The 63,222-nt window shown below is 32.1% G+C and overlaps 2 protein-coding genes and 1 long non-coding RNA gene across 3 annotated transcripts; 1 reads left to right on the top strand and 2 right to left on the bottom strand.

Moving 5' to 3' along the window:
- Window positions 1–3,202: 3,202 nt before the first annotated feature.
- On the bottom strand, window positions 3,203–11,373 carry LOC143075006 (epidermal differentiation-specific protein-like). Its single transcript, XM_076250232.1, has 9 exons — window positions 11,276–11,373; window positions 11,107–11,158; window positions 9,826–9,947; window positions 9,354–9,507; window positions 8,865–9,004; window positions 8,203–8,332; window positions 6,343–6,544; window positions 5,010–5,169; window positions 3,203–3,860 (listed from the first exon to the last, which is right to left on the bottom strand). Exons 2-9 carry the CDS (start codon window positions 11,134–11,136, stop codon window positions 3,713–3,715), a joined length of 1,086 nt encoding a protein of 361 aa, XP_076106347.1. The 5' UTR covers window positions 11,137–11,158; window positions 11,276–11,373; the 3' UTR covers window positions 3,203–3,712.
- Window positions 11,374–17,962: 6,589 nt separating this feature from the next.
- LOC143075009 (trypsin delta-like) lies at window positions 17,963–28,356 on the bottom strand. Its single transcript, XM_076250234.1, has 6 exons — window positions 28,260–28,356; window positions 26,620–26,678; window positions 25,938–26,092; window positions 19,838–19,919; window positions 19,040–19,205; window positions 17,963–18,113 (listed from the first exon to the last, which is right to left on the bottom strand). Exons 1-6 carry the CDS (start codon window positions 28,288–28,290, stop codon window positions 17,977–17,979), a joined length of 630 nt encoding a protein of 209 aa, XP_076106349.1. The 5' UTR covers window positions 28,291–28,356; the 3' UTR covers window positions 17,963–17,976.
- Window positions 28,357–41,652: 13,296 nt separating this feature from the next.
- LOC143074268 (uncharacterized) lies at window positions 41,653–43,553 on the top strand. Its single transcript, XR_012977766.1, has 2 exons — window positions 41,653–41,804; window positions 43,189–43,553. It is a non-coding gene; the product is annotated as an uncharacterized LOC143074268 (long non-coding RNA).
- Window positions 43,554–63,222: the final 19,669 nt, after the last annotated feature.

Raw genomic sequence — 63,222 nt, 5'->3', positions numbered from 1 at the left:
TGAATCTTCCGCCTTTGCTTTTTTTCAGATAAATAATGCCTCAATTTGAATAATTCATTGAAGATCTAGATTTACAGTTTTTAGCTTTTTTTATTATTTAGGATGCTGAATGACAACATGTACTGGAATTTTACTGATATGTTGCCTGTACATGTTTTCCTTGATTGTGAATTCAGCCTATCCAACCATTTGTTCTTTTTTCTATACATTTTCCCAACAACTCTTTCGTCTTATTATCCTCGAATATGGTATACCCGAATGAGGATTATCATTAACTAAGTAAAGCAAATAAAGGCAACAGTAGTATGTTTACCGCTGTTTGAAATTCATAAATCGATCGAGAAAAAAACAAATCCGGGTTACAAACTAAAACTGAGGGAAATGCATCAAATATAAGAGGAGAACTACGACACAACAGAAACACAATATTAAAATGTAGCACACACAGAAACGAACTATAATATAACAATGGCCATTTTCCTGACTTGGTACAGTATTGTTTACCATTTGTCAGAATGGCTACTTTTTCTTTGAAAGAGGTACTTGCAGCTTTAGCTTTATTCGACTGACGTTTATAGTTTAACCTTTCTTTCTAAAACGTCCGTATTATGTTATGAATTGCGATTTGAAAATCAATATATAAGAAATGTATTCCTTCTCTTCCTCTGACTCGTAGTTAACTTGCTGATGTGGGGTGTTCGTGGCCATGACAAAAGTTGTGTCCCTGTTCCAGACCGTATGAGTATTTGGACCGTACGCGTACGGTCTGGACCGTATGCGTACTTTTTCAAAATACGCATACGGTCGGACCGTACACGTACGGTCCAACTAATAATAAGAAGATGGTCAAGTTTATCAGATACAAATGTAAATAACAGATAAAAAAATCTTATATCTCAAATTAATATAAAAAGTTCAATTGATATTGAAATGAAAACTTAATATTCTAACTTTTTAAAAAGGTCACGCTAGTTTAATCTGTTAATCTCCTGTAATTAGCATGTCAGTAATTAATTAAAGGCCAGTATGCTCATTGAAATTGAGGTTAACGGATGTAAACAAAACGTACAAGGACAATTGTTTTATAATATTTGTGAACTTTAAAAAAAAAAGCATATGCAAAGGAACATGAATGGACCGCAAACATGTAAATGTAAATTAATAAAAAACGTAACATTCCTTGTGGTATTTAGTGTCAACTGGAGCGAGAGTACAAAAATGGGATTCAGATATAGAATTAAACAAACATTTAATTTCAATTGTACGCTTATTTACTTACCCATCTGATGTAAAAATAGCATCTTGGAGAACTAAAGCTACTAATTTTTGGTTATTGTTTATTTTTTTTAATTTAACCCATATGATACCAAAACATGTATGGTCAGCTGGACCGTACGAGTATTGTTTTTGAGATACGGAGGGACATGTGAAACCCCCTCTTTTTTTTTTACAAAAAACTCAATAACTCAAAAATAAAATTTTGAATCATCACCAAAAAGTATAGAGATCTTTAGATTAATATAACAAAGAAGTGTGTAAAGTTTTAAGCAATAATCATAAATTGTTTTTGAGATACGGCGCGAAATGTAACAAAAACTCCCCCTTTTTACAAAATATTCAATAACTCAAAAATAAAATTTTGAATCATCAGTAAAAAGTATACAGATCTTTAGATTAATATAACAAAGAGGTGTAAAAAGTTTTAAGCAATAATCATTAATCGTTTTTGAGATACGGCGCGACATGTAAAAAACCCTCCCCCTTTTATACTATAAAGGCAACGGTAGTATACCGCTGTTCAAAACTCATAAATCCATGGACAAAAATCAAAATCGGGGTAACAAACTAAAACTGAGGGAAACGCATTTATTGTAAGAGGAGAAGAACGACACAACATTAATATGAAACACACACACACAGAAACGGACTAAGCATTAGACAAAATCATATGAGAATAACAAATATAACATCAAAACCAAATACATGAATTTGGGATAGATAAGTACCGTGACACGTCTTATAGTAATGTGAATTCACACTCAAAAATAAGAGAAAACAAACGACACAACGGAAACACAACGTTAAAATGTAACACACAAAGAAACGAATTATAATATAACAATGGCCATATTCCTGACTTGGTGCAGGACATTTTTAAAGGAAAAATGGTGGGTTGAACCTGGTGTTGTGGCATGCCAAACCTCCCTCTATTATGGCCATGTGAAATATAACATTAAAATGACAACACAACATTACAGGACTACAATATAAATAAATAGGAGAACACAATTGACAAAAAAACACACGAATAATAGCTAACAAAAGGCAACAAGTTTAAAATTTAAATACGCCAGAAGTGCATATTGTCAACACAAGACTTACTAGTGACGCCCAGATACAAAAGTTTGAAAGCCGAAACAAGAACAAAGTTGAACAGCATCGAGGATCAAAAGTTCAAAAAAGTTGTGTCAAAAAACGGCCAGGGTTTTCTGTTAGGTACCAGAACATCCCTATCATTTAGAATAATTAATACTTTTGCAAACAGTAAATTTTATAAAATGACTATACAAAAGATGTACATGATAAAACTGAAGTATTAACTAATTACAGGAAACAATCGAAATACATTACATAACCCGACAAAACGCAACACATCCGAATAAGTTAAAACCTCAACGCCAATGGACGTCATATTAGAAATTGTAAAAAATGAACAAATACTAAATAACTCAAAAATGAAATTTTGAATCATCACCAAAAAATATACAGATCTTAAGATTAATATAACTAAGAAGTGTGTAAAATTTTAAGCAATAACCAAAAATTGTTTTTGAGATACGGTGCGAAATGTGAAAAAAAACCACACCCTGTTTTAGTTTCAAAGTGCCGTAACTCAAAAAGTTTTAATCTTATTTTCACCAAAAAGTATACAGATCATTTGACCATCATAAAAAACAACTATATTAAGTTTCATGAACTTTGGATAACTCGTTCTCAAGTTACGGTGCGACATGTTTACGCCGGACAGACAGACGGACAGACACCGGACATTTGTATACCATAATACGTCCCCTCAAAATTTTGACGGGCGTTTAAAAAAAAAAAACAATATCAGACAGTTACCACTGACACCTACTGAACAATAGGCGCCAGACTAGCATTAGATATTTACTAAATGGGGCAACTTTAATTCAGAAATAGTTTCAATCTAATTTTATTGTAAAAAGCGTTACAAACATATATTTTTATATATCTATTTAAGCGGTTAATCCTTCTTTCAACATGTTTAAAATATACATTAATAACAGATTCTCTGAAAACGTGCCAACTGAAACCGATTTGAAATAAGTTTATATCGTTTATAGATCTCCAATATTCAGATATTTGTTTTCAGTATTCTAACAGAGAAATTCGTTTAATCAAAGTCTTTCAATGTAAGTTTCGTACAACCAAAAGACGAATGTCAGTTATGAATTCTAACCTTCAAAAAGAATAGATTTGAAGCACGCGGGAACATTTCTTACGCATACATGTATTTGAAATTACACAAACTTATGAATCAGAATGATAATTAATACGTTGCATGGAATTGAACAAAAAAATATGATTTTAAGCTACGCAAAGTTCTAACCAGTGTTAATTATAAAATTTACTAAGAAGTGTAAATATATATAGTAATGTTATATAATTCATGTTGTAATTGGTGCCATATTCATTTTTGCTTGAATTCTGTAACAAAGCCATAGTATTGCACTCCGTGGAAGGTGCCTTTCTCTGACCATTTTTTCTCTCCTTGGTGAAAACGACAGGTAAATGGAACATCTATCTTTCCTTTAGAAATGGTTGATTCCAAAGTTATCCTGGGAAAACAACAAACAAAAAAGGAAATAGTTAGATGCAGCTATTAAAAGTGAAAAATAATACATAACCATTATGATACTTTTCTGAATTTAATTTATTCGAAGAAAATCAATTAAAAAGTCAAACTAGGATTGATGAAAATTTATTTTCAAATATTCAGATTATGGGTTATAGTGTTAAACAATATTTTTGCATTTTAAGGATTTTAAGTAAATATCCTACTCCTAGTGTAGACATGATATTACAAGTTAAGTTATTTTCCAAGGGAATAACTCCTTGTTTGGATACTTGTTCATATAAATGTCTTGAAAATCAAACAAGAAAGGTAGATTGGAAATTTCTTATAATGCAATGTTCAATTTAGATTACATTTCGAAGGGATATAACTTCAGTAAAAACATCTGAATATAAAGCTGGCATACAAATATCACTACAGTTCTTCCAGCAAAGAAGCATGAGAGCCATTGCATTACAGGTTTGTGCATTATGTATTTTTCCAACTAACATTATTCCTTGAAAAATATTTGTCACTGATTTTCATATTAAACAGAAACCTTGCTAATTTAAAACTATGATTCAAATTTCACAAGAATCTGGTAGAAATGTATAAGTGAGAGTGCTCACAAGACCGAATGGATGGACAGACAGATGTCCGGTTTTTATATGTTGCCTGCAACGCGTTTGACGGGAGCCAATATTAAGATAAAAAAAATTAGATCTGATTGAACACATGTAATTTTAGAATGGTAACAGCTAAGGCCATATACTACTGATAGGAAACAGTTTATGTTTATCATATTTGAACATTTAATTTTATCACTTGTAGCAGGCTATTTCAAACTATCTTTTTTGCTGCTTGATATTCTAAGCCAATATCTCTGCGAATGGAATGTTATCATGATATTGTGTTAATTGTTTTCCTGATTTGGAGTATGCTTTGTTTCGTGTTTGAGTTGAATTTTATTATTGTTAAATCAGTTTGCAATATAACTATGTCAGTTGTGCTTTCGGTTTAATGAATTTTAGGACGACTTCAAATGCACATACACGTTTTATGGAAGATGTGAAATGTTTTTATAGAATACAATTTGTTGATAAGAAATGAAAACTTCAGGGATGGATAAATAAATTGTATAGTGATTACTTACTCGGATTCAGGTGGTATTTCTGATGGGTAATGAACAGACCATTTTTCAGCTTTTTCAGTTTTCTTTCCTTTTGTTGTTCCAATGTTCAAATGTTTTTCGATCCCTAACTTAACAGATGAAGTGAATATCCCAGGAATTGAAGCTTCATAAAAATACTCGGCTGCAAACGACAATTGAACATGAACCAAAAAGATAATTCAAAATAACAGGTCAATAGTATAAAGAATTTCATATAAGAAAAATAAATATTCAATAGTGATCAGATATTTTGTCTGCATTTGATCACGATTATGTTTGATTAATTGCAAACAAAATATCAGTGGTATTGATCAAATGTAAATTGAAAGTTGATGAGATGATGTTATTTGACCGCAAATGAAATCTTGATTATAACTATCTGGATATTGACTGAGAATAGAACATGCTAAACACATCTATTCGTGAATGTTTTAGAGGTAATTGGGTCCTCATTGTGTTTCAACTACGCACTTCATCTGGCCTTTTTTACTTTTCTGATTAAAGCTTGAAATATGCATCTTTAGAAGACTACACGTGCGTCTGATGTCCAACATTGAAAACTTGGTATCTATGATAAATAGATAGACATCAGAACTCAACGCAGAGGACACTAAGTAATCAAGGACAATCCAAAGGATGGAGACATGACTGACAATCACATATATCCAAATAGATATCTGCAGTTTCAACCAATATTGGTGTCAGGTGTCGAGGATGTTTACACACAAACATTAATAAGTTACATTGGTTACGTAAAGCCTATATATATATATATATATATAAAGCACCAAACAGAAAATCTAATTTGTACCTGATCGTCTAAAATAAATGATACTGTGCAATCAAAGAAAAAATATATACTAGTCTAAAAATTTACGCAACGGTACTTATATATATTATATATGTTTCCAGTCTCCCAACATACCTTACAGTACGTTTCCTAGTACCCTTAAAATTATACATCTAAAGCTAGTAAGACAAGTTTTTGTTGTGTGTACCAAGTCAGGAAATTGACAGTTGTTTACTTGTCATTACGGTGGTTGAAATAGTTTGGCGTTTGGATTGCCAGATCTTATCAACTTCACACTTTTTTAATTCACCTTACAGTTTTGTTTCTTTTGTTAAATAAGTCCCGACATTCTTGTGTAATAACTTTTTTAATAATCAAACCTGATTGCTGTTGCCTCAATAAGTATTCCAAAAAAATTGATGACCAAGACATTATTTGAAAACCCAAAACAAAAACATTTAGTTATATCAACAGTGTGTATGTAACCTAAACACATTTCATTTATCTTATTTGGCAATATCTCACATGTCATTTTAGTTCCTTCATCCCAAGTAAACTCGTATGAGTCTTCAGTAGTAACAGTCTTTTCTTTAGTGACAGATAAATTTTGTGTGATTTTCGAGTTGTTCTTCTGTGTCCATGAAAATACTGTAATCGGGGTTTTGTCCTTACTTACTCTGTCAAGATGAAAGTCCATGCCATCCACGATTAATGGATAGGATGGCTTCTACAAATGTATAATGATACATATATTCATTACATTACCCTAATGTCTAACAATACACACATTCAATATATTGATATATGACGATAAATGAAGGCAACAATAGGATATACTGCTGTTCAAAAGTCATATATCGATTTTCTGTGGGAAAAAACGGAACAACAGAAACACTGAAATGAAACAAAATCAAACGCCAACATACATATAAATGAACTATTTATTAAAAACTGTCATATTTCTGACTTGGTACGGAGCATTGTAAGAAGAAATGGTGGGTTTAATTTGGTGTGATGGCTAGCGAAATCTACTGATTATATGGTAATGTTAAAAACATTTACAAAAAATCATCGCGAAAGAAGCAGAATTCTACATTTTAAAATTATTTTCTTTTGAATAAGGAAAGATATTGAAACTTCAAAATCCAACATACATCTGAACATCAACATAATATATAAAAAAAGTGGATATTTTTGTATTTTACATGAGATTGATTGTTACATTTTAAAAATACAACAGAACAGTCTTAAAAGATCTGCTATAAACATCAATTCCTTCGGCTCGGTGATGTTTCATTCAAAAGAAAAAGGACGGGATTGTGGCTTCGAAATTATAAAAAAAGAGGCGAAAGTTATCAACGTTATGAAGCATATCCGTCGTCATTTATGCAAAAGATATTCCATAACGGTAACCCATATCGTGGGATGAAGTCTGGAAAATTTCCGGTGGGTTGATCTGAAATTTGTATGATGTAGAATTGAAGCTGATATATTCACTAGATAAGACATATTCAATTAGAATATTTGGTAAAAAAAAGATAACATATAATCATTTATGCAAGTTGATCAAAATACTTAGACGGATGTGTTAGATCTTCAAAGAACACATATCAGTTGTAATTTATGAAACGGATATTGCAATACAGTAAAAAAATCTCGATGGTGTCCGTAAATTTTCGAAGAAATACTTTTAACTTCACTACTTGGATATTTTGGTTTTATAGCTTACTTATAAGCAATAATACTCTATCAAGAAAATCATGATAGGAAATACAATCTCTGAAATAACGTTTTCACAAGGAGATATGAAATGTTGTTACGTAAAAATTCATAGTGCACAATTGGAAAGCTGAAATCATCTGTTTTGAAAAAAAAAATAGATACAGTATAAATGAATATTGTTTTTTTATTTAAGGAATGACTGTAATATTTTTTCTGTCTATGAAGAAATAACATAAAAAATGTGGTGAATACTGAATAGCGCGCGTAGCGTGTTATTTTTTATATCATTTCGAAAAGACTGACAAAATATTACAGTTATTTCTTATAATTTAATTCTAAATTCCATTTTAAACCGGCGTAAATCATGAAAAAACGTTGATGGCGCCATGGTCACATGACAAAGTTTTGTCTATGATATGATAAACAATACGACATCATGAAGGTCGTGCATTAACCTATAATGGTTTGCTTTTATAAATTGTTAGAGTTGTCTCATTGGCACTCAAAATCACATCTTCCTATATCTTAAAACGACGTCAACCAATCAGAAGACGCGTTTCATACAAAATTAAATTATATTAGAATGAATACAAATTGGTTTATTACTATCAAAACTTATTCATTTATTCTTATGGGTATAGTTATTGGTTACTGGATACTTACAATTTGTAGAGCTCTAAGAGAAGACGTTGTATCATTTCTAAATGCTCCATCTGATGCTTTCATTAAGTGGTCTCCGGGTAGAAAAAGTGACTGCTGTCCCATGAAATTGACGGCCTCAAATACAACCCACCTATTCAATGAGACTATAACTTTTATATTTATGAGGGTAAACGTTTCTTAGAGACAAGATCCACGCTATCGTAAACACTTTAAACAAAGTCTTTTTAATACCTTAACTGGAGTTTAAAAATCTCATCTGGATCTATTAAGATTTCAAACTTTCATTCCCTTAGCTCATTAGTGTATACTTTTGTTTTGTGATACTTGGCACACATAGAGAGTTGTCTAAATAAAGTGTATTGAAGTTTGAAAACTTTAATATGTGACCATTTGTTTTGAGTTTTACGGATTTGGTTTGCAAACTGTAGGAGTTAGTCGAATGGGTTCCCATTTTTCTAGGAATAACCGTCAACCAGCCCTACCTGATACAGTTACAATGTTGACGGAACTATTTATATGTATGACACGTGCATTGATATATTTGTAGATAAGTTTTATCCCCAAATGTGATAACTATTGTTATAAACGTTTAGATAAACATGCTGTGTAATGTGAATAAGCGCTTTTAAAAATTAAGAAATAAATACAAGTAGACAACTTACGCCCCACTGTGTACCCTGATGTATGATATTTGGTCGTTCATTTTATACCATCTCAAGTCTTTAATGTCTTCCGTGAAAGTTAATGAACGGCTTCTAAAATCGCCAGCGTAAACAGTTATCTTTGGTTCTTGGGTACAATCCTGAAACGAAACATAACATTTTGATATTATTGCCATCTAAGTTATATGGTTGTATATTCCAATACACTACGTCCAAATGTATTCAGAATAATATGTATCTCTGAATTATAGCTAGAGCGCTAAGATTTAGTTGACATGGAAGTGAAGGTATGCATATTTTCTAAAGAAAAGGTAAGTTGACAGGTAGGAATAGTTTGAGGGTCTTAGAGTTAACTACATGTTGCTGAAAGTAAAGTACATTAGCTTCCGGTTCAGAAATATTGCTGCCGCTCTTGTATAAAAATATTGTATTTTCAGGCAAACTTTCATTTTATCATTTATAGAATATTTGTAGGAAGAATATACGTACGAAATCCAACGGTTTTAGAGATGACAGCGAATCGTTAAATTCATGAACCTTGGTATCTTTATCTGTTGGAGTACCTCTCACAAGATTAGTTCTGTCTCCTTCCATTACTACACAAATGTTTCCTTTATAATTATGGTGTTGGTATAATACCCATCTAAAATTCATAATAGTCAAAATACACATTACAATAATTATTTGATATCAAAATTTAATACCACAGAAAGTAAGTTTGGTGTGAAATATAAACAATTATAGTAAACCCCGATATAGATGTCGATATTATCTTTGGCATTGCTTTATATCATATAATTTTAAAACAGTTGAAGTTCTCGTTCGACTAACATTTTATAGAGTATCATAATGTTACTTGGAATATTTGTGTTGAGCATACTAAGTTTTAAAGATTTAACTAATGGACATTCACTAGTATAGCTTATGTACACATCTATATTAAACAATGAATGAAACTTACACGCCACCTTCTACTATGACACTTGACGCGCAGTCAAAGAATCCAGCATTTACCATATTTGGATGAGCCTGTGTGAATGTTTTGGATCTCCCCTTGAAATTAACTCCTTCGTACAAAATTATCTGAAACAGAAAAACAATATTACTGTTTATTTCCTTTTATTTCATTTTCAAAAATTATTTCAGAAATTTTCATACAAATAATGAATCTGAAATTAAAAATCAAAATATGGTCTCGTCCAGACTAATTTAACATTTAACAGAGCAACACGACGGGTGCCACATGTGGAGCAGGATCTGATTGCCCTTCAGGAGCACCTGAGATAACCGCCAGTTTCTGGTGGAGTTCGTGTTGCTCAGTCTTTAGTTTTCTATGTTGTTTCTTGTGTACACTTATTTGTCTGTTTGTCTTTTTCATTTTTGGCCATGGCGTTGTCAGTTTATTTTCGAGTTATGAGTTTGACTGTTCCTCTGGTATCTTCCAACCTCTTTTAAACAGAAAACTGTAAATTGTAGATGGTAAAGTATACACGAAGCTGAACTGAACACTCTAATATGAATTTGACTCGCGCTCTAGCAGGAGTAAGATAATAATGGGAGTGCAGTCGGCATAAACAAAAGGCTGTTCAAAGGTTTGAAACTTTTATAGAATTTAGAATGAACATTCTTTGCTTGATTTACTTAGAAATCTATCACGTAGTGGTAATTGAAAATTACTACAGCAATAACCATATCCTATTGTGGCTGGTTAACACAATTTCGTGTATTAGCCCTTCATATTTAATGGGGGGAAAACACGAGGTCGAAAACGCGGAATCGGCAAGAAAAAATATTTTGCGTTTTTGCGTTTTCGACTTCGCGACATCGCGTTTTTCCTTTGAAAACGTGAAATAGTCTTAACCGGCCATCATAATATCCAGTTCCTAAACCGAGTTATAGTACAACTAATGAACACACATTTAAGATGAATGCGCATAAACAATTGACTTGAAAATATTTAGAAAGTGCCAATACACAAAGCTGATTTGTCAGACGAGAACGCAGATTAACGTTTGCGTGTTCGTGGTCTTAATTTGGTATATATATAGGGTACAATTTGTATAAGTAAAAAATATATAAAATATCATCAATATAAGAATATGAAAAGAAAAAAGAAAAAAGAAAGAAAAAAAGAAAAGAAAAAAGCTAGAGAGAAAAAAAGAATAATTATAATTCTGATGATAATGACTATAATGTTTTATTATGTTTTAGGTTTCAATTAAAGAGTAAAGGTGCGACTTACTTTTGGTTCCTTTTTCGTTTCATCCCCCATGTTTTGTTTATTTTTTTAATTTCTGAAAGAGAGATATATTGAATGTATAAAAACGTGAAATTTATATAATTATTGATATAAACAAATTAAGGCTGAAATGCAAATTTTACAATTAAAATAGTGTACTGCATGTCTTTACCTTGAAAACTGCCAATACAGTCTCTATTACAATGCTGAATGATCTGTTATATTTCACTTCTTGGACCTTTAAATATACTGCAGTAGAGAAACTGAGATAAACCCAGAATACTTCCCTGTATCTGATAATCTGTAAATCATCAATTGAAATAGAGTCAAAATATGTGTTCCTGTCTTTATAATAATACAACTTAAGAAATACAATACAATGGTTATGATATCTTGCACGAGGATTTTCAAGAAATAGCACAATGCAGATATGTCAGATTTCAAACCCAAAAAGTAGTTTTGTCTCTTGTTTCAAAACTGAAAATTACGATCAACTTACATTTATGTCAAATTTCTCGAACAGTTTTGCCCGAAAATAAAAATCTATAAACACAGTAAGCAACGTACTTAAGATGCAGAGTTGGTTAAAACCACAAGAAATGTTTATTTCATATTTTAGAATAGATGATACCTTATGCATTGACTGCATGATATTGGTCATAGAGTTCAATTTTTAAACGACTGCTAATTAACACGGCCACATAAACCGTATAAGTAACACATATGCATTTCTGTTTTAATAGTCTCTTGTTAAGGAGATGATTTAACCAATCGCATTCTAGCATCTTGTTTTGAGAACCAGTACTTTGGTAATGAAATGGAAAAAAACATATTGTTTAATAAAACTTTACTTTATTGAGACTTTGGACATTATTTTAGATTAAGAAATGTACCTCTGTCATGTATCATGTGCATAGTCCAGGGGCAGTTTATCGAAACTGTCCTAAGATCGGTCCTAAGAATTTCTTAGGACAGAAGTTAGGATAAAGTTAGGACCGACTTACGACACGTCTCAGCATACACATCGAAGCTATCTTAGGATTATCTTAGCTGGGATATCCTAACCGCTGTCCTAAGTATTGGTGTAAAAGAAAATAGCAAATTAAAAATTGAAGAAAAAAAAATATTGTATTAAATTTAACCAATTTCTATAATTTAAAAAAACAACTTAATGATTATAAAATAATTATTAGTTTAAAATTAAAGGTAATAGATAGTTTTTATATTATAATTGTACATTTTAACTTTATGAAACCAAACGTATGCAAAAAAATATAATTACGTTTTTTATAACAATTGAACAAACTAATTGTAAATAGTTAAAAGTAAATATGTAATCGGTAAAATCCCTATATATACATTGAGTGCGCTGAATTCGAAGTGTCACGGTTGCATGCTTAAAAGTTCGAAACCAAATATCGTGCATTTTTCATATAAATACTGAGTTATTCATATACAATATAAGGTCAATGAAAGAAAAATATAAACTTTTTTGTATGAGGCTGAGAAACTGGGGAAGAGCGAGGATCTACCGAGCCCTTTCCAAGTTTTGCGCCGAGTACAAAAAAAAGTTTATATTTTTATGACATTGACCTAATATTGTTTTTATATTGCAACATAAACTAATACATTGGTAGCTTTTTAAATCGTAACACAAATGTTAAACTTATTTTTATCCCTTAATGAACCTCTGATTGTTTAGAAAGTGTTCCATGATGAAATTGACATTATGCAAAATAAAGCTATGTTACTATATTTAGGAAATAATTACATTAGATGTATGTTTCATTATAAAACGTTATTCTGATTGGCTAACTGCACATCACATGCTATTCCTGAAACAATTGCATTAGACAATAAAATTTATCATTCATGATGACACGAGGTCCCACAATAAAGTGCACAGGTGAATTAAATGAAAACTTGATAAAAATCGTGTTTCATGATTCTAGCTAAAAAAATGTAATTATAAGTATTGAATGCTTCTTTATATAATTTTATAGGGTTGTAAAAGCGTTGACCGTGCGCACATTTTTAGTATGAAGCGCTTCCGCGCTTCATACAAAATGTACTTCGGTCAACGCTTTTACACCCCAATAAATTTACAAAAAGCAGCATTCAATTCTTAAAAAAAACAACTAGTTGCAGTATAAAACTACTTTATTACGTATGTATATGAGCAAGAAACGAAACTCGAATGTTAACGATGCAAAACTACAGACTCTCCTGGACGACGTGGAAAAAGTGTAAAACTTTGCTTTTTTGATAAATTGTCAAATGTTGCATCCAATTTTGTTGAAAAATGGGATTGGAATCTAATTTGCATCATTTTAAGAACTACCATTTGATTTTTTAATGTTTTTTTTCACTGATCTTTATCACCTTTTTATCAAAATCTAAGGAAGGCCAAATGAAAAAAAAAACAAACCCGCTAGATACAAGGGAATTTACCGGTTGCAATGATTTAAAGCATGTACATTTCTTATGTTCACAGTGATAAAGTACGCACGTAAAATACTCTACAATGCATGGATAATACATTTGTTTTAACGATTATGACATGGTCATCACAGGAACACAAACAAATACAGATGATAAAAGTGATTCGTTTTCCACATGTTCCAGATTTACCAGTTTACCCTGAAGTACCATGCATAATTGTAGTGATAGGCGCTTCATCAAATTATATTCAAATACAAAAATATAAACTTTCTTTAATTAAAAAAAAAGATGAAAAGTTTAACAATTAACAATAGCAGTGAGAATAGTCAAAACTAACCAAACCAAACAAGGGAACTACGTTTCTGTGGACGAGTGAACCGTTCTAGCTCGACAGGAAAAATCGGTGTTCTTCTAAGACATAAATAGTCCGGAAAGTTTAATGAAGTCGGAAACTTTTTTATAAAAAGAAACAAAGACTGTGTGATTGATGAACTCCCAGTTTTTGAGTTCAATTGATTTCTACAACTTGTCAATATTTCAATTATCTATAGAATATTTGTATAAATGACACTGTATCGTAGGGTATTCATATTTCAGATGGTTGATATGGCTCCCGGAAAGTTAAAGTTCCTGTTATTCTTTATGTAGTAAATCGAGTAAGGAAGAAGAAAATGTTCTTAGTTTAACTTTCTGATATGTATGTCAGTGATTTAAACGTACCGATTACGTGCGACTGAACATAGATATAGGAAGATGTGGTGTGAGTGCCAATGAGACAACTCTCCATACAAATAACAATTTAAAAAGTAAACCATTATAGGTTAAAGTACGGCCTTCAACACGGAGCCTTAGCTCACACCGAACAACAAGCTATAAAGGGCCCCAAAATTACTAGTGTAAAATCATTCAAACGGGAAAACCAACGGTCTAATCTATATAAACAAAACGAGAAACGAGAAACACGTATATATTACATAAACAAACGACAACTACTGTACATGAACGCATGTCTTCCAGTTCATATTCTGTTTGAGTACTTTAAGGGTTTAGAAATAAATTATTTAAATTCCGTTTTGAATAAGATCGTTTTATCTATCCATCGTGTGGAAAGAGAATGGTCTTTGCTCATTTTTGAAGGCCGTACGGTGACCTGTAGTTGTTAATGTCTGTGTCATTTGGTCTCTTGTAGACAGTTGTCTCATTGGCAATCATACCACATCTTCTTTGTTATATCTTATAAAATATTGCAGTACTTAAAAGGCAAATGGAATTAAAGAAGTGGTCAAATGAGTCTAATAATAAGCATTAACTACATTTGTATCTATACAACATGTCAAACTCTGTAAAATCATTTTAACGTGCCATTTTCTTGATAAAACATTCAAACATGTGAATGATTGTAGCAGACATGTATTTGTTCATATATGTACATATGAAAAGAGTTCTTGTCAAAACTTTTGAAAAATTTGTCAAAATTATAAATTACAGAAAAATATACTATAGAAAAAGCTGCAGGGGAGTTAAAACTAATGCAAATTGGGAAAGAATCAATTATTTAAGGGAAATCATATCGGTTCCATAAAAAAAATTCATTTAATGAACTTATATCTCTATAAGTACACATAGAAAAAGGAGATGCGGTATTAATTCCAATCAAACAAACAACTATCCACAAGAATTCTAAATGAACTTGAATTAAGCACCATATATCAAATTCAATACAAGACAAAATTACATAAGGAATATATCACTAGATTTTTATAGAAACTTTTCTGTAATTGTTGCCTGATACAAAAAAAGGAATGCACCGACATGAAGAGGAGCACATCCAGTTCCCATTGTCTACTGAAGAGTTTGTCAAACAAATACAATAGTTATATTCCCTTACCACTTAATTATAAACATCTCAATGATTTCAATTCTAGCAAAATGACCATCAACACATCTCACAAGGTCGTGTTCCTCTCTCACTGTTAATGACGTCTTTACTATACTTAGTCCATTGGATATTGGATGTGTGCTGGATGATATTTTGGTGTTAGATACATGATTGTTGTATCAGTTATTGGCTGTCAGTAACTGTGAGTACTCCTAATATATGTGCATTGTGTCTGTTTTATTGTGAGAGTAAATGTCCTGCCACTTCCGATCTGGGTTTTTTGTTAGCTGTATGCTTGCTTTGTATCCATCTGATGAGTTGATATAAAAGATAAGATGTGGTATGATTGTCAACTTTTTCAACTGATTGTTATTGCAGTATTCTTATGTTGTACTGTTACAGGTAAGGAGGAGAGTTTGACCCCAGGAAATGTATTTGACCCCTACACAATCTGTTTATATCTGACCCAAGGCAGGAGCCTGTAATTAAGTGCTTGTCGTTTTTCTGCTGTATATCATACTTGGGTTCTTTTCTATTAATTAATTTATAGATATAGGAAGATGTGGTGTGAGTGCCACTGAGACAACTCTCTATCCAAATAACAATTTATAAAAGTAAACCATTACAAGTCAATGTACGGCCTTCAACACGGAGCCTTGGCTCACACCGAACAACAAGCTATAAAGGGCCCCAAAATTACTTATACATAAATCAGGCCTTTAGTTTTCCTCATTTCAATTGTTTTAACATTATTTTTTTTATATTTCATATCGGTTCAGAATTTGCTTCTCTTATTGGATAACAAGGGGCCACATGACATTCTTTATTCTCCAGTAATAATTTCTATCGGTCATTAACAGAAAAATACGGACCAGAAAACAAGTCGTTAACGGACGATTACATGTTAATGACCGGTCGGGGGTGGTTTATCTGTTAGGAGAGCTGTCCCTATAATAAAACAGGTTCCTGTTTTCAATTTCATATTGCAGTTGTTGAATTGTTTACCATGTTTTCGTTAATAATTAAATCATAGAAAACTTTATTTTGTATTTATATACTGAAAAAATGCACTCAAATGAATGGCAGTGACTTATAGTTATCACTACGACTGGTCGTCACTCTTTCCTATGTAACTCGTACAATAACTCAAGTTTGCTTTGAACAATTTTATTTTTTTAAAACATGGTCTCTCAATGAAATAAATATCATAGTTATTGAAGAACTGGTAATTATCGTAATACATGCATGGACTGCCAGTAGTATTGACTGCACAGCGGAAATAACCTCCAATTATCGGTCTCTATTTTATCGCCTTCGGCTCAGTTATTTGCGCTATCTTAGGCAAAACCACTGTCCTAGGACATTTAGTCTTTGTTGGATAGCTGTCTAATAGGGCAATCATATCACACACATCTTTGTTATTTTTCATATGCACACAAGCTATGAAGAAAGCGTTATCACACCTACTGCACGGCAGCTAAAGAGAGATAATCCAAACTTAAATCAAGATTAGAAATGCTCATTTAAAAATTAGATTTTTGAAGGTAGATATTTTATAAATGAATCAGTTATACCACTATTTAACAAAAATCGGAAAAAATATTTAAAATATGAAACCAATTTCAATTGTATTACTAGTAATTAGTTTTCGTGTTTTCTATAGTTATTTGGAAAACATGCATAAGATAAACAGATCTTAAATATCTACAAAATTACTTTTTTAAAGGGTAGATTTTTAGAAAGAGTTCAGACTGCTTTTGAATTACAAATTCCATTAGCATAGATTTCATTAAAACTATACACTTAATTGTTTCCTCTGATAAGAGGTCACTGAGTATAAAATAAAGTAATGATGATGTGTATTTCTGTATATTTCTTTACAAGAAATAGACCGACTAAAGCACTATAGTTATCATTTTTTTCCGCAGTAAATGAAGGGTAAACCTATACACTAAACACTTTTCTAGTCTTAAAATCAGGAATAATTTAAAGTTTAACATATTCTATCGACGCTTGGTAATCTGTAAAGTATTGTGGTTTGTCGAATTGTGTCGTTCGGTTTCTCTTCTACTCATACCCGATTGTTTGTCATGTTGTATACAAGGAACGTTTTGAGCGATTATTTTAGATACGACAAGAAAAGTTTGGTATAAAGTTTGTAATATTTGGTTGAAGCAAACTAAAGTAAGAGAACGCAAACCAATTTTGGGGGGCGTACAGGACAGACGTATAAGAGATGTACGGGAAGGACAAACACGGGTAACACTTAATGCCCCCTCCACTACGGCCGGGGGGGGGGGGGGGTATAAACCAGTGCAAATCATAGCTGTTGACTATGAAGTTAACATAGATAATCTGCTTCGAACAAACTGCCTAAAATAACGAATCACCTTTCAGTTCAGTTCAGTGACTCTCATTTGTTCATGTCCGTCAAATTTGTTTTTTGTAAATTTAGTTATGTTGATAATTACTTTTCTAATAACATCTAAAAGAGATATTCAATAAATACACCAAATCATCAACAATAACGAACATATACAAAGCAGGCAGATCTACCATCTGATATTAGTGTCACTTCCTATACATATATGACCATCGTTTATGGAACCAGTCCAGATGTTTGAGCAATCGGAATTAGACAAAACAGTCATGCTAACGTCTTGGAGAGTTTCTGGTATACTCCCGCTTCCTATAACGGAAACATGTTTACATTTTCAATATTTAAAAAAAAACAAAAAAATCTGCTAAACTTTACTGACTTTACTACTGATTCCCATTGTACTTTGCCCGTGACGAGTGCTTCCACAGCAGTTTATGTTAAACTTTCGAACTAGTAGATTTATGAAGTAACAGTTGTTCTAGTGTTACAAAATTTGCAGAAGACTGTACTACGATAAGCTGCCTTCCTTTATACATTCAGTTATTCTAAGCAGACATAGTCAACCTTGACTGCTTCGTCTTTTGGAATAAGTAAGACAGATAAGAGTTTATCTTTAAAAATAATCCTGTCTTTTTATAGGTCTAGGATACAATAACTAATTCAAGTGGTGGATACTCCCTTCAATATATTTTTTTGCAATTCAAGATATATTTGTTGAACTCGATTGGTTGATTCTATAATTGTGCATCTAACCTATCCGACTTATTGCACTCATGTTACAACGAAAAATCATGTGGAAAAATGCTTAATTTTATTAGTGACTACCTTCTTTAATTGTGTTTTAACAACCCATTGTTCACATGTGACCTTAAAATGTAGTATAAATCAGGAATTCTTCAGATCTTCTTCATATGTCGATTTTAAGAAATTAACGAACGTTTGACAAATTGACAAAGTTGAAACCAGAGCTTTTATTCTCATTTCGACGACTATTGAAGGTATCTTGGGTCTATATTCTTATGTCAGTTACTGTTTTTATATAATAAGTATTATGATAACATAATATATGATTTCACAAGTTTCTGTGGTATTTATTTTGGACTGGTTGGTCATTAAAATTTATAAAAGCCATCGGCCAGTTGATCCGTTTGCTTGATAAACAATTCAATTTCCATCTTTAAAACATGGACTAAATAAATGTATGTTTGTGGCGTTAGAGAGAAAGAGAGACGCACCTGTTTGTCCCCATCCAGATATAACGCATTCCACACCCGCAAAATCACCCTCTTCGTCCGCCATGTCAACCTTTTCGACATTTTCATTGAATTCTAATGGTGATTCTAGCTCCATTACAGCAATATCATTTGGATAACCACTTGCTGAGCCATCATAATCAGGATGCTAATATAAAATGTCATGTTGATATTTAAAAAAGAGAATACAAATTTAATGTTCCATACACACGATTTTTAAAGGAAAACCTGTTTTTCAAATCGCAATGTAAAGGCAGCCAATCGAGTTTTTTTTTTCACTAGCAGTTACTACATGTGATCTATTTGAACATTTGAATTATTTTTTTAATAAACTTACACCTCCGTGAGATTGTAATTAACGACAATCAACACGTGTTTATCAATTCTTTCTAGTTTGCGATGAGCAATGCGATATTTGTTTAATAGATTTATCAAAAGATCTCCATATGTATGCCTCTTATAGACAGAATAAGTATAGACACAAATGAAAGGGATATGTGATTTGTCCACATATTGTTGCATTTCGATCAGTTACTGTAGTGTGAAATTGAAGCGTGAAGTAAAGCAATACAAGTGATGTTTGTGTATTTTTGTATACGTTCTTTGTTTGTTTTTTTTATCCCTATTGTATTGCAAGTTGCATTTTAGTATACCACTTATTTTATCAAAAATCTCCAACTTTATATTTTAATAAGGACCTTGCAACATTTATTTTAGCTACTAGGTTATCAGATCTAGTCATTTGAAATAAGACATTTTATAAGACGATATCTTAGTTACCATGGTGAAATCTTTCAAAGGTCTTGTTTGAACATCTTCACTCCATATTGTTGAGCCAGCAGCTATTCGCAATGAGCTAACCCTGAAAGTAAAAAGCTCAATCTCTATATGGAACACATTGCAAGAATACAGTACACAAAAACATTGGAATATTAAACACTTTCCGGAAATATTTTTCATTTTGCTTATTAAAAAACTATAATGAATCTGAAGTCTTAAGTCACATACTTTGTCAATGATGTAAGTCATTGCAGTCAGTCTTTAAAACAATAAGGCACTAATTATAAATATTAACCAGCTCCAGATTCATAATGATAACGGTCACAACGTCTCGCATGTAAACTAGTTGCATACATATTTAAAGCCAACGAGTTATGTGTTGCTACTACTTCTTTTTAGAGTCAAGATTTGAGATAAAAGTCTATTTGCATATTAAAGCCATATATACCAAAATTATATTTTATTAAAGTATGCGTTTTATGACTGTGATGGAGATCCGCCAATGAACCTTGAATTAACACAATTAGAGCACCAAATCAGTTACAAAAAAGGAAAAGCAGTGAAACCTTCGAATAAAACAAAAATATGTGCCACTGGAAAATAAGCTCGTTTATTAGGACGTTACGCACGTTATTGCGTCAATACCGTGTAATCATCCAGTCCACACTAATAAACAGCTTTTCTATAAAATCATAACAGTTTAGTTATATAAAACTTATATCCATAGACTAGAAAGGTAAATACTATTCCGAAAAAAAAGTACAAATTGTTTAATCATATTTTACTTTAGTCTAAAATAAGGACAACATATTGACAAAACGTCAAAAATATGCGTGTCAGACGTAACAGACTATACGCATAATCACTTTAGCAGGGGTGTTTGTGTTCTTCAAAATAGTGTTATATCCACGAAAATTCGAATGAATGATATGCTTTATATATGAAGTATAACAATATTACTGGATATGTGTTTCTGATTCGACCAACGCTATTTTTTGGCAAAAACAAATAGTGTTCTTATTGGTCAAATTTAGGAAGATGTTAAGTTATCAAAATTTATAGGTTTTAAAATATAAGTTTATATGATATTTCGTTTGTGTAAATTCGGCTCACATAAGTACATACATAGACCATATCAAAATCGAATTTTTGCATCACTCACACTACATATAAAAATGCAACGGCTACAGGCAAATGTCTTGCAAGATGTCCGATGTCGGATTTCGCCGTTTTTTACAAATAAATTGTCATTTGCGGCGTTATTTATTGAAAATTTAGATTAGTTGCATGCTAAATAGTGCTTTTCCGTAATTGTGCTTTAACTTTACAAAACAGCTACATACTTTTTGATAACTTGCGTAGTCAAAACGACTTCGTTTTCAATGAAATGAAATGTCTTGCAAGTTTGTCCACTGGACGATTTTCGTACGTTTTCAACGTTGTCGATTCGGGGTACGCTATTTATGGTAGATCATCTGTATATAGTTCCTCAGATAGAATTTTCTTGAAAGTCATATATACTATCAACAAGACCACAAAGTATTTTTTATTTCTCTGCAATAAGATTCATGTGTATAGAATTAAAAGTGAAAATAAAATTGGGCCTAATGCGTGGCTATATACCTTTCCACATCATACAAAGCTTGTAAACATATGAGATGAATTATAATTAACTTTTTTTTCTGAAAATCGTTTCATTTCATAATTTAATTGTACCGCTATTAAAGAAAGTATAGTGAATTTTATAAGCAATACCCGTTTAACTTGTAATTCCCGACAAACTTTTTATATTAAAGCAAAATATATATCCTCCTCCTTTTCGGATCTAAATGGGAAAACATTGCACTTTATTACGTTTTATGTCAATTGATCTCTGGTAGAGAGTTGTCTCATTGGCACTCATCATACCGTATATATCGTCTCATTTCATATAGCTTATGCATTACCCAAATACGATATATTTTGTTGTTTGTTGCTTACCTTAATTTCATTGGGAAATATACCATGCATATTCAGTACAACAAAATATTATAAGAAGTATCCATATTGATGTGCAAAACAAAAATTGCAAGCGAAATACAAAACTTTTCCCAATTAATCGGTAATCGCCGTAAAACGTAAAAATTTGACGTTACCATTTGAGATGCAATGTCGTGCTTAACGTCTAGGTGAAGAATTTGCTTAGCAGTATTCTTTATACAAACACATGTACAAAAAATGTAGATATCACGTGTTCGCACCGCAGCCAAGTTTGTTACGATTCCGTTACATTGTATAATGGATGAAAATAATTTCACCTTTAAAAATTTCGAACAAACCCATTTCAGTTCGTTTTTTTTTCAACAGCACAAGCTGTATACTTTTTTTTATTTCTTGTGTATTCTTTCACGAAAGACCAACATAAATAAGTTGATATCTTAAAAATCAACATGGTTGAGTAATTGCATCTAGGACATCTACGGTCCCATCTAAGAAAACATGTTGTAGCAAGTGATATCGATGAACAGAAAGCGTTTCATTCACTATCCCTACAAAACGCATCCACTTGAATTTTTATTTTTTTGCTAATGCGTATAAATATTCATCTCCAAATAGTTAAAAATTAAATTTACTTGTAGATTGAAGTTTCCAAGAATAATCCACAGGCATTTGTCTCAGAAAACAAAATCCTATATACCTTAATATAACATTATATATATATAAGTGTTATATCAAAGTATCTAGTGGTCAAAGCAAAAAAAAAACAAGTGTCTTTCCAACTCCTGGAAAGTTCTTATTTTTAGCCAAACATTATTGACAAAATATTTTTTTTTTTTAACATTAAACATATTTTATTAACAATCAACTGTTACAACAACCCTCAGTTGCACAGGGAAGCAACTATGGGGGCCCCAATTTTTACAGTCTCATTTGTCGGGGGGAAAAGCAAATAAGAAAAAAAAACTCCCACTATAAATTATTAACATCAACCTTTATAAATATTATCTATTCTTGTACAAATGACATTACACATGTACATGTACCTGCAATCATTATCGATCTATATATCTATACCTCTCACCATATATGATTATTTGAATAACGTATGTTTTTTTATCTTTATTTCTTTCTCACAAAGGCTACCTATATTTTTTAAGCAGTTTCAATTTTATCGTACATCAAGTCTTTTGTTATGTTAATTTCAATGACAAAATATCTTATGCAAAGTAAAAGAAGGGTCTACAGGACCTTAAAAAAAATTAAAGTTAATGCTCGAATAAACCAAACAACGGAACGAATGGAAAAAAGTGTCGTATTCCTGACTTGGTACAGGCATCTCTGAATAAAATGTAGGGTTAGCCTGGTTTTATAGCTATCATAATTCCCCGCATGTTGAACAGTTTATTTATACATTGTAGTTAATTCATATTTACATTCAAACGCATGTTTGGGAAATACCCAAATAGAAATACTTAGTGAACGTGATAAGACTTGCACATTGAATTGTCGCCTCTTTACCGGTTAACATTTCAACTAAATATAATAACTCAACTGTGAAAAATCCGTCATTGCAAGTTAAATACTATAGACACTGAGCTTTTGATTTTTGATTTTTTTTGTCTTTAAAATATATTTTATCTAAATGTAAGTCAAGATACATATTGTAGCAAAACAAATGAGTGAAGAGTATTTGTATTGTATGAGAGAAAGTCAGAGAGCGAGAGAATATTACCTAATAAAACTTATATGTAACCTTAAAATATTATAATTGTAAAAATCAAGTTGTCAGTGATCAAATTGTATACTGAATTATTTTCTATAATATGTAACCCCTTGATACCATTGTCAGGTGGTAGTGTAGGGGTACATGTATGTTAAGACCTGACTTTTGAGAAACAAATAAAAGATAAAAAAAAGTTTGATACTACTTCATGCATTAAATATAACATAAAGTATGATACTCAAGTAAAGAAAAACTTTAATACCTTATCGGAACGCCTTTCATTATAATATTTGGCATTTAGTTTGTTTTGTTGATTTCATAAATAAATATCAGAATAAAGGATGGATTGCTGGAATGTTGTCTTGATAAACGTACAGTGGCAAATACTGTATGCATACATTCAACATAGGCATCACAAGAAATTTGCTAACTTATTTTTTATTTTTGCCAATTTAAGACATTAACGTCAGTTGTCAAAGTAATAATTAATCAGTTTTTAAAATGAAGTTACGTTGAATGCCATTTTCAGTGTCCATTTAAAAAAAGAGGAGAGACAGAAGTAATCAAAGAGACAAAAGCAAATTCACCAGTCGAAAAAAAATAGACAGTTTAACTAACTAAAAAGAAAAAAAAGACAACGATTTGATACATTGTACTCATTAAAACATATAAAGTAATTGTTGTTTTGGAGCTACAGACTCAAAGGTGTTTACTATTTAAATTACAAATACATTGTAGTACGGATGCAGCTTTTTTAAAACGAGTACCTCAACTTAGGAAAAAAGGGGTTCCCATCACTTGTCCCCATTCATATGCACAGATCGTTAAAAAAAAGGTGTTTCTATCACTGGATACCCCCACCATCCTGAATCCGCCACTAGAAACTCTAGGAACAGTTATGGTCTTTTGAATAAAGTTTATATGATATAAACTTTCAAATATTATGGTATTCCCCGATTATAAACATGAAAGTCAAAGACACATACATAGATAAGACATGAAATAATTCAGTTCAAACCAAATTTAAGATTATAAATCACTTGAAATACTATTTGGTATTATGTCAATATCAGCTGTGTAGATTTGAAAAGAGGATCACTACTGTCGCCTGAAAGTATCAACAAATTCACAGAACAATTATTAATTATACACTTTTAACTTTTTTTATTTATAGCTATAAGAAAATGTGGTATGAGTCCTAATGCTAAAACTCTCCATCAAAGTCACAATTTGTAAAAGTAAACCATTATAGGCCAAACTACGACTCTTAACACGGAGTCTTGGCTCACATCAAACAGCGCAGCAAGCTATAAGAATATTTCTAGAGAGAAAAAAGGAAAATAATTATGTTTTGCTAAAAAAAGACAAATAAGATAACTTGATTACCAGAGCCTTTAAACGAAACAACACTTGTAAGAAAAAGATAGCATACTGAAACAGAAACTAAACATTGTACATTACAGACAAACTCTGGAGCATACTCATATTCCTTTATCCGTCGTTTTATGTGTTCTCACGACAATGTAATGATTGTGTTTGTCTCTGTACAATATTCTTATTTTTACTATAAAGAACCGTAGGTAAAATATATTTTCTAGGCTGAAACCCGTGATCAAAGAAAATAGTTATCAAAGGTACCAGGATTATAATTTAGTACGCCAGACGCGCGGTCTGTATTTGACAAACTTTCAGGAATTTTGGTCCTTAATTCTCTACAACTTCGTACTTTATTTGGCCTTTTTAACTTTTTGGTGGATTTGAGCGTCACTGATAAGTCTTTTGTAGACGAAACGCGCGTCTGGCGTATATACATAAACTCATCAGTGACGCTCAAATCAAAATATTTATAAAGCCAAACAAGTACAAAGTTGAAGAGCATTGATGATTCAAAATTCCAAAAAGTTTGGCCAAATACGGCTAAGGTAATATATGCCTGGGATAAGAAAATCCTTAGTTTTTCGAAAAATTTTAAGTTTTGTAAACAGGAAATTTATAAAAATGACCACATTATTGATATTCATGTCAACACCGAAATGTTGACTACTGGGCTGGTGATACCCTCGGGAACGAAACGTTCACCAGCAGTGGCATCGACCCAGTGGTGTAAATAGTTATCAAAGGTACCAGGATTATAATTTAGTACGCCAGACGCGCGTTCGAAACAAGCTCTGGAGTACCGATGCAACTTACAAATACAAATGTAAGTAGTGCAGGTATTGCTGAAATGTTTCTCTACTAATCTAGATTCACAATGGCAAAATTTAAGTCATCTTATTTGTAATGAAGTTATTATAACCTTCACATCGTATCCTGCTGTCAAGTACATCTAATATTGTAACTATCTTAAAATCAATATCTAGCAATTTATAAAGTTTGACCTTTTATGTAATTACTTACGAACTTCCTTCAACACAATGTGCGGCAGTTACAACCCATTTTTCATCAATGATAGATCCTCCACAACTATGACTCCATGAACTTCCGGTTCCTCTCTGAAGAGATATCTGCCAAGGGTGTTTTCCAATAGTTGTATCACTGCCACCAACAATCCTCTATACGTTACAATAAAGATGGAACAATCCATAAAAAAATGTGTTTTGTTGTAAATACAATGTATCTTTTAATAAATTGATAAGATGCATGTATGTACAAAATCTCAAATGAGGAAGTAATGGTTGATGCTGGCTACAAACTAATACCACCAGACAGATTATCAAGACATATGAATACTCACTCTTTCCAAATACCGTCATGCAAGACCAGTACCAGGAAAGGGTCCTTCTATCCACGTACAATAAGAGATAAGAACACCTAACCTGCCTCTGTGACCGCTGCAGAAAGTCTTGACTCGTTCAAGAGCATACTGCATGGACATTAAATTTTCAAGTCCCATGTTTTTATTTGCACCATGTATAAATGTTATGTACAGCACAAAATTTTCATTTTTGTTTTAACTATTTTTTGGACTTGTTAAGTTTGCAAGCGCACACCAAACAGTGACAGGATAGCCAACCTAATGACGGTGGTCACTTAGTGGTAGAAGTAGAAGTAGAAGTAGAAGTAGAAGTGTTTCATTCACCTTGGCTTTATTTGACAGCTCTTCCTCTTCTGGAATCACGACTCCTCCAAATGTAGTAACTATAATTGAAAGAATTATCATATTTATTTTCAAATATCTTTTTACGTGTGAAGCCTATATCAAAACATGCATAGTGTATATTTCAATGGTGATGATGAAATTAAGAAGGTATGGTATGATTGCCAATGTGTCAATATGACAAAATAGCATAAATGTTAGCAACTATAGATCACCATATGACCTTCAACATTGAGCAGTATTTTCAGTTACCAGGGACCATCTAAAGTATCAATTGTAAGGTTATTATTTCAGATAGCATTTCTGTGATTGGTACAATCTTGTTGTGATATGTACTAGTTTGCAATCAAAACACTGGAAGACAAATTCTTCTAGAACGATATAAAAATCATTATGCAGCTTTCGAAGATGCTCTATTGATTAAGAATAATTCGTTTTTTTCAAATATTAGAAATTTGTTAGATGATGTCTTGGAAAGTATCATAGCGTATACTTCGATGGGTAACCACCAAGTTTTTACAAAAGAAATCTACGAATCATTTAATAAAAGATAAACACACCAACGACACCAAACAACACCGAGTGATTTCATCTTCACATGAATGATAATCAAGGAAATAAAACTAGAGAAAATAACTTCAATTAGGCAGAACATAACTATTTGATATGCAGGCTCTGTTTGAACATTGGTATACATGTATCTCTTTTGTAACGTTTACCATGATGATTTTTTTTCTTCGTGTGTAAATATTAACTTCCGGTTATACTGGAACAAGGTTTTTGCTGGTATTACATTTTGGCATACATAAAGGCTCCTGGGGGTTCCTAGAGTTATTTTCGTAGTTAAAAGGGAGAGTTTGGGATAATCCCGTTTGGATAATACAACAAAACTAGAATGTTTTTGTAGTAATTATTGGCTTATATAAATTATAGAAAAAAATGTAGTTGTTCTGGGAAAACATAGAAAAGGTGGTACAGTACCATGCATTCAACGATGTTTCAGATAATGTATACTAATATTGAGAACTTTAATTAACGTATATATATATAATTCTTTATTCAAGCTACTAATGCTGAGAGATGGCAAACACCAGAATTTACAGTCGTAGTTATTTATCTTATTTAAATGCAAGGTTTATAAGTTTTCTTCGTATTTATTTGCTTTTGGACTAGACAAGACTTAACAATACGCAGATCTCATTATACATGTATAGGTTTATGCTCTTCAACTTCATACTTTATTTGGCCTTTTTAAAATTTGTGATTCGAGCGTCACTAACGAGTCTTTTGTAAACAAAACACGCGTTTAGCGCAAATACAAAATTTAAATCCTGGTATCTATGATGAGTTTAATTATGGTATGAATTAATTGACCCATAACCCTCCGAAACCAAGCGTATAGCGGTTCTAAAAGACAAACTACTTTAAACTAGTCAGCAACAAACCTCAAGACATTACCTTTCCTAAGCTTTTTACAAGAACTAGGCTATTATTGTTAACTGAGGGTAGAAAAATGGTTTAGAAATAAGTTTATATGAAAACCAACCCAAATTAAAGTAAAAAAAGTATAGACAAAACGCCAAAATAATCAATTAAACGGAGAAATGCAAATTTATACTCACCAACAACACAAAGGAATATTATGAATTTCATTTTTGATATTCCTAATCCAGGGTCAGTGTATTATTTAGCCTATGATAAGATTTTATTATGTTTGGTCTTATATTGAGACAAAAAATAACATCTGCTGGTTCCCATATTTGCCATTAAGAAATTATAGTAAGAAATTTACAAGACCTTTTAGATTAAAAATACCAACTATATTATTTTGTACATACTTTGAAATTTCCAGTTCTTACAATGGTCTGTTCAAACATATAATTGGTCTATTAAAGCGCAAAGGCAAATCAAGTGTAACTTTAAACTCTCTCTATTTTCAAGTAAGGATCTCTGCTACATATGCTCCTGCTTTTATTGAACATTTCTGTTCTGATATATATATACTATTATATGTATATAGACAATAATAGTGCATTGACTTGACATATCGTTGATATGTCAAGTCAATGCACTATTATTGTCTTTATACTGCAATCTAAAAACAAACATTTTCAATTGTTGTTTGATGCGTTACAAGGTTATTTATTTGATTTAAATATTTGGGGAAATCCCCTTTAAAAAGGCCTCATATCATGCTCACGGAGAAATTTTCAACACAATGAAATGTACATTTACCTGTTGAAACCCACACTCGATGATGAACGAAATCATTTGAGTATGGACTAAAATATCAACCATAAGCATAACAAATTAATGATTTATAGGTTGCAAACAAAAATATTAATAAATGAAATATGTTTTTCCAATAATTGCAAAAGAAACAAGGTTGAGTCGTTCCACGCATCGTTGTATGCATTGGAAACAAGAACAGGTTGAAGAGGTCGTATGAATAATTAAATGTTATTTCGGCAACTTCTATTTAAATATTCATGAGGAAAAGTGATATCGGGTCAGTGACTGTATATGACATAGAAATATACAGTCAACGCATTTTGACTGCTCAGATAGAACGAGTGCAGTATAAATTGATTTATTTTTCAAATCGGTGTTACAGATGGTAGCACAATAAGATATGCATAATATATACTATCAATTTGACAGTCCTGCCTCAATATCGAAGTGCATGGAAAATTCCCTGATTCAATTTAGAAGTTCATCATATCCCTCAATATTACATATGATTCCTTTCACTTATACTAATATTAATATTTATCTTTTTTTTTACCTATTAATTTTTAAGTGATTGGTTTTCACGATATGATATAAATGAAAGATAAAGCATTACTTAGACCATATTATATTTAGGAAGTAGATGTAATGTTGAGTCTTATTCTTAGTCTACTTATAATTCACATTTGTGTCGGCGTATGTTTCTCCCCCTAGTGAACACAAGGCTTGAATCCTTACTGTTTCATATGAATGTTGATGGATTGGTTTTCACATAAATGAATATTTGTTTAGAAAAAAAAAAAAACATTTAAAGAATATTTGGTTGTTTATATTATATATTGACAACAGATGGATCTTGACTGGATTTAACAAGGTATAACCTTCCGAAATTCAACAAAAACCCTGATTCAACAAAAGGCCAGTCTATCAAATACGAGATCTTCACTTTAAAAAAAATTGTAGGGTGGTGCATTCAATGGGATTGAGAAATCTTAACCGCAGACATGAGCAAACGGACCCATACAGAATCTTCGCAATTCTAAGAAAAACATTAGTAATGGAGGGGGGTTAATAAATTTAAATTCCGACATCCCGAAATTCGAAAAAAGAATTCCCGGATCCCGAAAGGGTCAATCCCGATATCCCGATCTTAAAAACACCCGATCCCGGAGTCCGGATAAAGGAGTCCCCCCTATTGCACAACCCAAAACAATTACTAGTACATTTTTTTATATCAAAACCTAATCGCAAAAGACATAGGCTTTATCAAAGGTTTTCGTGACGAGCTAAAAATGTTGCAAATGATCTCATCATAGAAGTCAGGTTAAATATGTTGTACTCTAAATTCGCGCTCCACCTACACAGAAAGTCATCAAAAGTAAAAAAAAAAAAAAAAAAAAAAAAAAAAAAAAAGACAGAAGAGAGTCATGAAAGTACTGCCTTTGAAGAATTGAAGATCCTTGAAAATCCTAGATTCCGATAGGTTTGGCAAAATACAGCTAGAGATATATAATCCTATGGTAGAAAATGCTAACTATGGTATTTGATGTCCACTAACAAATGTGAAAAACTAGTATTAAAACATGATTTACTTGAAAAATAAAAATAAAAATGCTTACTATTCTGTAAATTCAATAATTTGAAAACAGAGCGTAAGCCAAATGAGATTTAGGTGTTGTAGGGCATTTACTGGATTGAGATAGAAAACGTTATTTAAGAAGCATATACAAAAATGAACTTTCTGATGTCAATTCAGGAACAGCTTTCAAAAAATAAAAACGACACGTTTAAAAATTAAAGCATTCGAAGCACTTTTCTGTATTTATAATAAGTTCGACAAGTATGCTCAAAGCCGAAAATTTGAAAGCCAATAATTTATAATAACCTTAACAATTTAAGAGTTGAATGACCAAAAAGGACCTGATACAATTGAAATTAATCAAACTTAAGGTCAATTTTGCCCGAGAAAGTTTAAACGTAAGTTTCATTTCATTTGAAAATTTATTAACGAACAATTTAAGAAAGGTCCAAAGTACTGACAATTAAACTGATGATACCCTCGGGAACTGACAATCACACCAGCAGTGATATCAACCCGATGCTGTACAAAAATGCTGTCGTTCTTAAAGAAGTTTATTAAATTGTTCGTTTCTTTGCATGTTGCATTTGCCTTTGTTTGTGTTGCACTTCAGTGTTTATGATTTTCAAAGTTGTACAAAGCCGAAAATTAGAAAGCCAATATTTTATAATAACCTTAACATTTTAAGAGTTATATGACCAAAAAGGACCTGAAACAATTGAAATTAATCTAAGGTTATTATCAATGGTCTATAATTATGGCCACTTAAGGTGGTACCCAACACCTTAACTAAAATTAATTTGGCTCGTTTAATTTTCATAAAATTTTGATAAAGTATTTACTTTGTCCCTTTGACAAAAATATAAAAATTTAAAAAAAATCTAACCAACCGTTTTATCAGAAAAATTACACTGGTTATATAGCAATTTGAGAAACACTTATTTTGATCATCGAGAAGCTTAATATTCCCTAAACAACACAACGTAATTAAAACGTTTAGCTGATTTTAGAGAGTTATCTCCCTGTCATGTTAGGTACCACGTTAATTGGTTCAATATATATATTGTATTGTATTCTATCAAACCATACATTATTAAAACCTCTATCGCTCTCTCCTCTTTCTCGTCACCATATGTTATAGAGAACGCACAACTTACATGGCTGTATCTAAACTTAACGCTAAAATCATATGCATGGAACCTGAAATTTCTTATTAGTATTGGACAGCTCCATATCTAACGCAAAACGTAATATATTGTAAACAAATATATAACTTGTGGTACGTATATCTATCAAGCAATTCAGTAACAGACCCTCCCCCCACCATTTATTCTATATCATTACAAGGAAGAAGGAAAATTACTACAAATAATTAAGTATGAAGTCACGTCTGTAAATTAGGTTAAGTGTATGACATAAGTACCTCCACTTAGTCTCTTTTTTCAACTTCGTCAATTTGAAAAGAAGAAAAATATATCACTGCTTTAACTCTATATTGTACATGTTTCAGAAGAGGTTTATTAATAATTTACGTTTTTTGATTTGTCATCGTTTAAACATAAGTCGAGAAATATTTTGTTTAAATATCTTAAAATTTTGTTCGAATATCTTAATTGGTTATCAAAAGTACCAGGATTATAATTTAGTACACCAGACGCGCGTTTCGTCTACATAACACTCATCAGTGACGCTCATATCAAAATAGTTATGAAGTCAAACAAGTACAAAGTTGAAGAGCATTGAGGATCCAAAATTCCAAAAAGTAGTGCCAAATACGGCTAAGGTAATACATTTTTGTAAAATATCATAGCTCAAAATCTATCTAACGTTTGTTCGACTAGCTTAACAATTTGAAACCTTGTTATCTGTAATTTGTGTTTTGTCAAAATGACTTCAGTCGAATGTTATGAGTTAATATTCCTGAATGGCTGACGACTTTATCAAAACAAACTCGGAGTCCGTGGTTGCTGTAGGATGAAAACAAATGTATAATTATTATGGAACAAAAAGCAACAACTTCCAATGAGATGTAAATCACGATATAATTTTGTAAATAAAGCGGCGGCGCTGGATGTTCAAATTGTAAAAAAGCCTAACCAGTTCTGACGGCAAAACGGCTAGATAAACCACATTGTATATACAAATAGCTTATGGTCAGACATGTTACTTCTTTCATATGTAAATTTTGCACTTCCTTGAACTCGTTTAAAGTTAGTAATAACTACTAGTACTTAAAGGTATTTTTTTTATCAAGCATAGGCAAGTTCATCAAATTGTATGTGTATAAATTTATAAAACTCTATAGATCAATGTTATGTGGAATTTGTCCACTATATTTTGTGTGTAGATTTGTTCCGTTGCTCTTATTGAGGAAAATTGTTGTCTAATTAAGGTTATGCTGGCATGACATTTTCTTTTTTCCGCATTGTTTTGTGACCAAAGTTATAGTAGTCACATGACCTTGGCCACCTTTAAATGGTCCAGTTTGAAAATTAAAGTTTCCTTCGTAAGTCAGTTTTCAGATATGTGGTATATATTTCTGTAAGCAATATCAGACTCCTACAGTTGTTTTCCGTTCGTTTGATGTGTTTGAGATTTTGATTTTGTCATGTGTTAACGACCTTTCCGTTTTGAATTTACTTGAAGTTCGGTATTTATTTCCATCTTACTTTTTACAAACTTAAAAATTCGTAAATTTAAACATGTAAAAGTTCCTAACTTTTTTTTTTTTAAATTAGCTTTGATGATGCCAGAACTAACGTTTAATGTGGGAAATTTTGAAAAATTTACTTTGAGACATAACTAAAGATGATACAACGTGCAATAAAATGTGAATGAAAATATTTCCTAATTGTAAATATGATTTTTAATTAACGTGTAATATTTTTGTGAAGAATTACTTTTTTTTTAGCTTTTGACAGTTCAATTTAATAAATTTCAAATCTAAGTTACAACTTCATTATAGACACAGTCAATTTTATTTTTATTAGTTCTTTACATCAAATACTAGTTCTATTTGAATATTCAATGTTAGCTTTTTTAACGATTTCTAAAGTTGATTGTTTTCCTGTTTAAATTTTATTTGGTATACAAAATATTACTAATCTTACTAACTCCAGATAGTGTATTTAGAGATGTTGTAAGTGTTTTTATTAAAGATTTAGGGTTTTCCCCTCTTTTTTTTGCATTGCTTTGATATTTCTTATTTTTTGTAACTTTAATGCTTTAAATAGTAACATAATATCATATGCATTCAGTAAAAAAGATTCACGGAAGTGAGTGATAATTGTGATGTAATTTCCACTTGACTATATCGTGATCTTAAGAGGAAAGCGTAGATCCGATTTTCTGCAACATTTTTACTTGTGTAAAATATATTTCTTTACATTATAGGATCATATTATCATCATTCAGCTTCTTATGTGCAACATTTAACTTGCAAAGAAAAAAATATCTCGTTAATGTGAATTTTAGAATACAGATTTAAAAGTTTGATTTGATGAAAAAGAAATGCAGTTGGTTCTTGTAATATTTTTTGTGTCGTGCTACTGCACCAAATACGTGTCTGGTGTTACAACTCAAAGTTCGGAGAATGTTGCGGTTAAGGAGAAAGACACCGTAGAGGAATTTAACGTGATGAAAAACAATTACCATGAACTACTTAAAAGAGTTATAAATAACGAAAATGAAATTTCAGAACAAAAAAGACAAGAACAATATCTGAAAAATGAACTTGAAAACATAAAGAGATATATGAAATGCCAAATGGAAGACATAAAAGATTTCACTGAAGAGAAATATGACAACTTGAATGAGACAAAAGCTGCGTTGATGAAAACTATGATTTCATTAAGTCAGTCTTTGACTTTGTTAAATGAAACAATACAAGAACGGAGTCATGGTCTAGAGATACCGGAAAAGCTAAAATGTGTGGAAAATTCTACAGATATTAGTTTTAAATCGGGTGTGTATATTTAGCGTGATGTATGCATGTTTAAACCGTAAGATATCTTTTCAAGGCATGTTAATCTGATTATTAAATCATGCATAATTAAAAAGTAAAATAAATAACTCCAGTAAATTCAAATTGTAAAGCGGAAAATTGAAATGGCATATCAAAAGCTCAAAACACATCAAACTAATGGATCACAACAGTCATATTGCTTAAGATTTATGTAGAAAATGATAAATGAATAATAAGTTTTTCAAACAAGCTCATTGTTAAAGCCAGCGCTGCAGCCAGTCTTATATCAAGTTCTTATATCAAGAAATCGACCTACTTCTGTCATGTCTTTGTGGTTCAGCTCAATATTTGCAGATAATACACTATAATCCAAATATTATCTTCTTTCGCCAACTGTACTTTTAACTCTGTTCTTTGTGCATGTCAACCAAATGGATGCATACATGTAGTAGGTCGGATTTTCACAAATAATATTTTGAAATTACTAACTTTATTTGCTCTACTTTTTAGAGTAAGGTAACATGGTGGCTAGCCCTAAAAACTATAAAATATTCTTTTATATTTTGGATTCTAAACCTATCAAAGTGACTGATTACCACGTGCATATATGTCTTATATACTTGGCATACATATGATAGCTTTCACATATGTGTAATAAGCAGAAGTAAACTAGCAATAAATTTCATAAACAGGCTGATAACCGATAGCCTGGGCCCCATATGCAAATAACACATTATTGTGTATCTCGCACAAATTACTGCCGGTATATCTGTTCTCGTTTTTCTTTACAAATGTTTAGCTGAAACACAAAGACGAAATAGAAGGTGGTCGATTTATTGATATTACAACTGTACCATGTAATTATTGCATCGACCGTATTAACACATGACAAATACATTTAATGATCGTATCTCGCCTTGTTTTTGACGTGGAAAATACGTTTTATTTATGACTTCAGAATACAGTTTCCCAATTACAGAATATAAAAAAAATAACCCTACATCATATCCAAATATAAATTGTATTTGAACTCGGCTAAAAAAAGATTTAAAAATGTTAATAGCCTATTATAGAATAATTTGTCGGTAGTATATGATAACAATATTAATACACTTTATTTCCATATTGGACCGGTATATATCAATCGTGGACGTTATGGACAAGGCAATGCATTGATTTGCCATTTATGCACATAGTAATACATGTGTAAAGTAGACTAACGTTTTCTTGTCTTCACATTCTTGAACTTGTACTATCTGCAATAGAAAAACGTTTCAAATGTTATTGGATTGTTGTCTTTGCTGTGTTGGGTGAAGTAATCGTAGTCATTTCCTGTGAAAATTGGACTTTAAATTCGATGTCATGGGTAGGATCAGTATCATATTCTCTGCAGTCTTAGAACTAAACATTGTAACAGCAACTTTGTGACTGGTACAAGGAAGGTCGTTATGAATTTTCCTACCGCAGTCCAGGGAGACTTGCTTTACAAAACCTGCCTTTTATATTTTTTGTTAATTTGTTCTTGCATTGATTACTCGCCTACCGATACATATCAATCAACTATCCATCAGTTATTCTTATCCAAATTCAGGTTTTGAAAGTGCAAAACTGTTCTACGTATGAAACAGAAGGCACATACAATTTTTTTTTAACACATTCTAACGTTTTATTCGGAAATATTTCCTTTATACAAATACCTTATTCGTCCGGGTAAGGGCCCTGTTAACAAAAGCAACCATCTATCCAGGGACAATAGAAGGCTAAAAAATTAGTCCACTTGATACACTGGATTTAAAATTAGTTACAAGAATAAATCCACTTAATGTTAAAAGCATCTAACAGTTCTATACCTTAATTTCAACATAGTAAACAATTTATACGATACCCACTCAAAAGATGTGTATTTACTAAAATACACATTATAGACTATAACATTTGTTTATATCATTTTTGTATGTATGTATATATTGATAAAATATAAAATAGTTATTCTTAAACAATAAACCACAAAAAATGACTTTGTCTCCCGTTAATACTATAGTTATTGTTTAAATTGTCATAATCACCGACTTCAATTTAGTTCCATCGATGACGTCAATGCCTTTCAATTGAAGCACAAATTTTCGATTATTTTTCAAGATATATTTCGAGATATTATAAATTTCATGAGTTGCTTTTGGCGTTTTGTTATATTTTTTTGAATTCCTAATTTTCCATAGAGTCCATTTAGAATTTATGATAATTGTGTTTAGAGAATTTTCATATTTGAGAAGTCCTGTGTAATTTCCTAACAGTATGTCCTTTTCAAGAATAGAATTATTTATTCCTATTTTTGATTTATTAAGTATTTCTTGCAGCTTGTTTAATATTAACTGTGATGTACTACAACTGAAATATAAGTGTTTCAGGGTTTCTATGTCGTTATCATTTTGACAAATGTGTCATTTTCCTTTTCGTCGCTGGGCTTCTAAAATGTCGTATATGACTTTTTTGGCTAAAAATACTTTTTGACACCAATGGTAAGGGCGGGAGGAAATCTTTGGTATTACAAAATAGCATACAGTTAGACCAATCAAAATGTGTGAAATAAGACATATTACAAAATTGCCAATGTCAGTTGTTTGTAAACTTTGCTTCCAAAATGTTGAATGAAAACTTGGAAATCGTTGTAGAATGGCCGTGGGAAAAAAATAGTTGTACATTTCTTTATTTCTGTGAAAATAGTTTAAGTTCTTGGATAATCCAGAAATGTCAAAGCTTTTATTTCACTGCTATTTACAAAAATGTTCAAGTTCACATACGACATTTTGGAAGCATGCATTTTGCCAAAATTTTCAAAGCCTCTCTGTAAGATATCTTTTTATTGAAAAAATTGTAATTTACAACATTTTAGAAGCCCAGCGACGATTTGATATCTTTAACTTTATTTTCAATTTTCAGCTGTTTTAGTTCCGACCACATATTTTCCCGAGGTGTAGTGTTTCCAAATATTTCCTCCCGCTTAATTTTACATTTTGGAGATATATTATTTAATAGCGAACGAATATATCTTAGTTTTTTACTTCGATGGTTTTATTGTTTGGATGCTTATGTTCAGAATCTCAAGGTCATTAGATGTCTTTAATTCCAATTTCATTATGCAGATTATGGTTTCCGCTAGATTTCAAAATTTGAACAAAATCTTTTGGAATTGCCGTTTTTAATTTTAGAAAATTCTGAAATACATTTCAGATAAATTTTGCAGTTTCTGAATTCCAAATGTCCGTTATAGTTGTGATATCGTTTTTAAAAAAAAGTAATGTTTATTTCAACTAAACCCACACATTTTTTCTCGCTCTGTTTTTTTTTTTAAATAATAGTGAAATATGATGGAAAATACCATAGCATAATAAAATTCAGTATTTTCGAATCAACATCAACAGTGTTATTTTTGATAATCACTCTATGTAAAAGTGTCAACAGATCTCCAATAGATAAACAAAATAAAATCATATGTTCTGTGTGTAATCTTCTTACTATTGTTTGCTCTGTTTACGGTCAATTGTTTAATAAGGCTACGATTTCGGTTGAATAATTTGCGTAAGCGCGTATCTTTTTCATGGAACATTTATATATATGCAATTTCGTACCTCATGAAAGATTTAAATATATGTCAATTCGTACCTCTTAATCTTTTTTTCTTTTTTTTTCATTTCTTTGTATAAACTGTCTCATTGATGATCGGTACATATTTAATGGATTATCGTTAGGTGTAGTTTAACCCATATGTATATAGCATATGCATGGTGGTTTTTCTTTTTGCAATACACACGAAAAAAGAAAGATATTTCTCAACCGTGTTTGAAATTAAGATGCTTACTGGGATATAAGAATAAAAATAAATGATAATTTGTAATATATCAAATTGGAAAAATCACTGTAATTACTTTAATTTTTACATAAGGTGCAAATTTGTATGCAAACATTTTTCTTTTCCTTCTTGTGTGTTTTCATTTTCACTGTATTTCTAAGAAACAACTTATAATAACTTTTTTTTGGTTTACCAAACTCATATTTACAAAATTGAAAATTAATAAATGAGAAATCCTGCAAGTGCTGCTAAATCTAACAAATCGTCGATCTTAACAGAAGAAGAAGATCAGATACGGGTCAATGTTGGTGTGTGTGTCTCTGTCCTATATGTTCCCTCATTTATTTGTATTGTATTCCTGTCATGTAATGTTATCGTTTATATGTTATATTTAATATTGCCATAAAAGCGGTAGGTTTGGCATGCCACAAAATCAGATTCAACCCACCACTTAAAATGTCCTGTACCATGTCAGGGATATGGCCTTTGTTATATTATAGTTCGTTTCTTTGTGTGTTACATTTAAATGTTGTGTTTCTGTTGTGTCGTAGTTCTCCTCTTACATTTGATGCGTTTCCTTCAGTTTTAGTTTGTATCCCGGATTTGTTGTTTTTTGTCTCAATCGATTTATAAATTTCGAACAGCGGTATACTACTGTTGCCTTTATTTGGCATCAAACGTCAGGTTCATCTGATGAAAGATTTGGACACTTTTTAACTAATTCTGTCGATTCAATTAGTTTATGTGAAAGATTTGAACTGATTTCGTCATAAAAACGCTTAAATTCAAGCTTCAATATTATAAATCTATCAAATATGCCATAACATGTCACTTTGCAGATAGTTTTTGTCAAAAATGAAAGTGACCACATCCGTGTTCAACCTTTATATATGTTAAACTGTGAGTACTCTCAGATTTGTTCATTGTATTTTTTTTGTGTCGGGATGTATAAGTACCTGGCCACGTCCACTTGTATTTTTGTCAACCTGATGAGTTAAGCCTTCTTTAACTGATTTTCATAGTTCGGTCTTATGTTGTTCTGTTAAACCACTGTCCTAGGTTAGGGGGAGAGTTGGGATCCCGCTAACATGTTTAACCCCGTCACATTATTTATGTATGTGCCTGTTCCAAGTTAGGAGCCTGTAATTCAGTGGTTGTCGTTTGTTTATGTGTTACATATTTGTTTTTCGTTCATTTCTTTATATAAATAAGGCCGTTGGTTTTTTCGTTTGAATTATTTTACATTGTCTTATCGGGGCCTTTAACAGCTGAATATGCGTTATGGGCTTTGCTAATTGTTGGAGGCCGTACGGTGACATATAGTTGTTAATGTCTGTGTCATTGGCAATCATACCACATCTTCTTTTTTATAAATACAACTTACATTTCAATATCAAGAATGAAGACAAATGTGTCCACTTCCATGTAAGATTGACATCGTTTAAAATGTAACACAAATGCTCAAAATTGCATTGCATTGTGAAAAACAGCCTATATTTATGTAACAGCAGTATTCTACTTTCCAATAAATTGATAAAAGAAAAAAATCATATCTAAATACAAAACAGCTTTATAAAAAGATGACTTTATAAATATGTGATACGAAATAGAAACATGTATTTAGTAAATGAGGTACGAAATTGTAAATGCGTCTGGTCCATAAGGAACGAAATGTTTTTTCTCGTAGGAACGAAATGGTAAATGTTGGGTAAGAAAAGGTAAATTTGGGAACCAAATAGTAATTTTGGGAACGAAATGGTAATTTTGGGAACAAAATGGTAATTTTGGGAACAAAATGATAATTTTTTGAACGAAATGGTAATTTTTGGAACGAAATGGCAGAGGTATGAAATGACGTGTTACCTTTTTATTTTCATATATCTTGTTAATAGTTATCATTATTAACATATTCATAATGTGGTCAGAATACAATAGCGTATCAATACACTAAACTTTTCTAGGTAGGAAAAAGGAGGCTAGATCAGAACATGCCTGAATATTAACAGGTAACTAACTCCTTTTGCCAAAAAAAACTAGTTTAAAAATACAAATTTTCACTGCTGCATTTAATCGTAATCCAAATAAGAGATTTGTTTTTCGTCTGAAGCGCTTTTTTATTACCTTTCCCATAGGACGATCTAGCCGAATATTTGGAACAGATGATGTGCTGAATCGCCAAATGTACCTCAACCTTGACTTTGGTTTTTAATATAAAATGTAAAGTCTGAAATGACAGAAAATTTGTTACCAACCTTAATATTTAACTTGTTTGTCTTTCCACGATGTAAGCAATATATTTTTGTTTTGTACTTTTCAAATGATTCAGTCAATTTGAAAAAAACCCAACTTTGTTTAAGATTGGAAAAAACTTATGTTAAACACTAAAGATTTCTAAAACGACAAAAATCTTACCTGTTTATGAGTTAATTGAAGCGCAGAGCAGGCGATCAAAGCTCACTTTTGTGTTTAAGAAAACATGAAATATTAATCATAGGTTCTTTTTCTGTAATTCAACATTTACTTAAATGTGAAAAAAACACTATTTCTGTTTTAACACCAGACCAATGGAGGAATCATGTCATATTTCGAATGTAATACTTCCATTGTTATCCGTTGTCATTTTTTGGCACACCTTTATCTAAATTCCGGTATTCAATGCACTTTTAATGCATATAAAATTTAGCTTGACGTCATAATTTCGCCTCTGAAAAGTCTTGTAAAGATGAAAACCACGTCGGGCGAACCAAATAGTATTATAGGTATCTTTGATGATTTTTTTTGTTGACTTTTACAATGATCAATTAATTATTTGAAAGTTCTATTATAAGAGGTAGTCAAAATCAAAATATCCCAATGTAAGTATGAGCACAATAAAGTATCGGGAAAAACAAAAAAAGTGAAGAAGAGGTTCAACGAAATACACAAAATAATATGTATCAGCTTGAAATATTTAAGCTTATATTTTGCAGCAGTATATAATCAGAAAAGTCAATGGCGATTCCAATTGCATTTTAAAAACCAATATGGTACTCTTTGATTGCGACCTACCACCAGTAAGGATTAAAACCGTTTAAGCGTTTTTCCTTACAATTAAATGTCTCCCAAATATATCATTCTCTATAGATCTGTACAAAAGAGGCGAACGATTCCAAAGGGTATGGTCATGTTGCTCAAGTAAGGACAACCCCGATAGAAAACATATTTCGGTAGGTAACATTCGGGGAAAAAGGGACAGGATTGTAGTGAATGTTATTCCCTCGGTTTTTGTTTTTTACACGGATTTGTTTTCCCGAAATCTATTTATGACTTTTGAAACACCAGTAAACCACTGTTGCCTTTAGTAACAGATTCCTTTAAAAATTAATATAGTTATAGTTTTGTGATCAATTATAGATTGCTTCCATGAAACGATATCTTCTGACGGCTATCCAACAAATTATAGTAATTATGTTGATCAAACATGGACTATTGATGTAGGCATTGGATACAGAGCGATGATACAATTTACCAATTTCAGTACCGAGGCTGAATATGACTTTGTAAAGGTTTGTTGATTCAAAGCATTAACATGTTATTTGGTCTTATGGATAACAATATTAGAAAAGGAACAATACAGACAAAAGTAAAAAAACATCGTACTGCTTGAACATAAGTGCAGCAAGTAATAAGTAATTCTAAAATCCACACACGACGAGTTCAACATGTAGTTTGGGATCTGTTTACACATCTAGAGTACCTCGATTGTTGTTTTGAATCGTGTTGACCAGTCTAAAGTTTGCTGTTCCCTGTTTTATAAAAAAAAAAGTAATATCCTTTTTTATGTCTTTTCGGCGCTTTTTGATGTTTTGTTTTTGTTATGTTCTATGAATAATTGATTACCTTGGAGATATCACGAATTATTTTAAATGCATTTTAATTGTCCCTTTTTGTGTATCCCGATTGTTTTTTTCATTTTTTTTTCTTCATTAAATACCATTATTGATTATTATGCTTTGCCGATAATATAATTCAACCTAATCTTCCATATAGAAACAATTAAAAAAAATCTAACTTAATTTCAAAGGAATCCCAAGTATGAATTTATTAACTAAAGATTTATTAAGATTTCATTTTGATTGATTTTGTAGAAGTACTAGCGTATACGTAAAATCGCAAAATACTGAACTCCGAGGGAAATTCAAAACGGAAAAGCCCTTATCTATTGGCAAAATGAAAATCTCAAACACATCAAACAAACGGACATTAACTTTGATATTCCTGACTTGGTATAGATAAAGGCAGATGTGGTGTGAGTGCCAATGAGACAACTCTCCATCCAAATAACAATTTAAATTTTATAGGCATTTTCTTGTGTAGAAAATGATGGATTTAACATGCTTGTAGATTAAACTAAACCTCTCACTAGTATGCCAGTCGTATAAAATTCCATAATACTGACAACGATGTGTGAACAAAACAGACATATCAGGAACAAATGCCAACAATAGGTGTTAAACCGTCAACGTTGTGTTATTATCATTCTCACTATAAAGCAAACAGATATATAAACAAATATTTATCATGAAACAATAACAAAATGACGGGATGTATTAGTACAGAGCCACGTCACATTCAAGAAAGAAACACAAAAAGTGCACAAAGACAAACACAAACAAAAGACAAGTAAACAAAAATTATCATAGAACAATCACACAATGACGGGGTGTACAAGTTCAAAGGCACATCATATGTTACCCTGAAGCATAAAAATGCATGCTGAAAATGCATATGAAAACAAATGAAAGACAAAATAAGGACATTTCAATTTTAATCACAAAAATCAAAGTACAACATTTTTTTCCAGTATTCTTTTCAAAATTGACATAATAGTATATCAAATACATTAAAAGAGGTATTCTTGATTAATTATTGATTAATAATATACTGCAGGTATACGATGCAGCAAATCGATTTGTTCCCATCGGATCCTTTAGTGGTGACACTCTACCACCGTCAATGGTATCGACTGGCAGATACATGTACGTTGGGTTTACATCGGACGTTTCAAACGTTGGAGCTGGATTTAGTTTAAACGTTTACAAAGTAACATAAATAGCATGTTATCAATGTCTTAGACCTACAGACATTACTACGTACACAGTTGTACCAAATTGAAGTGAAAATCGATGCATTGTTTTATATATCGTCTGTCATTTGTTACAAGAAAACTGATGCCAGATAACCATCTAAAGTTTATCTATATACTGTACTGATGATTGTTTTATTTCAAATTGATAATAAAGAATTAAATCAAAGATCAATTATTAACTTCATTTGAGAAATGATGTTGACAGATAGTAGTGAGCCAGCTACTTTATATACAACATGTGTACAACCTAGAGAATGTACAGCTCATTTATTAAGTGATTTAGAACTTGTCTTCTCCGAAATACGAAAATTGATGAATTTTTATATTGATTCACTTATCATGCTTATAGGGTCTTTGAATCGGAAATGCACTTATTTATTCTAAAACAATTTTTTGGTATTACACGACTTGGGTTCTCATACATTTTTATGATGAAATAATACATAACCCCTAACGGAAGGGGTTGTACATGATATGCATATAATGAAAACGTAATCTTTCAATCAGTTTAATTGAGATCTGGAGCTGACATGTCAGTAACTGCTAGTTGTCATTTGTTAATTAGTTTATCATTGTCATTTGTTCTTAGTTTCTTTTGTTACATATTCTGACATAGGACTAAGACTTATTTTGGACTGAGTTTTACTGCGCGTATAACTGTGTGTTTGTTTTTCTACATTGTTAGATGTAATGGGATTTCACTAAACATGCCAAACCCTTCCGCATATTTGCGCCTCTTCCAAATCAGGCATTTATTAGTCTTGTTTATTTCTTATATTTTATTATACCCCCGCTTTAAAAAAGGGGGGGTATACTGTTTTACCTCTGTCTGTCAGTCCGTCCGTCAGTCCGTCCGTCCATCAGTCCGTCAGTCCATCAGTCCGTCAGTCAGTCCGTCCCATGAAACTTTCGTCACATTTTTCTCAGGAACTACACATCCACCCTTTCTGTAATTTGGTATCAACATTTATATATGTCAGCCATACCATGTGATGCGTTTTCAGATTCATCACTTGACAACTTCCTGTTTTCCGAACACTTGTCTGATTTTACACATGATAGCCAAGTTGAATTTGGTTTCAGGATTTATATAAGTCAGCTATACTGTGTGATGCGTTTTCAGATTCATCACTCGACAACTTCCTGTTTACCGAACACTTGTCTGATTTTACACATGATAGCCAAGTTGAAAATTTTCGTCACATTTTTCTCAGGAACTACAATACAAGGATTTCTGAAATTTGGTTTCAGGATTTATATAAGTCAGGTATACCGTGTGATGCGTTTTCAGATTCATCACTCGACAACTTCCTGTTTACCGAACACTTGTATGATTTTACACATGATAACCAAGTTAAAAATTTTCGTCACATTTTTCTCAGGAACTACAATACAAGGATTTCTGAAATTTGGTTTCAGGATTTTTATAAGTCAGCTATACCGTGTGATGTGTTTTCAGATTCATCACTCGACAACTTCCTGTTTACCGAACACTTCCATATTTTTACACTATTAATATTATCCACTTGCGGCGGGGGTATCATCAGTGAGCAGTAGCTCGCAGTTTCACTTGTTTATTTCAATATTTTGGCGTTTAGTGTGACGTCCATTTTCACTGAACTAGTACACATTTATCATTTGGATGCAAGTAGAGGCCCACCTGCAGGTTTTGGATTTTTCTCGATGCGTTGAAGACACATTGATGGAGTTCGGCTGTTATATTATCTTTGGTTGGGTTGTTGTCTTTTTCACATATTCCCCATTTATACACTCAATTCTATTATTTGGGCAAAAATCTATGCATAAATACCAAAAAGCAAGTTCTAGTAAGACGCAAAAATCAATATTACTGCTTACGAACTGCAAAAAAGAAAAGGAAAACCATATTCATTGAAGTATACGAATGATAGATAAAGGTAACAGTAGTATACCACTGTTCAAAACTCATAAACAGATAGAACAAAACAACAAATCCGGGTTATAAACTAAATCTGAGGGAAACGCATTAAATATAAGAGGAGTAAAATGACGCGACATTAAATTGTAACACACACAGAAACGAACTAAGCATTAGACAAAACCCGACAAGAACAACAAACACAACATCAACACTAAATACATAAATTTGGGATTGAATAGTACCGTGACACGTCTTATAATAATGTGAATTCAAACTCAAATATAAGAGGAAACAAACGACAAAAAAGAAACACAACGTTAAAATGCAACACACACAGAAACGAACTATAATATAACAATGGCCACTGCTGACTGTTTAGTTAAATGATAATGAATCATTGTCAACTATCTTGTCTGCATTGATATTGTGATATATACACTATCATCCTACGTTTTTTAAAATATCCTATAAAACGTTGATTTATTCCAAACACTATTATTTCCCACCACTAAATATGGTTGCTATACTGCCCTTAGCTTTATATGGCACACTTTGGCATTTTTATTTTTAGATGCTCAATATCGTTTTTGATTTAGCCTATATACATATTATTTTGATTTGATCGTACCTGATGATTTTAATTTCACTTATTCATCAATTTGATTGTTACTTATTTGCAAAACATGAATATAAATTGCTGGTGGTAATTGATTGAATTTGTATTTTATACATGATACTGTATGTGTCTGCAAGTCAGATACACAGTGTAACATGACTTTTGGCGTCGAGTGTACGCCTCAACTCAGAATAATCTTTCGAATCTAGAGTTTCCACACAGTGATGCATTCATAATTGGCTGTCGTCGGAAGCATGGGAATATGGCAACCTAATATCCAAACAACCAGGTGTATATAAAGATCACAATAAAATAGACACACAATATTCCACACGCTAAGTCGTTGTAGATAAGTTTAGCAAAGATTTTAAAAAAATGTTATCAGTGACAAATTCATCAATTTCAAATGTATATAAACATTTATAAAACTTATTTAAGCTTATTGATTTTTTTCTAGGAACATTTGACAAAAAGAGAAACACTCATTGTCGTAAACCTAATACGTTTTACTTTATAGATCTGAGTTATTCCGCTTTGTCGGACGAATATGACATATAGCAACCTAAGCTAACAAAGTTTTTTAAATCACAAAATTTTGGTTGCCTCTAACCGACTCAAAATAATCATGAAATTTGCTTCTCTTTGAGTTCAGCATAGCTAAACATTTACACTAAACACACGTATATCTTCGAAAACAAGGTTAGAACTGAAATGTCTAAGTAGTAGAGTTTAGTTTAGTTTTCTTGTTCATGGCACTAAATACACTCATCATAGATACCAGGACTATATTTTGTATATATGTCAGATGCACGTTTCGTGTAAAACAGACTAATCAGTGACGCTCGAATCTGCAAAAAGGTAAAAAAGGCAAAATAAAGTACGAAGTTGAAAAATATTAAGCAACAAAATGTCTTAAATTTTTTGCCAAATTCAAGGTAATATATTTCAGTATTTCAAAACTTCAAAAGTTTTATAAACAGTTTTAAATTTATCAATATGAACATATCAATTAAAATTCATGTCAGCACATAAGTGCTGACTACTGGGCTGGTGATACCCTCGGAGAATTAAAACTCCACCAGCAGTGGAATCGACCCAGTGGTTGTAAAACAACTCATCATAGATACCAGGATTAAATTTTGTATTTGCGCAAGACGCGCGTTTCGTTTAAAAAAAGACTCATCAGTGACGCTCGAATCCACAAAAGTTTAAAAATCTAAATAAAGTAAGAAGTTGAAGAGCATTAAAGACCAAAAAAGCCAAGAGCATCTTCTTTTTTTATATTTCCAACAATGCTTATCTATTCCTATACATGCTATATTTTCTGTAGAATAGTATGCGGATGGGAGCTGTAAAAGAGGGACGAAAGATACCAAAGGGACAGTCAAACTCACAAATCTAAAACAAACTGACAACGCCATGGCTTCCATGTAGTTCAAAGGAAAAATGCACAAAGTAGCGATAATCTCAGATATTGTTAGTGTTCCTTAACGAGACGAGAAAGCGTGCAAACCTCATTGACACGAGTTTTATGATTAAAATAAATGGCAAAATATACAAGAGGAAACATTCAAACTCATATATCGAAAAACAAACTGACAACGTCAAGACTAAAAAAAGAAAACGACAAACAGATAAATAGTAAAACACAAGATACAACATATAAACTAAAGACTAAACAACACGAACCTCACTTAAAAAACTTCAGGGTGATCGTAGGTGCTCCGAAAGGATAAACAGATCCTGCTCCACATGTGGCACCCGTCGTTTTCCTAATGTTATTCAGACCCGACAAATTGTCTAAATCAGTAGGTCAAATTCGTGAAACGGGAACGGGATTGTAGTAACGACATAAGAAACATATCCGATATCATCTGTGAAACAGATTTTCCGTAAGGGTCAACCAACCCGTTATGTCGTCCGTTAAATTTACATAAGACAAGACACTTGTATTCATGTATTTGGTTTTGATGTTATATTTGTTTTTCTCGTGGGATTTTGTCTGATGCTTGGTCCGTTTCTGTGCGTGTTACATTGTAGTGTTGTGTCGTTGTTCTCCTCTTATATTTAATGCGTTTCCCTCAGTTTTAGTTTGTTACCCCGATTTTGTTTTTTGTCCATGGATTTATGAGTTTGAACAGCGGTATACTACTGTTGCCTTTATTTTGCATCTAATTTGGCTATTTTTTTTATAAGTAACAACGTGATACAATCTCTTCCAACTTGCCACCACTAGAATATATAGTTTCACAACATCTTTGAAGACCGGCTTTGATTGTTGATTAAATAAGATATAAAAATTTAGAAAAAAGGTTTCGTAACGAATTAGGAAGACCCAGCAATATACCATTGTGTGTAAGAATACTTGTAAAGTTTATGTATCCAATAAAGTGATTGAAGATCTAGTTCTTCATAATTGGTTAAAATTCCAAAGGAACAAAGAACAAACCTATGATTTTCCAGAATTTCCTCTTTGATAATTGTCATTGGGTTATATGCTGTGTTTCAAGGTAAATTTATGTCAATACCTAATTCATTTATCAAGCGGTTAATGATATGATATTTACACATAAAAACAATGTTATTTTGTGATTTATCTGCGGGGACAACAACAAACTCGTTATGGAAGTAGGACAAATTTTTTGCAACATTCAATTTGGGTCTTTAATGATTAATGTAGCATTGGTATTGATAGGTCAATTTATGTTCTAACATCTGATTTATATTAACGACATAACCATATCCGGATTTCGACAATTAATGTCTCTTCAGTGATGTAAGCAATCGAAACAGTATTCATCTTTATATATTTTTTATATGATTTGTCTTGAATTTTTATGATTCGAAATAGGATGGAGGGATTATATAATCTCGACGGCAAATATAATACATGCTCGACCGAAAAATATAAATAAGCCTTAATTGAAAACAACGTTCAAACTTATGATTGCGTTGGATAAGAACTGCATTATATTTTCATATGCATACAAAAATAAATCTCGGTAGAGGGATCTTAATACAGTACGAACAACATTTCCCAAAAGACAAAACATGGAAAAGCATATTTTAACAAAATGCATTTGATTAACAGGTTGAACAACGGATGATTGTTAACACTGCTGACTGTCAAGGCGGTTGCCAAAAAAAAACCCCAGATCAATAGATCTTAATTATTTATTTGATACCAAACAGAAAACAATAAACTAGCGAAGAGGCTATATAATACTTCGTTGACAATACTGACTAAATGATTTTCATAATTGCTTTTAAAACGATTTATTATGAGTTATGCTAGCAGATTAAGTTTGGGAATTTTATACTATATTTCCTTGTCTATGCATTGCAAAAACTCTGAAAAGGCGTATTTTGATCTGATCAATTAAACATTTGAACAGCTATATTTTTATTTATTTATGTTTATATAGTGACCAGGGATACTACGCTTAATATCTATCAATATAACTATATAAAAAATAGAGATTCCCTGAAAACAAATCAGACAAAATCCTATTTTCCGGGCTGTTTCTAATACCATATCTGATCAGGTTTCCTTAAAGACAAATCCTTTTTCCGGGTTGTCTCCAATACCATGTCAGATCTGGCTCCCTAAAAGGCGTCATTATATTTTTTTATCTATAAATAGGAATAAATAATGTATATTCGCTGAGAAGTTTCATAAGAATCAAATCTTAAAAACAAAAAGATTTTAATGTATCAGCTACCTTGGACATAGTGATTGTCTTAAACTGAGAGGTGTCTTGCAAGGGATGCCCAATAATGCATGGTCCTCAGGCAGAGTTGTCATGTTTACCAGAAGCATTAAGTGGGGTTTTGAGGGTCTAGCCAGCCACTGTCCATCAAATATGTGATGTTCGAGACGTGGTGCTTGGTTTGTCTGTTTTGATGTAGTGCACAGCTGCTCATTTGTATTACCAACTTGTTCTTGGTCTGTATCTTTATTTGATCTTTCTTGATTGGATGGGTTCCTGTTGCCCTTACCTTGAGCGCAGATTCTAGAAGATGCATCACGGTGGCCTCATACTCCGCAGGTAGTGCACTTGCTGTATGATTTGGTGTTATGACCTTTAACTGTTCATTTAGCACATGTGAATGTCCACGTCTCACAGTATTTATGGCCTTGCGCCCATTCCTCTGTCCATGAGTGGGACTATTACAAGCCCATCATTTGGCTCCAGCTGCTTGATGTCAATAGCAGTAGAAAAGGTCAGTGGGCAAGACATTGTCTGTGATTGCCATCCCTATTTTATACATTTTCCACTGTCTGGTGAATGCTAACCATTGGTCTGGATCACATCCTGCAGCTATAGTAGGTGGGTCCAATTTTAACTTGTGCGTTGACGGTTGACACAGAGGTAGGTGGACGGTTCTGTCATGAATCTGTAGAACAGTGGTTAGAGCAGCGGCAAATGCTTCATCTAGGTCCTGATATTTCCAATTACAGCCGTCTATAGGGCAGTGTAGAAGTGGCATATTGATCAATTCACTGTTTTCAGCTGTTAGTTGAGTATCAGTCATAAATGAAAGTCAGTATTCTTTTAGTTAATATCTTTAATTATTAGGATCACTGATACCTGAAATGTATATATACACAGTTCACTAGTAAATGATTAGTTAACCACTTCGTAAGTAAACAGTTTCGAAGTATTTCTGCAGACCCGCTTTCACTGCGAACAGAATTGTATTGTCACTTTAATGAACAATTCTGTCGTCAAACATGAAGATGAGTCGGTAATATACCGTTGTTTTGTATGGTATTTTGAGAGGCTAAGAATACAAGCACGTCCTAAACATTTTCTGTTCATTGTTATATGTTCATTGAATAATTGTATATGTTTTTTATGAGGAATTACATGAATGCTAATTTATTCCTAAGACACTCGCAGTAGTAAGACAATATTGTTTTAAGCTTTCTCCGCAGGTACAGCAACATATTTATCGTGTCTAACTAATTTTTATCTGAAAAGAGACTTTAAGCTTTTATTCACACAGTTTTTCAACTTATGAATTTGACGTTTTATCAGAGACCTGATTGTTTTGAACCAATCTGACAAAATTTCCAGTCGAACATTTTCTCGTTAAGCCCATGCTCTGGCATTGTCCTCAATGAAATAAATAATACATTTGGTTCCAATTTATTAAATCAGAATTCAAATAATTTAGCAAAAGTTCTAATTAAAAATGTATGCTTTGGTAAAATCAATCAAACTTTGTTATACGATGACAATCCGTTACGACTGTAAAAGGATGATGAACGATACTAGTAGTTAAAATGTAAAATATTAAAATTTGTATTATGTATTTGTTTCAAAATTCTTAGAAATTCGATAGACTATAACAACGAAATAGCAATTATTACAAAATATTTTTTAAGTAACCCATGAAAACCATAATATGAAACCTTATGATGAAATCGTATTATAAAAAGAGCATTCAGTTTGTTGATATCAGATTAAATCAGAATTCAAATAATTTAGCAAAAGTCCTAATTAAAAATGTATGCTTTGTCAAAATCAATCAAACTTTGTTATACGATGACAATCCCTTACGACTGTAAAAGGATGATGAATGATACTAGTAGTTAAAATGTAAAATATTAAAATTTGTATTATTGATTTGTTTCAAAATTCTTAGAAATTCGATAGACTATAACAACGAAATAGCAATTATTACAAAATATTTTTTAAGTAACCTATGAAAACCATAACATGAAACCTTATGATGAAATCGTATTATAAAAAGAGCATTCAGTTTGTTGATATCTGTTGAATGTTTATCAAGCTATAAAGTGACTACCCTAGGTTGCCATGAAGTCAAGTTATGTTAAAGGATTATTGTACATATTTACTTCGTGTGGTAATGTATTATAGTACTATTAAACAGTATATATATTTTTTTTATATAGATTACAACGTTGGTTTTCCCGTTTGAGTGGTTTTAAACTTGTAATGCGGGGCCCTTTATACATGTAGCTTGTTGTTCGATGTTAGCCAAGGCTTCGTGTTGAAGGCCGTACATTGACTTATAATGGTTTACTTTTTAAGTCACCAAAACGGAGTTTTGGGGACTTTATGTTTTTGTTCGGTTTCTTATTATTATTATTATTCTTATTTTTCTTTTTCTAACCCCTAAAACGGTCCTACCATTTTCTTGGAAGGAGTAGAGGATGGAAATTTTATATTTTTTCTGGGTAAGGGTCTGCATCATGGGGGGTGCAGAACCCAATGTCCATGATACCAGGGTGTCATCTTGGCATAATTAGGGGGGCTCAAAGATGGGTGGGGTTAATTTTTTTTTACATCTTCTAAATTTTACACTGTATGGAGAGTAGATGGAATTATATATTCTCTTATGAATATTTAGAGACACATGTCTGCTTCAACTTGGCACTAATTTTATTTCAGTAGGGGGTCTCCATGGCATAATTTGAGGGGGGTGAATTTTCATGGAATATTCTAGAACATCAATGTTAAATTTGTTCTAGCGACATTTCATGGTATATGATGGTATATAATTATGGAGTGAACAATTTGCAGCAGAAGTGACACTTTGGGAATTTTCAAAATGGCCGCCGTAACCATGGAAACAGCAAAAATAAGAAAAACATCAAAATGCTTCAAATTAAATGAAACTTATAACATATGTTGTGAAGCTAATGTAGACTTCACTTTTTAGTTCGAAATTTCCAAAATGGCCGCCGTTGCCATGGAAACTCCAAAAATGTGAAAATTTTCAAAAAGCTTCAAAATTGATGAAACTTAAAACAAATGTTGCCTGCCATATGTAGACATTACTTTTGACTTTAAAATTTCCAAAATGGCCGCCGTAACCATGGAAACGGCAAAAATGTGAAAAAAATCAAAATCCTTTAAATTTAATCAAACTTTACACACAGGTTATGTGGCATCATGGATACCGTAAAACAATGATTTGGGGTCCGTTTTGGTGACTTTTGTGTTAGCATCCTAACACAGGATTACTTGTTATTTTTATTATTCTTCCACACATTTTGTCCATCGTGTTTCTAAGAATTGAGTGATCCAATATTGTTGGAACTATAACATAATGAGGACCCCCATTTGAAGTTGTGCACCTTGCTATGGAATGGTAAAAGATGGCCGCCGTTTCCATGGAAACAGCACAAATGCGAAAAAAATCAAAGTGGTCCAAACTGGAAGAAACTCCACAGGAATGTTAACTGGCATGTGCTGATTTCCAGTTTGATTTTGGAATTTTCAAAATGGCTGCCGTTACCATGGAAACAGCTAAAATATCAAAAATTCTAACTCTTTCCTTATAAGATCCAGCTGGATGAAACTTTATGAAAATGTTCTCCAGTATGCCAAGATGTCAAGACAATATTTGGATAGTTCAAAATGGCCGCCGTTGTCATGGAAACTGGGGCCAAGTTTTGCATTGACCCTATGGAAAAATGCATAAAATCAGCATTTTCTCAGAGAGTAGTGCACCAAAGTCAATGAAACTGTATTGATATATAACATGACATGTGGCAATGAGACGTACGCTTTTAGAATTTTGGAATTATCTACTGTAACCATGGTTGCAGCACAAATGTTCAAAATTTCCAAAAAAAATTAAGTGCTGCAAACTGGATGAAACTTTACAGGAATAGTGACTGACATGTGCGGAGTTCCATTTTGAAGTTGGAATTTCCAAAATGGCCGCCGTAACCATGGAAACAGCAAAAATATCAAAATTTTCAAAATGCTTCAAACTTAATGAAATTTTGCAAAAATGATGACTTGCATGTGTAGATGCACTCTTTGACTTTGAAATTTTCAAAATGGCTGCCGCTCGCCTGGCAATAGGGGGACGAGGGTGCCATCCGTTATTGCTAGCAATTACAAATCTAGTTTTTCTTATTTTTATTATTCTTCCACACATTTTGTCCATCGTGTTTCTAAGAATTGAGTGATCCAATAATGTTGGCACTATAACATAATGAGGACACCCATGTGAAGTTGTGCATCTGACTCTGGAATTTTTTTTAATGACCGCCGTTTCCATGGAAACTGCACAATTGTGAAAAAATCTAGATTTTGGTTTTGGTGAATTATTACGTTATGCTTAAAGTTAGAATCATTATATTTAAATACAATGTAGGTGCCCACTATATACTGGTTTTGGTATGCTTTTGGCAATCATTGGAACTTCTATGTTGCCATGGAAACTACACCAAAAATTTCAAAAATATCAAAATGCTCAAAACTTAATGAAACTTCACAGTAACGATGAGCAACATTGGAAGATGTGGAATTTGGCTTTGGAATTTCTAAAATATCTGTTGTTACCATGGAAACAATGCAAAAAGGTAAAAATTTTGAATTTTCACAGAACATTCCAGAACATCAATGTTAAATTTATTCTAGAGACATGAAACTTTATGAAAATGTTCTCCAGTATGCCAAGATGTCAAGACAATATTTTGATAGTTCAAAATGGCCGCCGTTGTCATGGAAACTAGGGCCAAGTTTTGCATTGACCCTATGGAAAAATGCATAAAATATGCATTTTCTCAGAGAGTAGTGCACCAAAGTTAATGAACCTGTATTGATATATAACATGACATGTGGACATGAGATGTCTGCTTTTAGAATTTTGGAATTATCTACTGTAACCATGGTTGCAGCACAAATGTTCAAAATTTCCAAAAAAAATTATGTGCTGCAAACTGGATGAAACTTTACAGGAATAGTGACTGTCATGTGCGGAGTTGCATTTTGAAGTTGGAATTTCCAAAATGGCCGCCGTAACCATGGAAACAGCAAAACTGTTCAAAATTTCAAAATGCTCCAAACTAAATGAAATTTTGCAAAAAGGATAACCTGCAGGTGTAGACGCACTCTTTGACTTTGGAATTTACAAAATGGCTGTCGCTCGCCTGGCAATGGGGGTACGAGGGTGCCATCCGTTATTGCTAGCAATTACAAATCTAGTTATTATTATTCTTATTCTTCTCTTTCTGACCCCTTAAACTGTCCTACCATTTTTTGGGAAGCAGTACAGGATGGAAAATTTATATTTATTCTGGGTATAGGTCTGCATCATGGGGGTTGCAGAACCCAATGTCCATGATACCAGGGTGTCATCTTGGCATAATTAGGGGGGCTCAAAGATGGGTGGGGTCAATTTTTTTTTGCATTTCATCAATTTTCTGCTGTAAATAGAGTAGATGGTATTATATTTTCTTTTATGAATATTTAGAGACACATGTCAGCTTCAACTTGGAACTAATTTTATTTCAGTAGGGGGTCTCCTTGGCATAATTTTAGGGGGGTGAATTTTTATGGAACATTCCAGAACATCAATGTCAAATTAGTTCTAGAGACATTAAATGGTACATGATTGTATATAATTATGGAGGGAACACATTACAGTGGGGGTTGGACTTTGGAATATTGAAAATGGCCCCCGTTACCATGGAAACAGCAAAAATATGAAAAACTTCAAAATGCTTCAAAATTATTGAAACTTATAGCAAATGTTGCCTAATGTATGTAGACTAAACTTTTGAGTTTGGAATTTTCAAAATGGCCGCCGTTGCCATGGAAACAGCAAAAATGTCCAAAAATTTCAAAATGCTTCAAAATTCATGAAACTTAAAACAAATGTTGCCTACCATATGTGGACATTACTTTTGACCTCAAAATTTCCAAAATGGCCGCCGTAACCATGGAAACGGCAAAAATGTTAAAATATCAAAATCCATTCGATTTAATGAAACTTTACACATAGGTAATTTGGCATCATTGATACCGCAGAACAAACGATTTGGGGTCCGTTTTGGTGACTTTTGTGTTAGCATCCTAACACAGGATTACTTTTTTAAATTGTTTTTGGATGGAGAGTTGTCTAATCGGCACTCACACCACATCTCCCTATATCTATCGTATGTTGAAACAGTTTTTGTTTTACAAAATAAGTGTCAAGAATAAATAACCTTTCATATAACATCATAATGTATTTTAAAGTTGCTGCATTTCTTTGTCCTAATTCTTAATCTATTAAAAATACAATGTTTGAATGTTCATTCTACTTAAATACGCCCCATGCAATTGTACAAGGGTGAAAAATGATAGTTTAGAAACTTAAATGTTGAGATGTAATATTGTGATGTAATATCTATTAAAATTTTGTAATACGATATTTGAATTTGGCAAAACTTAAAGGAATTTTTGGTCCTCAATGCTCTTCAAGCTCGTTCTTTCTTTCGCCATTTAACATGTCATCATTCGGGCGTCACTGATGGGTCTTTTGTAGACAAAAAGTGCGTATGGCGTAAATATAAAATTCAATCCTGGTATCTATAATGAGTTTATTTAATTCTGAATTTTCAATATGTCTAGATGTTGCATCTCTGTAAATATGGACATTGCAATTTCTCTTAGAAACTCATTCTACAGCTAAAACTGTACCATTGTGACTATGACGTTTAGAAAAGAATATTATCCTAATTTATAGTTCATATGCCTAACTATTTTTTTCCAAGGTCAAAACATAGGGCTGTCAATCATATTTTCAGCGAATGGAGTTTACACTTACACTAGAATTTGAAATTACCCCTACATTGTCTTTAGGATTTTTTTCATATTTCAATATGACCAAAATGCATACTAGTATATTGTCATTGATATGGTCATAATGATAAATTAACCGTTAACAAAACATAACAGTTTTGAAATAATAAGGCTCATTTTTAATAGTTTAGAGAAATGCTTTCAGGATCAAAATCTGACCTGTTTGTTCCATTGGAATGATTGACAGAGCTGCATGAGGAGGCACCAAATGCAGACGTTTTGGTAAATAAAGGCGCATCAATCATTAATATATTGAAAACCCCGTGGACGTTAGACATTTGAAGACTATTTCAACGACATTTGCATGCCTTAAATACATGATCAGTTGCGTTTTGTAAGTCGACTTGATGTAATTTGGGATGAGTACATCTCGAATACTAGTAGTTTGCAAGCCTCAACAAGATATAAAAGAGGCAAAGCTGTGATAAGACGAGTCATACCAGATTCAAGAGTACCACGAAACTGGGAGGAATTTCTTTGGGTTAATGACAATAAAACGGAGCTGTTCATATATTTAGCAGAACAATTGGTAGCTTCAGCAAGAGGGTATGATGAACAGAAACAGGTGATTACTACGTAATGAACTGATGTTCTATGCAGACTACATTTGTACCAAAAGATATAAGAAACTTATCACCATGCACACACGAAGAAGCAGACACACGGATGATGCTGCATGTGTATGATGCTGTAGAAGAAGGATTGAAACGGGTTATATTGAGGACAGTTGATACGGATGTTGTAGTTATAGCAATTTCTATTGTCCATGACATTAGGGTGAATGAGTTTTCGAGTTGGCAAAAATTTCAGATATCTAGCTGTTCATGACATCGCCAAAAGTCCTGGATCTTTAATTTCAAGGGGACTTTTGTTTTTGCACTCCTTTACAGGTTGTGATCAAGTATCGGCGTTTGCCTACAAAGGAAGGAAAACTGCATGGGATAAATGGAGCTCTTTTGAAGAGATTACACCTTTGTTTGAAACATTAAGTAGAACAGCATCACCGAATGTTATTTCCAATTTCATGCTTCAGATAGAGCGATATGTTATACTGATGTATGATAAAACAAGTGAATGTACGAAGGTGAACGACGCACGGAAAGATCTATTCACTAGAAAAGTAAGGGCAATAGATAACATTCCTCCATCAGAATCGGCTTTACTAGATCGAGCTGTTTACATGGCAAGCCTTAATTGAAGCAGGATGCCCAATCAAGAAATTTTATCGATTTGCCTTAAGGGCATCCGATACAGTTTCAAGGGAGTTAACTCTTGGCGCAACGGTAAGCGTTTGAATTCCCGCAATACGTCACTTTTTACGGGACATTATGCGTGTAATGTTCCGTAAAAAGAAACGTTATGTGGAATTTGTATGCTCCAATTTCTGTTTCTTCCGCATGCTAACTTCTACGCCATTAATATTGATTCTAACAGGATAACAGTCTAATAACATCATAAGAAATAAAACAAATTACAGTTTCTTTAAGATCGTCAACAAAATATCGTATGCAGTCGGAAAGCTGACCCCGGTTTGACCCCATTTCTGAAAGCAACAATGGACGTCATGTGATTACCATATATGGGCATATTTTTACCAAAAAAAGTTAAGCCCGTTTTTTGGAATTTTTAGTACTTTGCATGAACTAAAACTAATTTCCTTTATAGTAAACATTCTTGAGTAAATAAGAAATATATTACTCAACTCATTTATGGATTACACTCATTTTTTTTCCTCTCAAATGTGTACTGAAAGTCAAAGTGTTGACGAAAAAAATTGGTCACAGAAAATTAAAATCGTCATTTTCTTTCTTAACTTATCGGGAAGCTATGCTGAATTTAAATTATGTTATATTACATAACTTGGACTATGATATTTCAGATTTGTGCCAGTTGATATGCTAAGATACGCAAATGTGCCAGTTAGATGTTTCGATATTTCTGACGAAGGGAGGCCGACGTTAATTCACGAGTTACTTCCCCTTTTTTGACACTATCATGAACAAACTATTGTTATACCAAGCACCATATGCTGTAATTTACATGTGGATATCATTTAAAATAGTCTTATTAAATATATTTTGATACTGTAAAAAAAATAGTGAATAACTTTTTAGCACTTTTCAGAACTCAGTCCCACTCCCAGTGAAATAGGCACTATGTGTCCCTATGTGCCGTAATAATCTAATATAAATTTAATATTCCAAGGGTTAATTTAATTTTAATGTTTTGGTAAGTATTTTTACTGCTGTAACCAAATTATTTCTACACAGAAATAAATATCTACTCAATTAATACAAGGGGTAGTCAAAATATTCATGAATAATGGATCTGACAAGACAGGATTAAGATGATATAAAACAGGAGTTCCTTTTCATTAGGCTACTGATACCTGGTCCTACCTTTTTCATTTAAACTTAAAATAGATCATAATGAAAGTATTCTGAATGTAAAATCTTCATTATTTTAGATAAAAGGAAAATTAGTTTGCAATCCTTGTATGAACAAACTAAATATAACAATAAATGTTGTCTCATTGATTTCATGCAAGTTATTATAGTTCTAATGAATGGACTCAAATTATAAAAATAACACACTAAACCAATAAATAAATGATGCTTATCATGAACTTGAAAATAAATTAGACAACATTAACTCAGTAATATTTTTCTTTTTTGAAAAAAATAACAACATTAAAAAAACTATGCATTTTTATATTTACATAAAATATAAAAAAGAAGATGTGGTATGATTGCCAATGAGACAACTATCCACAAAAGGCCAAAGTATTTCAGAGCAGTTTCTGGGGGGCTAAGTCAACAATTATGTTTAAGTTCTATCATAAGTCAAAATTAAGTCACACTTCATGTCACTGTCAGTATGATAATGTTTTGAATAAGATTGATTAAAATAATACTCTGAATGTGATAATTTTAAGGCAGCAACCATGGAGGGGGGAACTATGGATTTTTTTCCAGACAAGTTCTTCTCTTTCAATTTTAGCATTTCATTTAATGGCAGCTGAGGGTAAAACAAACATTTTTTTTTCTCAGGGTCAAAAACAAATTATTTTTTATCCAAAAATTGGAAACAAACTTTTTTTCAAACAATCAATAGCCACCACCCCCTACCCCCACCAGAAACTCAAATGATTAATGGCTGACTAAGTCCAAATTTAGGACACTACTTATTCATTTAGCTTTGCAGGATTCCTTTATCACAAAAAATATTTTATTATAAACAACGAATGAGTTTTATCTAAGTCATCTAAAGCAGTTAAGGTTGTGCAAAGACAGTATAAGATTTCCTTACCTTGTTTTTAGTTAAGTCGTACATTTCACTGACTTGAAGAGAATAATTAATCCAGTCAAATGTTCACAGCTGATCTCGCCATTACTTTTTCTTCAGATGGCCCATAAACAAATATATACATTGTACTAGATACGTCAGTGATAATGATCGCCATACTAATTTCCAAACTGTACACAAGAAACTAATATTAAAATAATACAAGACTAACAAAGGCTAGAGGCTCCTGACTTGGTACAGGTGCAAAAAAACAATGACACAACTTTTATAAAAGAACAAAGTTCTTATTTCTTCCACGTTGCACGTATTTTATCTAACAAAAGGCAATAGCCAACAATATGTTTATACATCCGTAAAAATTTTGACGGGACAAATTATGGTATAGAAATGCCCGGCGCGTCCGTCTGTCCGTCGTAAACATGGTACCGCATATTATCCAAAATCATAAGACGACGGGCGCTCGTAGCGCAACTGTTTATTTTGGTTGTTTTTTTTTTATATTTTTTATAAATATATTAGAGAAATGACGGAATGACAGCAAATACAATGCAATTTCCAATATAATCAATACTTCCGAATGGGATAACTCTTTTAAAGAATAGTTTATATGCACTGATTTTCGAGCGTGTTCGTACGATATCAGTTTTATAGAAAGTTAACAAGAATTGTACACTTGAAAAATTTAATTAACCAGAAGGACCGAAAGGACAGACAGAGGAATGGACGTGCGATATTTTATGTACGCGCTACATGGTGAAAAAATATATAGTTATTGACCAACGCTATGTGAGAAGGATTTTAATCGCAACTAATCCAATCGTATTTGCCAAATAAAAAAAATCAAAGTTATAGTTTCATTGTTTGGACAAAATAAAATTGAGATTGGAAATGGGGAATGTATCAAAGAGACAACAACCCCACCATAGAAAAAAAACAACAGCATTAGGTCATGAACAGGTCTTCAATGTAACGAGAAATTCCCGCACCCGGAGGCGTCCTTCAGATGGCCCCTTAATGCACTAGCTAGTTCAGTGATAATGATCGCCATACTAATTTCCAAACTGTACACAAGAAACTAATATTAAAATAATACAAGACTAACAAAGGCTAGAGGCTCCTGACTTGGTACAGGCGCAAAAATACGACGGGGTTAAACATGTTTATGAGATTTCAATCCTCCCCCTATACATGTACCTCTAGCCAATGTAGAAAAGTAAACGCATAACAATACGTACATTTAAAACTCAATTCAAGAAAAATCAGAGTCTGATGTCAGAAGATGTAACCAAAGAAAATAAACAAGATGACAATTATACATATAACAACAGACTACTAGCAGTTAACTGACATACCAGTTAAAGCATTCTTTAGCAAATTGAAGACTTCTCCTTTATAAGATTTTGCTTTTGTTTTCTGACCACATAAAACAGAAGATGTGGTATAATTGCCAATGAGACAAGTTGAACCCTCAACAAGAGACAAACATGACACAGAAATTAATAACTATAGGTTAGGTCACCGCACGGTCTTCAACAATGAGCAAATCCCATATCACATAGTCAGCTCATAGTATAAAAGATCACAAAATGACAATGTAAAACAATTCAGACGAGAAAAGTAACGGCCTAATTTATGTGCTACAATTTAGGAGTAGGGGCATTAAGGCCTAGTTTAGGCCCAAGAAAATGAAATGTTTGATAACCATTTCAATTTTGCACATAATGTTTAGAAATGCATATGGTCAAGAAATATAAATTAAAAACAAAGAGATTTTTATCTGATGACGTCACAATTACGTCATAATATGTACTGTTTTCACAAAAACGATGAAAAACGCAGAATTAATGCAGTTTTCTATCATTATATCCGTTGAGGAAACATCCTGCGCAGCCGAGAAACAACAAAATAATTTAACAGAAGCTTTATTATAACTATTGGCATAATCTCACCAAATATAAAGTTGTTTCTTGGGTGCGCACATACTTTTTCAAACTAAAATATACTTAAAATTTGATGAAAAAACAAGGAAAATCACGAAATTGAACAAAATATGCAAATTTGGTCAAGATTCGTTGCCATGGTAACTTGTTCGATGTCAATTTTTTTTTTTTTTTTCTAAGTACCTTGTACCTTAGTCAAGTTTTCAGTAATTTAAAAATATGTATGATAACTTTTAAATTTGCAGTAATTTTTGGGCCAAATAAGGGCCTTATTGCCCCTACTCCAAAGATTTACTGTCCAAACGACGTTAACTTTTAATTCGTATCAACAAAACCGGATATCTCAGTGATTAAAGCGTGAATAAAAGGATTTTAAGGAAAGTTTGTAATGAAACAGCAACCCACCAAACAAAACAAAACAAATCTAGAGGTCAACATACGGTATGAAATAATATACGAGTGTGTACAGTAAATGTACCTGTAATATGTCAAGTTCTAAATTGCCGAGTCTTTAATTTTAAAAGTCGTAAAAATTATCAACAGTCCGTAATAACTTTTCCTGAGATGTTTCTCACTTAGACCACACACAGAGAGAGGGATTTGTAATTCACATGATTTTATTTCCAGAAACAATATTACCAATTTAATTTACACATGTTACGAGCAATATTTATACATCTGATTAAGCGCTAACGTTGAGGTTACAAAGGGGGGCCAAATTTTTAGGATAAATCGCGTTTATCATGGAATCAAGCACGGTGACCTATATATATCACAACGAACTCTTTGCCTACATGAATAGCAAGTGAAACCATGCGAGCATCTACTTTATACTCCTTCTGAGCTGATATAGAGTCCTTGGAAGTGCTAGTTAGAATATGACTTCCTCATGTATCATGGTAACTGTTGATATACCATGATGTTGTACAATCGATTCGACAAGAAATCTGATTAAGACCTGATGGTTTTAAGAAATTTTTTCCAGTGAGGAATTTGACGACCTTCTATATATGGCATGACACACTTTTACAGACGCACACTACTAATAAAATAACTGCAGTTGTGTCTTCAACCAACAATCAATCAATGTAACCATCAGTACAAAGATGGTCTAGGTCTGAAGCATCATGCAATAAGCTAAAATCTTTCCGTGCTCCCATAGTCTCGATAACGATTTTGAGTGCTAATTCTTCGCTTATTTATAAGCAATTCAGAAGAAGAACCCTGACATATAACACTTATCCCATTGTATTTCAGTCCTTATTCGTTTTGGGCTTGACTGTGAATGTGTGCCATATTCCTAGTCTGATACATGACCGAACGATTTGTTTTGTATATTACAATTATATATCAAACCTATCTATTCAAAAAAACAATTAAAGTTATAAACAAACAAAAAAATATTTCCTATTACAAAACAACGCTCTCCAAACTAACTGGACCATTCCAATTATACA

This window comes from Mytilus galloprovincialis, chromosome 5 (genome assembly GCF_965363235.1).
Source record: "Mytilus galloprovincialis chromosome 5, xbMytGall1.hap1.1, whole genome shotgun sequence".
NCBI lineage: Eukaryota > Metazoa > Mollusca > Bivalvia > Mytilida > Mytilidae > Mytilus > Mytilus galloprovincialis.
Note: the sequence above shows the minus strand (reverse complement) of the source record. Positions and strands in the feature narration are given on the sequence as shown.

What these genes read in the sequence shown, in the direction of transcription:
- LOC143075006 (XM_076250232.1), bottom strand. Translation starts at nt 11,136, where the DNA reads ATGGGGGATGAAACGAAAAAGGAACCAAAA. An exon ending in AAACGAAAAAGGAACCAAAA is followed by an intron (nt 9,948 to 11,106) that starts GTAAGTCGCACC and finishes TTTCTGTTTCAG; the next exon opens with ATAATTTTGTACGAAGGAGT. An exon ending in CTCTTAGAGCTCTACAAATT is followed by an intron (nt 6,545 to 8,202) that starts GTAAGTATCCAG and finishes ATACATTTGTAG; the next exon opens with AAGCCATCCTATCCATTAAT.
- LOC143075009 (XM_076250234.1), bottom strand. Translation starts at nt 28,290, where the DNA reads ATGAAATTCATAATATTCCTTTGTGTTGTTG. An exon ending in CTTTGAAAGATTTCACCATG is followed by an intron (nt 19,206 to 19,837) that starts GTAACTAAGATA and finishes ATTTTATATTAG; the next exon opens with CATCCTGATTATGATGGCTC. An exon ending in ATCTGGATGGGGACAAACAG is followed by an intron (nt 18,114 to 19,039) that starts GTGCGTCTCTCT and finishes TTTCCGTTATAG; the next exon opens with GAAGCGGGAGTATACCAGAA.